The sequence below is a fragment of the Oncorhynchus clarkii genome, chromosome 13 (genome assembly GCF_045791955.1).
Source record: "Oncorhynchus clarkii lewisi isolate Uvic-CL-2024 chromosome 13, UVic_Ocla_1.0, whole genome shotgun sequence".
NCBI lineage: Eukaryota > Metazoa > Chordata > Actinopteri > Salmoniformes > Salmonidae > Oncorhynchus > Oncorhynchus clarkii.
In genome coordinates this window covers 45679942-45740889 of record NC_092159.1, presented here as the reverse complement: position 1 = coordinate 45740889, position 60948 = coordinate 45679942, and the positions used below count along the sequence as shown (strand labels likewise).

General features: G+C 41.9%; 4 protein-coding genes across 13 annotated transcripts in view; 3 read left to right on the top strand and 1 right to left on the bottom strand.

The window, feature by feature from the left end:
- Positions 1 to 301: 301 nt before the first annotated feature.
- On the top strand, positions 302 to 10361 carry LOC139423978 (tetraspanin-1-like). Its single transcript, XM_071175647.1, has 8 exons — positions 302 to 359; positions 1092 to 1174; positions 1412 to 1600; positions 1763 to 1837; positions 2778 to 2897; positions 3032 to 3187; positions 3285 to 3368; positions 10203 to 10361. Exons 1-8 carry the CDS (start codon positions 302 to 304, stop codon positions 10263 to 10265), a joined length of 828 nt encoding a protein of 275 aa, XP_071031748.1. The 3' UTR covers positions 10266 to 10361.
- A 1752-nt stretch (positions 10362 to 12113) lies between these two features.
- Positions 12114 to 25002, top strand: LOC139364869 (tetratricopeptide repeat protein 39A-like). The gene is made up of 18 exons (XM_071102046.1): positions 12114 to 12343; positions 13333 to 13437; positions 13952 to 14083; positions 14903 to 14961; positions 15047 to 15123; positions 15843 to 15907; positions 16241 to 16340; positions 16458 to 16523; positions 16778 to 16886; positions 17053 to 17120; positions 17408 to 17467; positions 17628 to 17789; positions 19497 to 19588; positions 19705 to 19825; positions 19947 to 20058; positions 20276 to 20390; positions 20854 to 20970; positions 23471 to 25002. Exons 1-18 carry the CDS (start codon positions 12309 to 12311, stop codon positions 23580 to 23582), a joined length of 1707 nt encoding a protein of 568 aa, XP_070958147.1. The 5' UTR covers positions 12114 to 12308; the 3' UTR covers positions 23583 to 25002.
- A 1367-nt stretch (positions 25003 to 26369) lies between these two features.
- On the bottom strand, positions 26370 to 28174 carry LOC139423977 (large ribosomal subunit protein mL64-like). Its single transcript, XM_071175646.1, has 2 exons — positions 27770 to 28174; positions 26370 to 27393 (listed from the first exon to the last, which is right to left on the bottom strand). The coding sequence occupies exons 1-2, from the start codon at positions 28168 to 28170 to the stop codon at positions 27099 to 27101; spliced, it is 696 nt and encodes a 231-aa protein (XP_071031747.1). The 5' UTR covers positions 28171 to 28174; the 3' UTR covers positions 26370 to 27098.
- A 23647-nt stretch (positions 28175 to 51821) lies between these two features.
- LOC139364866 (nuclear factor 1 X-type) overlaps positions 51822 to 60948 on the top strand; it is a 153579-nt gene continuing 144452 nt past the window's right edge. For 6 of the 10 annotated variants that reach the window (XM_071102036.1, XM_071102030.1, XM_071102027.1 and 3 more), the window contains exons 1-2: positions 52043 to 52256; positions 59017 to 59100. In XM_071102036.1, the coding sequence (XP_070958137.1) occupies positions 52254 to 52256; positions 59017 to 59100 (87 nt within the window). In that variant the 5' untranslated portion in view covers positions 52043 to 52253. Of the gene's footprint in view, positions 52257 to 59016; positions 59101 to 60948 lie in introns of all 10 variants that reach the window. The other 4 variants (XM_071102028.1, XM_071102031.1, XM_071102041.1 and 1 more) reach the window with 4 other exon arrangements.

Genomic DNA, 60948 nt, shown 5'->3' with positions numbered 1-60948 from the left:
GAATTGTAAGTATATGCATATGCGTGAGTATATGCATGTATAATTGTAATGTGATATTGTACCCCCTAGCTCGATTGTCTATTGTTTGTAATCTATGTATGCTTGTGTTCCCTCATGTGCTTTATGTACTGATTTGTTATTAATAAAATATATTTGGAACTCAAAAAAAAAACAAAAAAAAAAAAGGTCGCCATGACATCGCCTACAAGTATGAACGGGGATTTCTATTGGAGAAGCAGTTTTATTCTTTCTTCATACTGTACTGGTTTTGACCGCGGTGTGTTGTGACTGGACGGAGAATATGACACCTGCTGGCCAGGCAGACACAGACAGTTGGCAGCAAATAGGCCTTAATAGCAGTAGGCCAAAATCGTCTGGACCTGTTAAAAGTAAGGACAGGCGGTCCTTATTTTTTCATGTGACTACGCTAGCTAATGCTAACGTTAGCTATCTAGTTAAAATGTCGCTAGCTAGATAGATAATTTAACTATAACGTCTAAACCTATAGGGTTGACTAGCTAAGTTAGCTAACTACCAGTAGCAAGCGATCCATAGTCAGGTCACTAACGTTAGCTAGCTACAATAGCTAGTCTAGCTAGGCTAATAGTCAGCTAGCCACATTAGTTAGCTAACACTAGCCAGCTTTTAACTGATTGTTAATGTTAGTTATTAAAGGGAGAATCTGGGATTGGTACATCAATTTTTGTATTTATATATTTTTTTTATTATTGATACTATTAGCTAGCTATTTACTCTTGACGAATATAACCTCATACATGTATCATGAGCTTAACGTTAGTTAAACTGCTTTACCACATTTAAACCCAAGATTGTATTCGCATATTCCATTGTTTGTAAAAAATGTCCTTTTAAACAAACTCTGTATAGCTTCAAAAATGGGTTAACATTTGGATCTAATGGATGGTCAGTACTGGCATCCATAGCTCCATCTATGAATTTGAGAGTAGTTACATTTCTTCAGCCCCAGCTCTCAACTGTTTACCAAAAATGTGTCTCATTAGCCAGTATTATTATAAGCCTATTCTGTTCTGTATCATTTTGTCATATCTTTTCTCCTTTGATTATAAAAGGTCGAATTTGCAAAATGGCTAGACATGACAAACTGTACACATGGATGCGGTATTTGATGTTGCTGCTTTGCGTGATACTTGTTGTAAGTAGCTAAATGTTTCCTAGCTAGCAAACAAAGCCCAGTTGAACTGCAAGTCAAACACACAGAAGACAGCAACTGCTGTTGTTGTCACTGTAATATTACCTAGCCTGAGAAATCCATCTGGCAAAACATAGAAGAAAAAAACAGGTCCATAACAACTCATATGTAATTTATTAGCTGATGATAATATATTTAAAAAAAAATGAAATTAGACCACCATCCTTCTCTCTCCTCCAGATAAGTGGTTTTGTGCTGCTGGTGCTTGGCGCATGGATTAGATATGGAGCAGCTACGTTTGTGGATGTCCTGGGCCCCTACTCGTCTCAGCTCAGCTACATCTGTATTGGTATGGGCTCAGTGCTGTTTTTCATGGGTCTCATCGGCTGCTGTGGGGTTTGGAAAGAGAACCACTTCTTTATCATGCTGGTGAGAGACAACAGTTGTGGAGTCAATTACAAGGCACCAAACAATAATTGTTTTACTGTGTTATACTACTGCAGAGTTGTGAATGTCCCACTCTTTTCCCCCTGCAAGCTACAATAAGAGTCGATATTTGACCTATCTCTGCATTTTTTGTACCCTGTACAGTTTTTCTTCATCGTGACAATGCTGTTTGTTGCCGAAATCATTGGGACTGTTTTTGTCTTGACGTACCGGAATCTGGTAAGAATAAATTAACATGCTGGCATCTGTATCATCAAGTAGGCAAACCTATAATCATAATTTAGAGCACTGTAAATTATTGATTTGTATGTTGTCACGTAAAGTAGGCCAGAAGGCTAAACTTGAAAACCCTACCTCTATCAAAATAAAAAGATGGCAGAGCCACAAAAGTTCTTCTGTGCAAGCAAGTGTGTTTATTTACAAAGGGATTCCGGAACAAAAACAACAGTACTGCCAGCAAACATATACCTTTTGGGCCCGCTAAAAACAGTACTACCCTATCCACAGCTCAATCCAAAAATGCCTCTCTATGAACTGAAAGAGAGGCTCCTTTTGTAGGGCTAGCCCCTCCCCTCAGAACAATTAACACAAATTAATTAGGCAATTACCTAAACAAACCTACATTTTACGTTTAACTAAAAATACGAATGTATATACATTGCACATGTTTTTTATGAAACAATATCACAATATAACATTTACAAAATTACATCACTACTGACAGTTTCTTTCAATAAATCCATTTACATTAATGAGCCATTTGGGACAGGCACTACAAAGTCAGCCCATTCCCTTAGCTCGGGTCCTTATCCAGCATACCCGGAAGCTACAGAGATTGAGAGAGAGAGGAACAAACAAACAAACAAACAAACAAACGAGCTCATCCACAACATCGATAAGTATAATAAATATTGCTTATATTAAATATGAACACTGACATAAGTGTGAAATGTATGTACTAAGACAGAGAAGTTAACTTGTGTGTTGACGCACATTGTTAACTTATCTGATAACGGAGCAGGGAGGAGTGATGAATGTGTGCGTGCGTTAAAGTAACAAATGCTGCCTATGGCCAGTGACTGACTAGTACGTCACATATGTATGATATAGCCTAGTCAGGCTATGCCTTTCAATAAGCTGTGATGTCTAAATGTGACAGGTTAGATTAGTGGTACGTGATGCAAGCAAGAATTCCCTGATGACTGCCAATATGGGCCCAGCAGCAAAAGACCCAATCTCAACAGCATGGAACACAGTCATGGTCAGAGATGGTGAGAAGGTGAGAAGCTCTAATTGGGATAGGTCCAAATAGGCTTGGCTTTACTATTTGGTTCCTTTGACCACCAGAGCATCCCAGACAGTAGTTATCACAGCTAATATATTTGATGTCTTTATTGTTTTTTCATCTCTTAGTTCAAATGCTGGGGTTTTGAGAACTCGACCGTAGATTTCAAGGGCTCTGTGTTCAGTACAACCATGGGTTTGAACTCCCCTAAGACTTGCTGCGTGAACAAGACCCTTGCAGACTGTGACGGTATCACCATCACTCCAAGTCTGATCCAACCACAGGTTACCTAACCCAGTGCCTCACTGCACTATGTTGTTTCAGTCTGTGCTCTAAAGCTGTAAAGCCTTGAGCCAAATGCCCCCTGTGTGTTTCCCCCAGAGCTGCTTTGGTAAGGTCGTTACAGTGATCAGAGAGCAGAGTGTCATCCTGGGATCAGCAGCTGGCTGCATATGTATGATGGAGGTATACTATGGGAGAATCTCATTTGGTTTTGCTTGACTCCTCGCGTCGTCTCCTCCGTCCTCTCCTCACCTGATGAAAAGATGGCGCTGAAGAACATAGCTGACGTTTTACATTCTCCCAACCAATTGTGCTATTTTGTTAGTTTTTTAAAAGTTTTGTGTAACTTATTTTTCAACTTATTGTGTGCATAATGTTGCTTCTACTGTCTCTTATACTGAAAATAACTTCTGGATATCAGAACAGCGATTACTCATTGTGGACTGGAAGAAACTTCTTCCTTTAATGAGTCTGATGAGAAGGATATCCTGTTTTCACTGGAACTGGCCCAGATCCCCGCCTTTTGCGTGAAGAAAAGATGAAGGAAAAGGGTCCGCAGATCGGGCAGCCTTCTGAGAATCCATAGACAAGCGAGTAAACTCCTATTGCCATCCGTTCTTCTTGCTAACATGAAATCATTGGAAAATAAAACTGATGACCTACGATTAAGATCCTACCAACGGGACATTAGAAACGGTAACATCTTATGTTTCACTGAGATGTGGCTGAACGATGATAAGGAATATAGAGCTAGTGGGATTTTCCAAGCACCGGCAGAACAGACGCTATCTCTGGTAAGACGAGGGGTGGGGGTGTGTGTCTTTGTCAATAACAGCTGGTGCGCGATGTCTAATATTAAAGATGTTTCAAGGTATTGCTAGCCTGAGGTAGAGTACCTTATGATAAGCTGTAGACCACACTATCTACCAAGAGAGTTCTTATCTGTATTATTCGCAGCCGTCTATTTACCACCACAGAATGAAGCTGGCACTAAGAACGCACTCAACCAACTCTATAAGGCCATAAGCAAAGAGGAAAATGCTCACCCAGAAGCGGCGCTCCTAGTGACCGGGGACTTTAATGCAGGCAAACTTAAATCAGTTTTACCATTTTTTTACCAGCATGTCACATGTGCAACCAGAGAAAAAAAATCCTAGACCACCTTTACTCCACACACAGATATGCATACAAAGCTCTCCCCCGCCCTCCATTTGACAAATCTGACCATAATTCTATTCTCCTGATTCCTGCTTACAAGCAAAAACTAAAGCAGGAAGTACCAGTGACTCGCTCAATACGGAAGTGGTCTGATGACGCGGGTGCTACACTACAGGACTGTTTATGCTAGCACAGACTGGAATATGTTCTTAGATTCATCCAATGGCATTGAGGAGTACACCACCTCAGTCATCTGCTTCATCAATAAGTCCATCGACGATGACGTCGTCCCCACAGTGACTGTACGTACATGGTATATATATATATATATGTGGGGCAAAAAAGTATTTTGTCAGCCACCAATTGTGCAAGTTCTCCCACTTAAAATGATGAGAGGCCTGTAATTTTCATCATAGGTACATTTCAACTATGACAGACAAAATGAGAAGAAAAAAATCCAGAAAATCACATTGTAGGATTCTTAATGAATTTATTTGCAAATTATGGTGGAAAATAAGTATTTGGTCACCTACAAACAGACAAGATCTCACCCCGTGGGGTCAAAATGATCACAAGAACGGTGAGCAAAAATACCAGAACCACACGGGGGGACCTAGTGAATGACCTGCAGAGAGCTGGGACAATTTTATGGGCAATTGTATTTTAAGTAACAAAGCCTACCATCAGTAACACAATACGCCGCCAGGGACTCAAATCCTGCAGTGCCAGACGTGTCCCCCTGCTTAAACCAGTACATGTCCAGGCCCGTCTGAAGTTTGCTAGAGAGCATTTGGATGATCCAGAAGAAGATTGGGAGAATGTCATATGGTCAGATGAAACCAAAATAGAACTTTTTTGGTAAAAACTCAACTTGTTGTGTTTGGAGGACAAAGAATGCTGAGTTGCATCCAAAGAACACCATAGCTACTGTGAAGCATGGGGGTGGAAACATCATGCTTTGGGGCTGTTTTTCTGCAAAGGGACCAGGACGACTGATCCGTGTAAAGGAAAGAATGAATGGGGCCATGTATCGTGAGATTTTGAGTGAAAATCTCCTTCCATCAGCAAGGGCATTGAAGATGAAACGTGGCTGGGTCTTTCAGCATGACAATGATCCCAAACACACCGCCCGGGCAACGAAGGAGTCTCCAGATCTCAACCCCATAGAAAATCTTTGGAGGGAGTTGAAAGTCCGTGTTGCCCAGCAACAGCCCCAAAACATCACTGCTCTAGAGGAGATCTGCATGGAGGAATGGGCCAAAATACCAGCAACAGTGTGTGAAAACCTTGTGAAGACTTACAGAAAACATTTGACCTCTGTCATTGCCAACAAGGGTATATAACAAAGTATTGAGAAACTTTTGTTATTGACCAAATACTTATTTTCCACCATAATTTGCAAATAAATTAATAAAAAATCCTACAATGTGATTTGCTGGATTTCTTCTCTCATTTTGTCTGTCATAGTTGAAGTGTACCTATGATGAAAATTACAGGCCTCTCATCTTTTTAAGTGGGAGAACTTGCACAATTGGTGGCTGACTAAATACTTTTTTTTTTACATATCCCAACCAGAAGCCATGGATTACAGGCAACATCCGCAGCGAGCTAAAGGCTAGAGCTGCCGCTTTCAAGGAGCGGGAGACTAATCCGGACGCTTATAAGAAGTCCAGCTATGCCCTCAGACAAACCATCAAACAAGCAAAGCGTCAATACAGGATTAAGATTGAATCCTACTACACTGGCTCTGACGGTCGTTGGATGTGGTAGGTCTTGAAAACTATTACGGATGACAATGGGAAACCCAGCGCGAGCTGCCCAGTGACGCGAGCCTACTAGATGAGCTAAATGCGTTTTATGCTTGCTTCGAGGCATGCATGCACGAGAGCACCAGCTGTTCTGGATGAGTGTGATAACGCTCTCTGTAGCCGATGTGTACAAAACCTTGAAACAGGTCAACATTCACTAAGCCGCTGTGCCAGATGGATTACCAGGACGTGTACAGTCGTGGCCAAAAGTTTTGAGAATGACACAAATATAAATTTTCACAAAGTCTGCTGCCTCAGTTTGTATGATGGCAATTTGCATATACTCCAGAATGTTATAAAGAGTGATCAGATGAATTGCAATTAATTGCAAAGTCCCTCTTTGCTATGCAAATGACCTGAATCTCAAAAGAACATTTCCACTGCATTTCAGCTCTGCCACAAAAGGACTAGCTGACATCATGTCAGTGATTCTCTCATTAACACAGGTGTGAGTGTTGACGAGGACAAGGCTGGAGATCACTCTGTCATGCTGATTGAGTTTGAATAACAGACGAAGCTTCAAAAGGAGGGTGGTGCTTGGAATCATTGTTCTTCCTCTGTCAGCCATGGTTACCTACAAGGAAACACATGCCGTCATCATTGCTTTGCACAAAAAGGGCTTCACAGGCAAGGATATTGCTGTCAGTAAGATTGCACCTAAATCAACCATTTATCAGATCATCAAGAACTTCAAGGAGAGCGGTTCAATTGTTGTGAAGATGGCTTCAGGGCGCCCAAGAAAGGAGACGGTCCTGGCGCTTTCTGGACTAAAGTTGATTCAACTGCGGGATCGGGACACCACCAAGAGCTTGCTCAGGAATGGCAGCAGGCAGGTGTGAGTGCATTTGCACTCACAGTGAGGCAAAAACTTTTGGAGGATGGCCTGGTGTCAAGAAGGGCAGCAAAGAAGCCACTTCTCTCCAGGAAAAACTTCAAGGACAGACTGATATTCTGCAAAAGGTACAGGGATTGGACTGCTGAAAACTGGGGTAAAGTCATTTTCTCTGATGAATCCCCTTTCCGATTGTTTGGGGCATACGATAAAAAGTTTGTCCGGAGAAGACAAGGTGAGCTCTACCATCAGTCCTGTGTCATGCCAACAGTAAAGCATCCTGAGACCATTCATGTGTGGGGTTGTTTCTCAGCCAAGGGAGTGGGCTCACTCACAATTTTGCCTAAGAACACAGCCATGAATAAAGAATGGTACCAACACATCCTCCGAGAGCAACTTCTCCCAACCATTCAGGAAAAGTTTAGTGACGAACAATGCCTTTTCCAGCATGATGGAGCACCTTGCCATAAGGCAAAAGTGATAACTAAGTGGCTCGGGGAACAAAACATCGATATTTTGGGTCCATGGTCAGGAATCTCCCCAGACCTTATTCCCATTGAGAACTTGTGGTCAATCCTCAAGAGGCGGGTGGACAAACAAAAACCCACAAATTCTGACAAACTCCAAGCATTGATTATGCAAGAATGGGCTGCCATCAGTCAGGATGTGACCCAGATGTTAATTGACAGCATGCCAGGGCGAATTGCAGAGGTCTTGAAAAAGAAGGGTCAACACTGCAAATATTGACTCTTTGCATCAACTTCATGTAATTGTCAATAAAAGCCTTTGACACTTATGAAATGCTTGTAATTATACTTCAGTATTCCATAGTAACATCTGACAAAAATATCTAAAGACACTGAAGCAGCAAACTTTGTGGAAATTAATATTTGTCATTCTCAAAACTTTTGGCCACAACTGTACTCAAAGCATGCGTGGACCAACTGTCACGTGTCTTCACTGACATTTTCAACCTCTCCCTGACCGAGTCTGTAATGCCTACATGTTTCAAGCAGACCACCATAGTCCCTGTGCCCAAGGAAGCGAAGGTAACCTGCCTAAATGATTTCCGCCCCGTGGCACTCACGTCGGTAGCCATGAAGTGCTTTGAGTGGCTGGTCATGACTCACATCAACAGCATCCTCCCCGACACCCTAGACCCACTCCAATTCGCATACCGCCCCAACAGATCCACAGATGATGCAATCTCAATCGTACTCCACACTGCCCTTTCCCACCTGGACTAAAGGAACATTTATGTGAGAATGCTGTTCATTAACTACAGCTCAGCGTTCAACACCATAGTGCCCACGAAGCTCATCACTAAGCTTAGGACTCTGGGACTAAACGCCTCCCTCTGCAACTGGATCCTGGACTTCCTGACTGGTCGCCCCCAGGTGGTAAGAGTAGGCAACAACACGTCTGCCACGCCGATCCTTAACACTGGGGCCCCTCAGGAGTGTGGACTTACAGGAGTCCCCTCCTGTATTCCCTGTTCATCCACGACTGCGTGGCCAAACACAACTCCAACGCCATCATTAAGTTTGCTGAGGACACAGCAGTGGTAGGCCTGATCACCGACAACGATGAGACGGCCTATAGGGAGGAGGTCAGAGAACTGGCAGTGTGGTGCCAGGACAACAACCTCTCCCTCAATGTGAGCAAGACAAAGGAACTGATCATGGACTACAGGAAAAGGCCCCCATTAACATCGACGGGGCTGTAGTGGAGCGGGTCAAGAGTTTCATGTTCCTTGGTGTCTACATCACCAACAAACTATCATGGTCCAAACACACCAAGACAGTCGTGAAGAGGGCACGACAAAACCTTATCCCTCTCAGGAGATCACAAAGATTTGTCATGGGTCCCCAGATCCTCAAAGGGTTCTGCATCTGCACCATCGAGAGCATCCTGACCGGTTGCATCACCACCTGGTATGGCAACTGCTCGGCATCTGACTGTAAGGCTCTACAGAGGATTGTGAGAACGGCAAGCTCCCTGCCATCCAGGACCTGTATACTAGGCGGTGTCAGAGGAAAGCCCATAAAATTGTCAGACTCCAATCACCTGTTTCCTCTGCTACTGCGTGGCAAACGGTACTGGAGCGCCAAGTCTAGGACCAGAAGACTCCTCAAAAGCTTCTACCCCCAAGCCATAAGACTGCTGAACAATTAATAAAATCGCCACCGGACAATTTACATTGACCCCCCCCCCCCCCCCCCTTTTGTACACTGCTGCTACTCGCTGTTTATTATCTATGCATAGTCACTTCACCCCCACCTACATGTACAAATTACCTCAACTAACCTGTACCCCCGCACAATGACTAGGTACCGGTGCCCCCTGTATATAGCCTCGTTATTGCTATTCTTGTGTTACATTTTATTATTACTTTTTATTTTAGTCTACTTTGTAAATATTTTCTTAACTCTTCTTGGACTGCACTGTTGGTTAAGGGCATGTAAGTAAGCATTTCATGGTGAAGTTTACACTTGTTGTATTCGGCGAATGTGACAAATAAAATTTGATTTGATTTTGATTTGACCTCTTTGAAAAATGTCAAAAGGAATTGAGGATAGAAGTTGAGGAGAGGAAACGTGTGGAAAAAAAGTGCTGGTACGAAGTGACTCTTTCTCCTCTAGCTCGTCATCATACAGATGACGTTAACAGAGAAGGAATCTTAAAATACATGTGTAAAGTGGTAAAAATACATTTAGGTAAAAAGATTAGTAACGTATCATTTTAAAATCTGTGCATGCTTTTCTCTTCTGAGTATACAGCTGATTCAAAGGGGGAGTGGCAGATTTCAAAACACTTCGCAGAGGATGCACTTCAGTATCCTTTGCCAAACAAAGTAATTGACGATGGGAGCAAACTCCTCTGTTCGCTTACTAACGAATTTCAACTGTCCTTAACCACTTATCGGTTTCCGGGTCACGGAGGAAAGGAGGAAGACTTTTTCCCAATTGAGAATCTCCCTATGAGTTACACTGCTCCCTCAAGGTCTTCTGGAGAACTTTAACCTCTCTCAGACCCAAGGACTATTGCTGAAAATGAATGCACTTTTTAAAGCATAATAATGCTTTTTCTACAGTAGCTCACCATTAGGCCATAGAGTATTCTTAGTTTGAGAGCTATCTATTCTATAGCAATTGGTTGCTGAATAGATAATGTTGCTTGGCTTCAAGTCATTGTTTTCCTGTCTTCTCCTCTTTGCAGTTATTCTCCATGATCCTTGCCATGGTTTTGTTTGTGAAGTTGGGGCTCATGAGGCATCCATAGTGAAGCCAAAGGGTCCATCCACACCTGGAGGACACCAACAACCCCCACAGGCAACAATAAAGTTCTGCTAAACGATAAAAGTTGGTGTGTTTTCCTTAGATGAAATCATATCTGTTATTTTAGTTATATTAAAAGTTGAATATATAATTTTTTAAAGCTATGTATTTTGTTTTCACTGGGAAGAGGAAACCTAGTCAGTTGTACAGCGGAATTTTAATTTTAGTGCTCACAAATATGACAACAGTGCCCTCATGTGAAATTATTAATTAGTGAAGTGTAGAGCGAAGACCCATTTAATTAAGGTGACTTGATATGCAATAGCAGCTTCTATTTAAACAAAATAGCTGATTGATGTAGATATTTTTTGCTTTTATAAAAAACATTATTATTATTATTTTTTACATCTATACATCTGCCACTATTGTTCGTAATGTGTAGAATATGTCTTATTCAAAAAGTGACACTTGAAGGCAACATCTAAAATCCCTGTGTTTACAGGACCTTGTCCACATCACAGTGGATTTTGTGTATGACTTTGGCTTCCTCATGCTTGATCAATCTTTAATGGAAGGAGACCAACAACATGTACTGTACTAAACATCATGTACTAAACAGGCAAACATCAGAGTTAGACATTACAGTTAGTGTTCACCATAAAGTTGAATAATAGTGTAACCTTGCCGGTTGAGCTTTAGATTAATTCCTAACTAACTTAAAAGGGCGTTCAGTCCACATATTGTACAAAAATTCTTCAGTGATCGAATGGAAAGAAATGGGGGTGTTTATAACAGCTGGTTATAGAGTACCACCGTGTGAGTTATAAAACCCATAAAACGGGGAAATGGTTACAATTGTTTTTCCACATTTTAATTTTTTCCATGGGGAATTTTAGAAACACTTCAAATAAGGGCTGTGTTTCGTGAAGGCCTACCCTGGCGTGACATTTTGATAACTGTAAATCTCTCTAGGACAAGGTAACTTTTATCAATAACCTCGCATGTATTTACCTCCCAAAAAATGAAACGCTAATAAGCTGCTAATGTGGCTGTCATAAAGAACTACAAATGCCATGATCTGGATGAGAAGGTAAGAAATGAGTGGTGGAATAACGACTGGAACCATTTCCCTGTTTGACCGCTAGGTTTTATGGTATATTGACACCTCCACTGTGGGGCTCTATATAACTTCAGTGAGACTGGAATTAATTTGAACTGGTGTTAACTTTTAGGGTTTTCCATCTCCAGTGAGTTATACAGTTTACAGAACATTGTTAATATGTAACGGGTCACATATAAGAGGCTTGGCGTGTGACCTTTTCTGAGTCAAACAACACACAATATAATCCCGAATTAATGACTTAATATAAAATGCAGGCTGTTAGAGAACTGCAGTTTCTTATCCTATTATTTTGCCAATATATGCATAAAATGGGCCATGGCCATATTATAGACTAATGACTAATAAACGAATAAATAGCCATGTTGACGTCGAGTCATTATGTATGTTCTTTGATTAAAGGTTATGGCAGGTTTGCAAAGTGTTCGTGGCATTGAGACGGTTTTGTCTGGAAGGGATACAGCTTTTGTCAAAACATTTTCGTAGCCGTTTTAGGATAATTTACGCAGCAGGTTAGGATAATTGATGTTGCAGGTTATGATAATTAGGTTAACGTTACAAAAATGTTTAGGGTTAGCTAAAATGCGACAACAACAAAATATATACTTTTTACGTCAATTTGACAAAAGCAATATCCCTTCTAGACATGACCCATTGAGTTTGCGGATGTTGAAGGAGGAGTCGATCCAGTCCTCGTTTCTTTTCCCACACAGCTTTCGAGCACTTGACGCTTCTCTGCAACTCTTCTCAAATTACAATCCCAACAAGATTCCACAGCTCAATGCAACTTCTGTTCTTAAAGCAGAATCAATCAACCCTCCACTCAGCTTGTTATTAAGACAATTTTCTAGTTAATGTTTTTCCTCAAACCCTTCTGAGTAGGCTACTTTTCGACAGGTGTTTTGGGCAGAGTGCCCGGAAGAAAAAATGTCCAATGGGAAAGATGCACCTGCTGCGGCGAAGTAAGTTTCAACGTCGGGACAGCTTGGCCTACTGCACTGAACTTTACTTGGTTGTTCGGTTTATATGTTAGTTATTCAACATCAATTTAATTCATGTAAATACGCAGGTTTGTTTTATATATTGTCAGTACAAGTACTTATTGATCAAGTGACTTTGTTACATTACTTTATTCCGAAGTTATTTAAGATATTTAAAAAGTTATTTTCCTCTTTACATTGTTGTTGTGTTGACATTGAGATGGACAGGGTCAAGATGGTAGTTTAACAATATTTTGTGAGGGTTTATTTGATAAATCTATTTTGGAGGGAGTACATCTGATTCATGACTATTCAAATAATTCAACAAAAGACCAACCAATGCATTAATAGCTGAAGATATCTTATTTATTTTAGAATAACTCTCTCCTCCTTTCTAACTTATTCCTGTCAAGGGAAGTGTAGTTTCAGTTTAGTTCTTGTTTATTTCATGTTTCCACATATTACTCCTCACATATGTTGACGAGCTCTTTGTGGAGGGGGAAATCCACAGTAATGTTGTTATCTTGAAGTCGTACAAGAAGGCATGTTTCCTTAGATCATCTTGCAGCTTATTTCTAAGAGTTCTGACTCTAAATAAATGCATACATTTGAGAATTTTGACAGGACTAGCTTGGCCAAAAGGATATTTTTACATTTTCTTTTTACTGTACATCAGAGAGCTTCAGATCCATCCGTGCCAGGTTTTAATGTTATGTGTACAAGAACAAGGAAATGCATTTCTTGCAAGCTCTAAACCCAACAATGCAGTAATGAAGGTAAGAGACACTGAGCAGTGTGTGCAGACTGCTGTGAACAGATGGGTGTATGTGTATTGACACAGTTGCAGGCAACTTACCTTACCTATGGGCCTCAGAGTCCTTCCATTGCCTATTTTCTTTCTCTCTCAGGAAGAGAGAATACTAAAGCTGATACTTACTGTCATGTAACCATTGTAGTGTGTGTGTGCACAGCTCCTCACAGATGACCCTGCAGGTGTGCCTTGAGGAGTGTATGGAGGCCCTGGACCTCTTCCTCAACAACCACTTCAGTGAGAGCCTGGACAAACTGCGGCCACGGTAACAGTGCCACTCTCTCTGGACTAAAGTGGGCTTCAAACTCTCCATTGGCCAATTAGCATGTACAGGGTGTATTGGGGTATATTTGTGCAGCCTTTAGCCTTTTGTCGTTGAGTGGTGTGTAACTTAGTGCAGCATCATCACCGTTGAGGTGTGATGTACAGTGGTATTGTGGTGTAGTACAGTGAAGTGTCACACTTCCTGCTACCCAAAGCATTAGGCCTCGTCACTTCTCCAGGATATGGAGTGTTTACTGAAGCTGACGCCCAGGGCTCAACAGGCAGAACAGAGGCCCTGGAAAATAAACACCATACTGCTAGAGTGAAATAAGAAAATAATTAGGTGTCTGTTGGCTACTCTGTCTTTTCTCACTATCAATAGGTGAAGCCATATATTTGAAGAAAGGCACATTTTCTTTTCGAAAGGAAATTAAAATGTTCGCTGGACAATAAATACTTGCTGTTTTCTGATTGTCAGTGAGGTGTGTATGATGATGTTGTGTGTTGCGTTGAAGGGTGAAAGAGAGCATGTACCATGCTCTGATCTACGCCACTGTGCTGGAGATGCAGGCTATGATGACCTTCCAGCAGGATGACATCGTCAATGCAGGCAACACCATGAAGAGTGCCCAGGAGGTCTGCCAGAGGTGAGGATGCTACTATACATGGACACTCATCTGTTTCATGTCCTCTTTAACACATTAGTTCATATTATAGACATAAGCAACATCCAGAAAAGTGAAATAGAGGGAAATCCTGGAATACTCTGACAGTTGGTCTGGCCTCTAACAGTGAGGCCTAATATGCCCAGAGCTATTAGTCTCCTGTCCATCAGCCATAACCTGCAGGCAAATGAGAGCATTTACATGGCAACCAGGTCTCTTTGCGCCCCGGCTGGAATTTGCCTGTGTTTGCATGGCCAGAGCAGCTCTATTGATGGCCTACAGCAGTGGTATTCAACTCTTACCCTACGAGATCAGGAGCCAGCTGGTTTTCTGTTCTACCTGAGAATGAATTGCCAGGTATAAATCAGTCCCTGATTTAGATGGGAACAATAAAAACAAGCACTGGAATTGGCTTCGAAGTCCAGAGGTGAGTTTGAGGTGCCTACAGCACAGGTGTCAAACTCATTCCACTAGGCTGAGTGGCTGTTGATTTTTGTGCCTCCCTTGTACTTAATTGATGAATTAAGGTCACTAAATAGTAAGGAACTCCCCACACCTGGTTGTCTAGGGCTTAATTGAAAGCAAAAACCTACAGACACTAGACCCTTCATGGAATGAATAGCACCCCTGGCCTACAGCAAGCAAGGACACTTGAGATTGCTGGAGGTGGTCGAAAGGCTGTCATGTGTTATTATAATGTTCCACATTAATGCCCTTGTCATTAACATGAGAAACATGCATTGCTCAATGAGATGTAATTGTTTTAGTCTTACGCTCATAGTTGGTCTCATTTCTTCTTAGGTTTCGACGAAAGTCCCCTAGTAATATCAGTAAATCACCTGGAGAGCGTCTAACTGAAGGTAAGAGCGCTTTTATAATTGGGCATCTCAGCCTATTATTATGGCAGATTTCAAATAGCCACTGACCGTGTGTGTGGGTTTGCAGAGCAGCTCCAAGCTCTCCATGCTGATGCGTGTTATGCTGAATGCTTGCTCCAAAGGGCTGCTCTCACCTTCCTACAGGTAAGACTGGTCCTCCTGTCCTCAACTATAAATCTTAGTTAAATAATAAATCCTGGTTAGTGACACTGCTGATGTTTAGCATTAATGCACAGGTAAATCTTAAAATAAAGGAAACACTTGAGTAAATGAGGGATACAATGCATATTGAAAGCCGTTGCTTCCACACAGGTGTGGTTTTCTAAGTAAGTTAAGCAATTAACATCCCATCATGCTTAGGATAATGTATAAAATAGGTCCTAGTTGCCCATTAGAAGAGATCAGTTACTTTGAAAGAGGGGTCTCAAGGGAGCATAAGGGCTTTAAAGTGTGTATTGTATGTCTGTCTCTCGATCATCAGATCTCAACCCCATGTAACACTTATTGGAGATTCTGGAGTGATGCTTGAGACAGCTTTTTCCACCACCATCAACAAAACACCAAATTATGTGATTTCTCGTTGGAAGAATGGTGTTGCATCCCTCCAATAGAGTTCCAGACACTTGTAGAATCTATGCCAAGGAGCATTGAATCTGTTCTGGTGGCCCTATTGTGTTTCCTTGATTTTGACAGTTACCTGTATGTATGATAACTGTATCCAACTGATTAGATATCGGTCGATGAAACACATTGTGGTTGTTTGCCTTCCTGCTTCTTGGTGTTTTGCGTCTGTGTGCATAGTTTTTAAAGAGCGATCCAACAGGTTTCCCCTGTCCTCTCATTTATTTTCCCTCTTCCTCAAGGATGAGAACATGGTGAGTTTTATCAAAGGAGGAATCAAAGTACGCAACAGTTATCTGATTTACAAGTAAGTTTGCAGGAGAAAGGGCAGAAATGGTTCTCGAGAAAGGGCAGAAATGGTTCTCACATTAAACAGGCTCACACAGTGTGATTGTGAATCAGCAGGTGGAATCAATAATTCTGTTTACCAAATTATGAACTGCTATTACAATAAAACTGTGCTGCTATTACAATAAAACTGTGCTCAGATGTTATAACAGTAATGGCAATTTTCTCTGGTAAGTGTCTGTCTTTATCAGTCATTTAGATGTGTTTTTATTGTGTAATAATCAGGCATTATTACAGTCTATAATATAATCATGTTAGACTATGAATGACATAATTGCCTTTTATGACACAGGGAGCTGCACACCTTCCTACAGTCTAACAGCTCTCTCCAAGGACCCAACCACATTCACTTAGAGGGAGGAGTGTCTTTTGGGATCGGAGCATTCAACTTGGTATGTCCCACAAGCATCCCGTATTCCATTAATGGTCAATTTGTTAGATAATTGTGTGTTTTAGCACGTGTCAGTCAGACCTTACGCTGTATCACAGGATTCTGTACTGTTTTCCAGACTCTTTCCATGTTTCCACCTCGGTTACTCAAAGTTTTAGAGTTTGCTGGCTTCTCTGGAGACAAGGTATAGTTGCTCATTCTAACTCATGTCTAGAAAGTGATTGGTTTACAGCAGGGCTGCCAAACCCTGTTTCTGGAGAGCTAGCCTGCTGTAGTTAATTAACATGATTCACCTTAACAAGCAGGTCATTATTATAATCCGGTTTGCCAGATGCTCTACATGACAGTAGCTCTAAAGGAACAGCGTTGGGCAGCCCTGCTTTACAGGTTGTCTCTGTCTCCCCTCACTCAGTATATATTGTATGTTATTGTGTGCAGGAGTATGGTCTGTCCCAGCTGAATGATGGTGCCACTACAAACAACCTGCGCTCCATGCTGTGTGCCCTGCTGTTGCTCTGTTACTACACCTTCCTCACCTTCATACTCGGTACTCTACTCTTCACAACCAGGAAGTGAATGGAGATCACAACTGACTTGACACAATTACATACACACATGTGTGAAAGAGCGAGAGATAAAGAACGAGAGAGTAGACTGTGTTTGAGTTTCTGGTTTTGTCCATACATCGTATTCAGTTCTTTATCACTCTACAGGGACCGGTGAGGGGGACGTGGCTGATGCTGAGAAGCTGCTGAAGCCTTTCCGGCTCCGCTACCCACAGGTGAGTGACACTCCTCCCCAGGCTCTCACCCAGCCCAAAGCAAACTCAACTCTGTATGGAACCACAATGCGTACTGATACCAGCAGACTCCTGGGCAAACACAATCTAAAGTAATAGTTTTGTAATGTGGGTAAGTAATGCACTGACCAAGAGAGAGGTCATTTAGTCAGAGGAGATGCTTGAGCTACCATTGTGTAAGTATGTCATTTTACAAGTGCTAGCCACCGCCAAAGTATTATATATGGTGTTATCAGAGAATGTTTACATTTCTCTCCACTTCCCTTCAGGGGGCCATATTTCTCTTCTTTGCAGGCAGGGCTGAGGCAATCAAGGGGAACATCGATGAGGTGAGCCTCAAACTACATATCTATGTTATACTATTTGTGTTATCTGTCTGTTTTTTCAGTCATATTTAGCAGTGGTGTTTGTATTGATAGGCCTAGAATGAGATCAGTGTGGGCCTGTGGTTTGCTGGTGGGGTGTACTGTAATGATGATATGTCACCAGGCGGTGGTGCTGTTTGAGGATGGCTGCAAAGCTCAGCAGCAGTGGAAGCAGTTTCACCACATGTGCTACTGGGAGCTAATGTGGTGCTTCACCTACAAGTGCGTGTGGCGGATGGCCTACTTTTACGCTGACCTACTGAGCAATGAGAGCCGCTGGTCCAAGGCAAGAGAGTGTGCTGTAGTGTTGAGTACAGCCTAGGACCCAATTTAAGATGACACAAAACCACTTGAGCAGACACTCTTAATTGAATTCAGTCAATTTGACCTACCCGCTAAGTGTATGGCTTTTAAAGCCAATGCAATATTTTTATCCCCACAACAGACTTAACATTATTAAACTCTACAGTCGTGGCCATAAGTTGAGAATTACAAATATTATTTTCCAAAGTTTGCTGCTTCAGTGTCTTTAGATATTTTTGTCAGATGTTACTATGGAATACTGAAGTATAATTACAAGCATTTCATAAGTGTCAAAGGCTTTTATTGAGAATTAGATGAAGTGGATGCAAAGAGTCAATATTTAGCCCATTCTTGCATAATCAATGCTTGGAGTTTGTCAGAATTTGTGGGTTTTTGTTTGTCCACCCGCCTCTTGAGGATTGACCACAAGTTCTCAATGGGATTAAGGTCTGGGGAGATTCCTGTCCATGGACCCAAAATATCGATGTTTTGTTCCCCGAGCCACTTAGTTTTCACTTTTGCCTTATGTCAAGGTGCTCCATCATGCTGGAAAAGGCATTGTTCGTCACCAAACTGTTCCTGGATGGTTGCTCTCGGAGGATGTGTTGGTACCATTCTTTATTCATGGCTGTGTTCTTAGGAAAAATTGTGAGTGAGCCCACTCCCTTGGCTGAGAAGCAACCCCACACATGAATGGTCTCGGGATGCTTTACTGTTGGCATGACACAGGACTGATGATAGCGCTCACCTTGTCTTCTCCGGACAATTTTTTTTACCATATGCCCCAAACAATCGGAAAGGGGATTCATCAGAGAAAATTACTTTACCCCAGTTCTCAGCAGTCCAATCCCTGTACCTTTTGCAGAATATCAGTCTGTCCCTGATGTTTTTCCTGTTTTTTTTCCCCCTGTTTTTCCTGGAGAGAAGTGGCTTCTTTGCTGCCCTTCTTGACACCAGGCCATCCTCAAAGTCTTTGCTTTACTGTGCATGCAGATGCACTCACACCTGCCTGTTGCCATTCCTGAGCAAGCTCTGTACTGGTGGTGCCCCAATCCTGCAGCTGAATCAACTTTAGGAGACGGTCCTGGCACTTGCTGGACTTTCTTGGGCGCCCTGAAGCCATTTCACAACAATTGAACCGCTCTCCTTGAAGTTCTTGATGATTCGATAAATGGTTGATTTAGGTGCAATCTTATTGGCAGCAATATCCTTGCCTGTGAAGCCCTTTTTGTGCAAAGCAATGATGACGGCACGTGTTTCCTTGCCGGTAACCATGATTGACAGAGGAAGAACAATGATTCCAAGCACCACCCTCCTTTTGAAGCTTCCAGTCTGTTATTCGAGCTCAAGCAGCCTGAGATCTCCAGCCTTGTCCTCGTCAACACTCACACCTGTGTTAATGAGAGAATCATTGATATGTCAGCTGGTCCTTTTGTGGCAGGGCTGAAATGCAGTGGAAATGTTTTTTGGGGATTCAGTTAATTTGCATGGCTGAAAGAGGAACTTTGCAATTAATTGCAATTCATCTGATCACTCTTCATAACATTCTGGAGTATATGCAAATTGCCATCGTACAAACTGAGGCAGCAGACTTTGAAAATTTAATATTGGTGTCATTCTCAACTTTTTGCCACGACTGTACTTACTGTATGACTGAGTCCTGACTGAATAAGGCTTGTCTTTCCTTCAGGCTATGTATGTGTACATGAAGGCTGCTTACCTGAGCATGCTTGCTCCGGGGGAGGCTAGGCCTTTTGGGGAAGATGAGGTGGAGCTTTTCAGGTAAACGCATGCTCATCACAACAAAAACATACCTTGAAATTCCCCAGTCCCATTTCATTGTGATCACCCCTCTTTCCTGGCCCCTTCTCTTTTTCTGTCTTTGCCTACTCTCTTAGACGAGTGTCCACCTTCAAGCAAAAGATAGCAGGGAAGTCTCCACCCACAGAGAAGTTTGCCATTCGCAAGGCTAGACGTTACAAAGCTAGCTGCCCAGTGAGGCTCCCAGTACCTGTGCTGGTGAGACCCCACAAACACACATACGCAAAGCTGCATAAAGACATGCACAAATCTGTTGCTAAAATGGGTCACTTGTATTTGTGGTTCTGACAGTATTATCTCTTGCTACACTGTGCTGTAGGAGATGATGTACATGTGGAACGGCTTCTCCATGATCAGCAAGCGGCCAGAGCTGACTGAGGGCATGCTGCAAACACTTGTGGAGGCAGAGCGCACCCTGCTGGAATCTCCCGGTATTGCAACATGTCTGGGGCTAACCAGTTTCAGGCAGTCAGACTGAACTGGGCCAAACCAGCCTGCTTGCCTAAGCTGGTCATGAAGCAATAACCACTCTTATAATATCACCAAAAGAGAATGGATAAAGACTGATTCTACACACATTCTGCTTGAGCCTGTGTTGATGAGTAATTTTGAATGCATGGTTTTATCATCTGTGTTTTGTTTTGGAAGTGAATGAGTATTCAATGGATGACCGCTGTGTGATCCACCTACTGAAGGGGCTGTGTCTGAAGAACCAGCGACACATTCAGGCTGCAGAGGAATGCTTCAACAAGGTGTACAACAGGTGACGTTGGGAATCTTTTAGTCCGGGTATCTTTCATTTATACACACCTGGAATCTGGTGTTGTATAACATAATGGTAAATACATGCCGACGCATGTTTGCTGAGAGGTTATAAAATGAGTTTGTTTTTTTCGGATCTCTATTAGCCGTTGCCAAAACAGCAGCTTTTCTTCCTTAGGTCCAGAGTGTCACTTTTTTTAACAAGCTCATCCATGCCAAAAGGAAATATTTTCATGTTATTTAATCAAACAATATGTTCTTTGTTTGATTAAACCACACCAATGTTTTATCCATAGCAAGTTGAACAATGCAGTGTTATGAAGGAGGGTAGGACTTCATAGCAGTGAAATGCACTCTGAATAATGTCTAGAGATGTGTTTTTAGAACAGTCAGTGATATATGAACATGTTCAGTGTAAACAACTAAGAGGTTGATGATATGGCCATCTGTTCTCTAACCTCCAGTGAGAAGAAGATCAAGTTTGACCATTACCTGGTGCCCAACGCTCTGCTGGAGCTCAGTGTGGTCTACATAGACACGGGCCGCAAGGAGGAGGCCATCAAACTACTGGTGAAAGCCAAGTGAGTCATCTCTTACTGGTTGTTCCAATACAGCCTGCAAGCTGTAGTAGGATGTAGCAGGCTTACATTCCAGCTCGACATGAAAACACCTTATTAAACTAATGAAGATTGTTGATTGGTCAGTTGAAAATAATGGCACCGGAGTTGGTGCTGGCTGCTGCTTTTATGGGCTACTAACCAATTATTTGTAACTTATTTTGTACATAATGTTTTGACCTAAAAAGAGCTTCTGGATATCAGAACAGAGATTACTCACCTCGAACTGGACAAAAATGTTTTTTCTTTAACGAGTATTGCAGATACAGGGGACACCTCTACCATCTGTCCTATTTGCCAATGTGCAATCATTGGAGAATAAACTGGAGGAGCTCCGTTCAAGACTATCCTACCAAAAGGGGGGGGGGGAACGATCTTATGTTTCACTGAGTCGTGGCTGAACGACGACATGGATAATATACAGTTGGCTGGTTTTTCCATGCACTGGAAAGACGGAACAGCTGCCTCCGGTAAGACAAGGTGTGCCAGTCTGTCTATTTGTCAATAACAGCTGGTGCACAAAATCAAATAAAGGAAGTCTCTACGTTTTGCCTGCCTGAGGTAGAGTATCTCATGATAGGCTGTAGACCACACTATTTACCAAGAGTTTATATTTTTCGTAGCTGTCTATTTACCACCACAAACCGATGCTGGCACTAAGACCTCACTCAATGAGCTGTATAAAGTCATAAGCAAACAAGAAAATGCTCATCCAGAGGCAGTGCTTCTAGTGGCCTGGGACTTTAATGGAGGGAAACTTAAATCTTTTTTTACCTCATTTCTACCAGCATGTTACATGTGCCACAAGTGGAGGGGGGGACGTGTACAAAGCTCTCCCCCGCCCTCCATTTGGCAAATCTAACCATAATTATATCCTCCTGATTCCTGCTTACAAGCAAAAACTAAAGCAGGAAGTACCAGTGACTCACTCAATACGGAAGTAGTCAGATGACACCGATGCTAAGCTACAGCACAGACTGGAATATGTTTTGGGTTTCTTCCGATGGCATTGAGTACACCACATCAGTCATTGGCTTCATCAATAAGTGCATCGAAGCCGTCCCCGTAGTGACCGCAACCAGAAGCCATGGATTACAGGCAACATCTGCACTGAGCTAAAGGGTAGAGCTCCCGCTTTCAAGGAGCGGGACTCTAACCCGGACGCTTATAAGAAATACCACTATGCCCTCTGAACCATCACAGGCAAAGCGTAAATACAGGACTAAGATTGAATCCCGTAGCACTCACGTCTGTAGCCATGAAGAGCTTTGAAAGGCTGATTATGGCTCACATCAACACCATCATCCCAGAAACCCTAGACTGACTCCAATTTGCATACCGCCCCAACAGATCCACAGATGACGCAATCTCTATTGCACTCAATAGAGTGCAATAGAGATTGGACAAAAGGAACACCTACTTGACAATGCTGTTCATTGACTACAGCTCAGTGTTCCACACCATAGTGCCCTCAAAGCTCATCACTAAGCTAAGGACCCTGGGACTAAACACCTCCCTCTGCAACTGGATCCTGGACGTCATGACGGGCCTCCCTCAGGTCGTAAGGGTTGGTATGGCAACAGCTCTGCTTCCGAACCGCAAGGCACTAGACTAGAGGGTAGTGCATACGGCCCATTACATCACTGGGGCCAAGCTTCCTGCCATCCAGGACCTCTATAGTAGGCGGTGTCAGAAGGCCCTAAAAATAGGCAAATAATCCAGCCACCCTAGTCAACCTGTTCTCTCTGCTACTGCACGGCAAGTGGTACCGGAGCGCCAAGTCTAGGTGAAAAAGGCTTCTGAACAGCTTCTACCCCCAAGCCATAAGACTGCTGAACATCTAATAAAATGGATACCCAGACTATTTGCATTGACTATTTGCTACCCACTGTTTTTCGATGCATAGTCACTTTAGCCCTACCTACATGTACATATTACCTCAACTAACCTGTACCCCTCACATTGACTTGGTACCGGTACCCCCTGTATATAGCATTATTTTATTGTTGCTCTTATTTTTTTTACTTTAGTTTATTTTGTAAATATTTTCTTAACCAACAATGAAGTTAACTCTTATTTTTGTTAAGTGCTTGTGACAAAAACAATTGTATTTGAATTGGTTGTATTGAGGCTAGACTGGAACCAAATCCTGCACACTATTTTGCTCTACAGGACCAGGATTGGTGACTGCTGCAAGATAGTGAGCTCAAAGTATTGGGAGTGACTTTTTGTTTTGGCTCTGTACTCCAGCACTTTGGATTTTAAATTATACAATGACGATGAGGTTAAAGTGCAGACCGTCAGCTGACAGTCTGTACTTTAACCCGTATCCTTTAAATCCAAAGTGCTGGAGTACTGAGCTAAAACATGTCACTGTCCCAATACCTTTGGAGCTTTGGGTGTACACATACAATGTTACTAAGTCTTACTCATGATTCCTATCCACTTTGTTCTGTTCCCTCAGAACTAACTACAAGGAGTACTCCATGGAGTCACGCACCCAGTTCAGGATCCATGCTGCTCTCTCCAAACTCAAGGCTGACACTAGTGACCAAGATGAAATCACACCACTGTAGTATAACAGGTGTCATTGTGCTGAGCAAGCACTGGACTTGCTTCCCCTGCCATGTGTAGATGTTCCGGGAAGACTTGCTCTCTCATACATCCTCAGCCACTTTGATCACTGTCTCCAAATGTTACTTGCTTTGTGGTGAAAGTCTCCGTCCTTCATGGATGGTGATCTTTCCCTGATTTAAACACTTGAGTTTTGAATGGGAGTTGGTAGAAGTTGCCTCTACCTGCTGGTTCAAGATCAGAGGCATTTTATCCACCTACTGCGTGAACACCCTGATCCTACATCTGTAGTTAGGTTCAGCTTCTATCTTCAGTGTTTGAATGTGTGGTACTTATATCACTGTACTGGTTACCCAGAACAGTAGATGGGGAGGCAGTTGCTCAAAACAATTTGAATATGGTATATCCACATTTGTTGTGGGGAAAAACATGTTGAAATGAACTTATTAACAATGTAAGTTGTGAGGTAGAGTTTTGCTTTTAACTTCTCCAAAAGTGATTGAGTATTACTGTAAGCATTTTGATAAAAGCACCCATTTAGTGATAACTGAGTAAGACAGACATACTACTACATAACGTATGACATTGCTTTGATCCAAGTTATTTTAACAAATGTATTAACATTTCTGTATTAGTAGATGTAGAAGAACCTTAATCAATAGGTCATGCTACAATTGAAGTCAGAAGTTTACATACACCTTAGTCAAATATATTTAAACTCAGTTTTTCACAATTCCTGACATTTAATCCTAGTAAAAATTCCCTGTTCTAGGTCAGTTAGAATCACCACTTCATTTTACGAATGTGAAATGTCAGAATAATAGTAGAGAATGATTTCAGCTTTTATTTCTTTCATCACATTCCCAGAGGGTCAGAAGTTTACATACACTCAATTAGTATTTGGTAGCATTGCCTTTAAAAAATTTTAACTTGGGTCAAATGTTTTGGACAGCCTTCCACAAGTTTCCCACAATAAGTTGAGTGAATTTTGGCCCATTCCTCCTGACAGAGTTGGTGTAACTGAGTCAGGTTTGTTGGTCTCCTTGCTTGCACATGCTTTTTCAGTTCTGCCCACAAATTTTCTATAGGATTGAGGTCAGGGCTTTGTGATGGCCACTCCAATACCTTGACTTTGTTGTCCTTAAGCCATTTTGCCACAACATTGGAAGTATGATTGGGGTCATTGTCCATTTGGAAGACCCATTTGCGACCAAGCTTTCACTTCCTGACTGATGTCTTGCTGTTGCATCAATATATCCACATAATTTTTCTTCCTCATGATGCCATCCATTTTGTGAAGTGCACCCTTCCCAGCAAAGCACCCCCATAACATGATGCTGCCAGCCCCGTGCTTCACAGTTGGGATGGTGTTTTTCTGCTTGCAAGCCTCCCCCTTTTTCCTCCAAACATAACGACTGTCATTATGGCATTGAAATAATCTTGTCTTTAAACAATTGTTGGAAAAATTACTTATGCACAAAGTAGATGTCCTAACCAACTTGCCAAAACAATAGTTTGTTACAAGAAATGTGGGGAGTGGTTGAAACACTTAGGTTGGAGTCATTAAAACTAGTTTATGTATACTTCTGACTTCAACTGTATGTTGTCCCTGCTGCAATGTACAGAGGAAAGTAGTCAGTTGAAATACGTTTAACCTCACTAACCTCTGATATTCATTACTTCAAATAAAGTTTAGACTGTCACTCAAGACCTTGTACAAAGAAAGGCGTGGTTAAAAGATTTGAAAAACATGATTAAATATGTCCATTTGCTACAAGCCCTTTTATTATATTTTACTGGAGCATATCTCAGTCGAGTGTAACCCGTCCTTGTCCATATTTCCCTATAAATAACAAACTGATTAAGAGGTGACATTATGTGACTTTACAGAAAGATTTATGACTGGTACCTAAGCGGAGTGTACAAAATATTATGAACACCTGCTCTTTGCCTGACAGACTGACTGCGCTATGATCCCTTATTGATGAATGGGAGGAGACGGGTTAAAGGATTTTTACACCTTGACAATTGAGACAGATTTTGTATGTGTACCATTCAGAGGGTGAATGGACAATTCAAGTGCCTTTGAACAGGGTATGGTATTGGGTGCCAGGTGCACTGGTTTGTGTCAAGAACTGCAACGCTGCTGGATTTTTCACATTTTAACAGTTTCCTGTGTGTATCAAGAATGGTCCACCACCCAAAAGACATCCAGCCAAATTGACACAAGTGTGGGAAGCATTGGAGTTAACATGGGCCATGATCCCTGTGGAACATGCTCAACACCTTGTAGAGTCAATGCCCTGACAAATTGAGGCTGTTCTGAGGGCTAAAGGAGGAGGTGTAACTCATATTAGGAAGGTGTTCTTAATGTTTTGTATAATGTGTATAAACTTACCTGCTACTTCCTTGATGAACTTAATCAGTGGATCATGACATCACACCCAGTGTCAATCATGGGGCGGCAGGTAGCCAAGTGGTTAGAGCGTTGGGCCAGTAACTCAATGGTTGCTGGATTGAATCCCCAGCTGACGAGTTAAAAATCTGTTCTTCTGCCCCTGAACAATGCACTGTTCCGCGGTAGGCCGTCATTATAAATGAGAATTTGTTCTTCACTGACTTGCCTAGTTAAATAAAGGTTACATACAGTCTGCACAACAGTGTGCACTACAGTGCCTTGCGAAAGTATTCGGCCCTCTTGAACTTTGCGACCTTTTGCCACATTTCAGGCTTCAAACAAAGATATAAAACTATTTTTTTGTGAAGAATCAACAAGTGGGACACAATCATGAAGTGGAACGACATTTATTGGATATTTCAAACTTTTTTAACAAATCAAAAACTGAAAAATTGGGCGTGCAAAATTGACTCTACAAGGTTATACAGCCATCAAACTGTATCCTCTTTGTGAACTCTGAGTGGCACCATGCAGTTTCATTGCTACAACCTGCAAGGAACCCTGGCCTCTGCTCGGAACCCCACAGAGTATAGCTTTTTGCAGCAGTTAACAAGAAAGGCACAACGCCACCCCTACACCTGTCATTCTACCTCCAGGGATCAGCCATGTAGCATACTTCTACAACTGGTACACAGAACGATGTGGCCCGCCACCCCTGCATCTATAAGCGATCCACAGAGGACTGCTGGTCAAATGTGACATACAGCTTCCCTTAATCTGTGAGGACAGACTGTTAGTCAAGATTGTGATTCTTTGTTTTTCCTGCTGCGTCTCTGGATAAGAAAAGTTTGCCAAATGGCTAAATGTGGGATTTTGCCTGTTTTTAATATTGTGTAATTGTTTTCCAATAATAAACATGTTAATATCACAAAATCATTCTTCCTATACTAGCTACTAGTCTATAACTAGTCAGTAAAGTATGATCAGTCAGTAAAGTATGATGAGACATTAGACCTAGTTCTAGTGCGTTTTATTCATTATAGCAGCCAAACTCAAAACACAGTTGACAACAATACATTTACAAAGTTGACTAAATAGTCATATTTACAAAGTCAGTGCCTTATGATGAGGAATCAGCCAAGGAAGCAGGAGGGGCGTGGCTCTGTTCTTCTTTTAGTCTACGTTTCATCAGCTTCCTTTTCTTCTTCTCCTCCTTTTCGATTTCACTGACCATCTCCAGGAATTTGGGGCTTCGGGGGTCCATAGCATAGCCAAAGCGTTCTCTGGCCTCGGCTAGCAGCCTTTCACGACGGGCCTTCTCATCTTTCAACTTCTGTTTCGCCTCCCGTTTTTCCTTCCTCCAGTCAGCCACCATCTTAGGCATCTTGGCCATATTGGCTGCAACCAGTTTCTCTCTGTAAAAGAAGATTGGAGGGGGTGTTCGCCAAGTATCATGTCATCATAAAAGCTACTATAAAAAGGTATGGTTAGAGAGATTTATCCACCTGTCAAGGAAATGCTGTACTTCCACAACACTATCAAATAACAATATGAATTGGAACCAAAGCCTATCAGACTGTTGAGCATATTTATGTTATACATACATGAGGCCTCTCATTGAGAGATGTCATGCCCATGTAACTAGTTGCCTTGAGTCATATAGGCAAATGTCATGCAGTAACTACCATTCTCAATTTCTCTCAATGTTATCTAGTATAGCACGTTGCGTAGAAACAAACATGTCATTTGACAGGTCCTAAAAAGATAGCTAGTATTAGCATGGATGTTTACTTCGCGAGACGTTTCGCATTGGCTTCCTTCGTTTTCGCCTCGACGTTCTTCAGCATCACCTGGAGCGGAGGGTTCCATTCCCTCTCCTCTGCTATTATCTCCTCGAGCTGGGCATGGCTGGGCCACAGCTTTGCAGGGTCGATTCCCGACGAAGAGCCATACCGCCCGAATAGCTTGCGGTCATACTTCGCTGTCTTCTGCCATTCCGGAGTTTTCTCGCTTTCCCTATCTGGTATGTACGGATCTTTCAAATTTAATTTCAGTGGTTTAGGGTTATAATTTGCTATCTGATGTAGAAGCCCGCAGTGTGAGCTGGCAGGATTATACGATTTTAAGGGTGAAACATTTCGAATAGCCCAGCTAAATATTGCTGTCCTCCTACACAACATGGAGGTTGCCATTTTTTGTGGCAAAGTTCGGAGGACCCTCGTTGCGTCACATTTGATTGCTCATAGCTGACTACAACATCGCCTGTCCTTTATTGTTGCCATCGTCATAAGCAAGAGGATCAGAGCTTATCAAGGCCCAGTCAGTGTTATAATTATAACAAATATTATTGTGTTGCCAAATTTTTATCCATAGCATATAATGAAGTTTAGGTCAAAATTGCCTACATTTTGAAAAGTTGTACCATATGCTACAGAATGTTGACTGTATCCAATCAGTCTTATCAGTGGAAGTCGTTCTGGAAAAGGTAACACTAGTTTAAGAGCTCATGTGCATATGAAATAGAGCGATGCTCAATAACTGATTTATTTGTTTTCTTATGAAGTTCAATTCTGCCACAGACCTAAATTATGATGATCATCTCAACATCGCTCATGAGTCCACCATCATACACTCTTGCAAGCCACTTTTAGCTTGAAAACTATTTTTCAATGGGTTTGAGTTTCAAATGTATAAATTAATCTGGGGAAAATGTCCTTTCAAGATCCAAGTGGGGCCTGGAACCAGCAGTGGGCTGGTGGGCAACAGAGCCAAAACCAGAACCAGGAGAGAAGTATAAACTCTAACACCTTTTTTGAACATTAGGAATGCTGTATGGGGAATTATCCAGAAAACACACTTTGAAAGAATGGTTCTTTGTTTCAACTTCTCCCCGCTTTCCTCTTTTAGCAGCTCCCTCCCACAACTCTTTTAGTTTAGATTTATTTTCAAGAAGAGGAGATAGAACAAAGGGGGGGATCTTGAGTGCAGCACTTACTGAGACAGATGTCACCGCTTTTGTGTTGCGGGATCTGCTCAAAACATCATCATTAAAGATGTAGGGTTCCCATGGCAGGAGGAGGAGAGGGGTGAAGGTGGGGGTGGGTATGATAGAGGCTTAATTTGCTTAGGAACAATCCAGTGCCAAGCTCAGGGCTTTAGGGATCAAATCAATGTCAGTCACTGGCAAATAGGCTTGTTAGCAGTTAGAATATAAGGGATGGCATGGCAAGCACATTGCCTTGGTCTATTTCTGACTGAGAGATATAAAGATTGAACAAAATGAAGTAGGACATCATAAGATAAACCAATCTAGTTATCACAAAATATATCAAAATGATCTGAGGATCTGTAAATAGATAACAAAATATGAACTGACTAACATGAACCCAAACTCATTTTCTATGCTGGGACCTTCACTTCTAGAGTTACTGTGTGGACAAGATGAGTTGAGTTGGAAAGGAGAGATAATAACTGAACCACATTAGTCGACAAGCACCTCCTGCCTGCTGGTGGAAAGACATCGAGGTAAGTGATGGTGTGGATGAGGATAATGTACATGGTATCTACTGGGGGGTGTTGGCAGAGGATGGGAAAAACAGGAGGCCCTGGCACCAAACATGACTTCCCATGGAGATTAGAGATGGAGATGCATAAGGTTTGATTCAGTGTTTGCCAACCCCAGTGAGTGCAGCTATAGAGGACATTCATATTGCCTTTTGATTAAATATTAAAATTTCTCCACTCTTTTATAAACACATGTAAAATGAATGTTTAAATTGCATGAGTGTCACTGTACCCTGCCTCATTCCTGTGACCCCTTCTACATTGCGCTCATTTAATCTTATAATTATGTCTTGTGAGTTCTCACATGGTGTACATTAAGTTTGGTCACTTCAGCAGGATGCCAGGATAAACATTTACCTCCACCTACTAGTACACACACACACACACACACACACACACACACACACACACACACACACACACACACACACACAAAGTCCAATGGCAGTCAGTGCCGTTTAAGAGGAGGGAGGACACTTTTTTTCTTGAGCATGGACTTATTTCTATTACAGCATATTGGATGACTGTCATATTCTATTCACCCAGTTCAATGTAACAGTGATAGGTTTAGGCTACTACATGATACTCAAATTTTCCCTTTAACCATCACGTGGTTGCTACAACCTAGCCTATGAATGAAAGTTTACAATGTAAGTGAGCACAGGTCAACATTTTTTTTAGGTGACAGACAGTGACACTTGCACAGACTGAGACACGTTCAATGCCGCCTTACACACTCTTGCCTGTGTCTAGCTGATATAGGATGTAATCATTAGTTCCAACAGTAGGACATCAAAATGTGTCACGCCCTGGCCATAGAGAGGTTTTTATTCTCTATTTTGGTTAGGCCAGGGTGTGACTAGGGTGGGCAGTCTAGTTTCTTTATTTCTATGTTTTCTGTTGCTTTGTGTTTGGCCGGGTGTGGTTCTCAATCTGATTCAAGAGACTGACCCAAAACACAGCTGGCGGAGGAGAGGTAGGGGACTTATAGTCTGACTTAGGAGACACGCACACCACCCACCGCTTCCAAGTATATTACTCGCTGATGTTCAGTCTCTGGATAATAAAGTTGACGAGCTCAGGGCGAGGATTTCCTTCCAGAGAGACATCAGGTATTGTAACACTCGCATTTAACCATGGCGAGGTGACTGGGAATATGGCTGAATACTGACATATTCAATCTCTCCCTCTCCCAAAAGTCATTTAGTTCAGTTACCATCGCCCCGTAGCACTCACTTCTGTCATCATGAAGTGCTTTGAGAGACTAGTCAAGTATCATATCACCTCTACATTACCTGACATCCTAGACCCACTTCAATTTATTTTTCCCCTCCTTACATAAGTCTATGGAAGGAGGTGGAAACCATCAGCCTCCTAGGTTTTATATTGATGTCAATGTACCTAGAGGAGGACAGAAGCTAGCTGTCCTCCGGCTACATCATGGTGCTACCCAACAGAGTGCTGTTGAGGCTACTGCAGACCTTCATTGCAAAATATTGTGTTTTAATCAATTATTTGGTGATGTGATTATATTTAGTATGTTTTATCAAAAAAGGATACATTTTTAAATGTTTTACAATTGTATTTTTATGAAATTCACTGAGGAGGGTCCTCCCCTTCCCACTGAGGAGCCTTCACTGACACACACACACCATGTTTGGCTTTGATATAACATTTGCATAGTCAGCATTAATATTTGTTGACAAAGAAGAAATAACAATCATATGGGCCCAAATATAGACCTCTCTTGTTGGAAATAAACAATGAAAAGTACTTCATCCAGAATTTGGCACCAATAATCAGATTTGTCAGCATCTCCTCTTTAAAACGAGCTATGAAGACGAATTCCAAATCAAAAGTGCAGTGAATCTAAAAAGATACAATTTACCAGCAGTGATGTCCTACTGTTTATACTGTAAAATAAAAAGCAACAACAAAACTGATTGGATGAGAAGGCTGTGCTGCAACGTTTTGGGAGGAACTATGACACATTTGTTATATCAATTCAGATCTTGCTTTGAGTTTCCATTTGTCAATTTACCTTGATAAATCACTTGAGTGATCACTGTAAAGTTCAAAGGACAATGGGATATCACATCCAAATGAAAGAGAGGGATATTTAACTGGTTTAGACTGTATTGTAAGTCAATGGTGTAACCAGCGTCTTCATGGTAGAGAGTTTACTGACTGCAGAGTACGGAATAATCCATGTGCAGATTCTATCACTGGAGCATAATTTGTGGCTGTGATCACTCTTACAGCTCCCACCCACTAATGTTAAACTTGGACACAGCCCAATTCAGAACTGTCGGCGTAAGCGGTTTTATGGAGGGAGGGGGGCTGGCGAAAATGCGATGGCGGTGAGTGTAGAGCGTTCAGCGGGGAGTGGCGGCGTATTTTACGGTAATGAATGTACCACATGGAGATCCGGTTAGTGATGTGTTTGGAGCACTACGAGACTCGTTGGCTCAGTGCCCTGCTCCTCTGTGTCTGCGGAAAAAGAGAGAGATGCTTGTGGCTTCTAAAAAGATGAATCCACCTGGGCTGGGGGGATGGGGTAATCCAGAGAGAGTCTTTATTTCTGCTCACTTTGCAGCAAAGAGTTCAGTTTTAATGTCACTGAATTTCCTGTGTGCCGTCACATAATCACTGTTGCATTTTAACCAAATTAACTCACACGAATGGATCCTCTTCGCATATGTAAACAAATACAGAGATACATACATGGGTACATAAATACAGACTGATGATAGATTTAATTTCAAACAACAAAATATTTGGCTTCCTATTACATTGTTGACCTAACGCAACAGTAGCAGAAACATACATATCGCTCAAATGGTAAAGGGATTGTGGCCTGTGATCAAAATATTTCCCCCCCCAAAAATGGCATCTGCATTTAACCAATTTGTGATTTTTTTTAATCATTATCCAATGTGACTGGACGTAGGCCTACCATAAACAACCATAACCTACCCGTAACCTACCCCATACCGCTTGTCTTTGGTAGAGCTCAAAGTCTCCCACAATGTTGGGTGTCCTCAACCCACCCCTGGCCCATACTCTTAATGAGATGATGAATGGTAGCGTAAGGAGTGATGGAGGCCCTATCCACCGGTGGTGGATCATTTAAGGAGAGATGTATCAAACGTGGGGATGCACTCCGCTAGGGGCGTGTCTCCATAACAGGGTGCTGGGGTCCCATGAAGATGAATGGGGGTAATTACTGTCTCTTCTCCATTCACAGCCCTTCTTCCCCTTCTCTGTTTCCTGTGGTTCAGGAGCTGGTCATTTGTCTCTTTACACATGGCACACCGTGCATTTTAATGGCACCCCTTTATGTTTCAACCCATCACTTCACTGTGTGGTCATGATGGCACCCCTTTATGTTTCAACCCATCACTTCACTGTGTGGTCATGATGGCACCCCTTTGTTTCAACCCATCACTTCACTGTGTGGTCATGATGGCACCCCTTTATGTTTCAACCCATCACTTCACTGTGGTCATGATGGCACCCCTTTATGTTTCAACCCTTCACTTCACTGTGGTCATGATGAAAAAGCCATGCCTGTTTTCAGAATTTCATTTAATTCTGTTTTAGAGTAAATGTTGACAACAAATGTGTTCACTACTGCCTGTGCATCAGCTCAAGTTACAGTATACTTTTGGTAACTAAGAACTCTTGATTTTCCATATCCCTTTATACCGGTATGGGAAAAACACATTTTATATTTCCACTTCAGTAAGACATTTTTGGCAGCTTATGGCATTTTATCACTACAAAATAAAATATATATGCCTACATCTAGAGCCCAGCAAACCCGGAGATCTGAAGCTTGATGTGGCAGATAGATTTGACCTCATATGCTGTTGTATGTTCCATCTCCAGGGAAGTGGAAATGCTGAAGGACTTCCAGCCACCAGCTTGTGCCTGTGTTACCTGACCCAACCAGAGATTCAGACACACCTACTGTCTGTAGCAGCGTGCCAATCCTTGGTACCCTGTGATCCCCCGGCGCTGAGTAATGTCACACACACTCACACACACTGTTTTGGGTTATGGGAATGGGGTGCAGAGAGGGAGTTTAAGAGGAGTGCAGGTGGCACAAGGCTGGTTCAGACATCTCCCCATCGCTCCCTTAGCCGCACAGGTACCATCTGTCATCAGCGTGAACATCTGCAAACCCAAGGTGCCCTTGTCAACCAATGTTACAGCAGCATGTTTGGTGTTTCCATTAGCGGAACCACAGTGCAGCACCAGAACCAAACATTAAATTTGAGTGCAGTGATTCAGCTGGATTGGACTTGTGCACACTGGGTAAATTACCCTCAAGGCAAATCCATCTGGCTCGCATGACATCCCATCCACTGACTGTCAATTTGGCCTTAGTCTTCTCTTTATTTATGAGCCGTGACTCCTCCAGATTATACCGTAAAACAGATGGCCTCATCCCCTCCTTGTTTTCACTCTCCTCCTGTAAGATTTTGGGGTAACACTGAGTCTCAGTGTGCATGTTGTATATTTGGGAAATGTGAATGCATGATGTTGCAGTGTTTATGACTGTCAGAAATATCAGGCTTTACCTGAGTTATTTTACCATCTACTTCAATGGTAAATATGACTTGGTTGATAGTATCTCCCTAAATAAATATTATAATCATGTGTATTTTACATTCAGATATATTTTCACTAATTGAACCACATGTGGTGCACAGTGCTGCTATAGTATTCAACACAGACCATGTCTATGCAGTAGTTCTGCTGACTGAGGCCTCCTCTAGCCTACTCCATATGGTGCTGAAGCACTGATCTGGATTACAGCAACAAGATCAAAACAATATGTCCATTGTCCACCATGCACGGATATAATCTCAAGGATTACTCTGGAATGAAACCAACGACCGCCTCTAAAGATCATACAGAGAATGATATGAGGATTTTACAGAAGGCTTGGCAGAGAAGATCTTTTTGAGATTTCCTGATCTTTGAGGTTTCAAGTTTTTTTTCTTATTATTATTATCTGTGCTTGCACATGAAGCTGCTAGACTCAGAACATTGGGCAATGCTTACCTCCCACAGCTGCCTCTAAACCAATAGACATGCACTTGCTCACAAATGTGGAGCTCCCAAACCATCTGCTGAGAGAGTGAGGACGACTCTGTCCAGTTAATTGTGAATTAGAGGCAGCAGCTGAGGATGCAAACTGTGTCCTGGCCACACAGAGTAGCGCTGCTGCTCAGTACACTAACAAATATGCTAACTAATTCACATGCACATCAAGATTATGGTTGTCACGCTCTTACACACTCTACAAAGAAGAGAATGAAAGTAGTGGGCAATAATTCATAATTGTCGTTGGGGAACAACACACCATCTCTATATTGAAAGATTATACATTCTTCAGGGCCACTGGCATGTCATGTCAGTTAAAAGGCCTATAACTGTGTTGCAAGTAGGCGTAAGTATATTTATTTTCAGCTGTTGTGATTATCAGAAAAAAAAACGACTCTATTGCCAAATGACCTCTCCATCAACAGCAGGCCAACTTATGGTTGGGATATGGTTAGTCTGCACTCAGAGGTGTCATGCCCATTGGAGGCACAGGGGCACATGCCCCCTCAGATTTGTTGTTGTTGTTTCTCTGTAATACTACTAGCCACTTAGCAATTTTATGAAGTTGGCTTTAGCTAGCCCAGATAGGTTCCCAACCTCATAACTAGCTATCAGGAAAATATTTCAGGGTATCAATGAAGTTAGAGTAGCTTGTCTAACTATCTTAGCTGGCATACCTGCTGGCAAGGTTGGTAGACTTTAGGAAACCAAGCAATTGCTAAATGTACTGAATAAGACTAACATTCCTTTCAGTAATTTACCCAGATTTTAGCAGAGATGCAGAGAAACATATTTACTTTTTTTTTTTAATAGCCACCAGTCAGGAAGATACAGACAACACAAGAGGTATGCTTAGATGTGCAGAAAAATAAACATATTTTTGACATAGAATTAAGCAAAAATTATTGTAGCTCTAGATTGCAGGAAAAAGCTGTTTCAGGTGTTTGAAAAATGAAAAATGATTTTACTTCCATCGCACAGCCATCCTCACGTACTTTGTGCCAGTTGTGTGTATTATTCTTTAATATTTAGTCTTTCTGTGTTTCGTAATTTTCCTTCAATTCGCAATAGGCTGAATAAATCTCATCGGAGAAAGCATCCGAGCAAGCGAAACAGCGCCCCTCTGTATGTGTAGGTCATCTATCTCATGCTATCTGGTCAAAAAGATGATGACATTGTTGCCACCTGTAGCATTGAATGCAATCGAAGCCAGCGAGCATTTGGCCTCCCTTGATTAAAAAAAAGTATACAATTACAGCCAATCAGTGTTGAGGTAAACTGAGTGAGCCCAACTGGGAATGGTCCTGGCGCACCAAAAAAAAGTGTCATGGGAAGCCAGTTTGGATTTGGCTTCACACCAATCCCATCACATCGAGAGCAATATGTCATTGACAGAAACAACTTAAATTGTTGCATCTCATTGTACAGTGGTTAGCTAGATAGCTAAAATTGTCCCTTTCCTAAATCAGCCATGGATGAAGATAGGGATTTAGACTTGTGGTTTTACTTAATTCTCTGTACTGACCAATGATTATAATGGCAATGCTGATCCAACCATATATTCATACATTGTGCCCTTGGCCTGAAAGGATGGAAGTTCAATATGTAGGTAGATGTAGTAGGCTAATATTAACTAGCTAACGTTGCCCATGAAAGGAAGTTAGGCTAGCGAGCATTTTAGCCAGGTAGCCCAGGACAACAAAAAATACAAGCGTGTATGTATGTATGTATGTATGTATGTATGTATGTATGTATGTATGTATGTATGAGAGGAGGAGGGCATTGACGTTTCTCTACAAGTAGGGTGAGTCAACATGTTTTTTCTACTTGCACGAACACACACACACACAGAGAAGTAAGCCACATCATATTTAGCTTACATTGATTGGACTAAATAGTTTTGTGTATCTTTTAGTTGTCACTGTATTAGACAAAGCAGAGGTGATTTGATGAAGTTGAAATGGTGCTGGAATAGTGGAGGCAGCTCCTGTTTTCTTTGTGACTTGCGGTAACACTCATTGGTTCTAAATCAATTGTTGTTCAGTAGTCCAAAAAATATCAGGAAACATTAACTTGCTTGACCATGCTGTAGGTCATAGAACTGTTTGTTACATGCAATATGCTTTGTGGACTTCACCTGTGTGTTGTGATAGTTGTGCTTATTTGCAGTATAACCTGTTAGTTCATGTACCAGTGGTAAGGCATATGAACTAACATGTTATACTGAAAACAGCACAATTATCACAACACACAGGTTGTAAAATGTATTTTTTTTCTTGCTTGGCTTCCCTAGTGATTTTACCCACACACCGCTACAGCTTTGTGCCCCCTCAGATTGTTGGGGTACATGACGCCCCTGACTGTACTTGGCGCAAATCACAGGTTAGAGTAATAATACTCCAATTTACAGGCACCACACGGTAAATTAGGCTTGGCCCTCAACGTTGGGTAAGCTCACAAAATACACTATGGTTTCATTTTAACTATGCTATTTTCTTAACTCGACTATAGCACACAAAACATTTTTTCACAGAAATACAGTATATTATATTCAACAAGGGAATCTCACCATATTGGAATGCTTTATATTCTCTACTTGAGAGGCAAAAACAACGGATTTAGGAATAGCCAACTGTAGGCTGTGTTTAAATGGTTGCACTAACTGCTTACAGCACATTTCAAGTCAGTGGGAGCAAGTTTAGAGAATAGTATGGAACATAAATTTGGAGTCCCAAAGGTTTCCTGTGTTTGGCGTTGGCGACAGCAGGCCTCATGTCCTTTCACAGGGGATTTATTGACGGGCCTCCACTAAACCAGTGAGTGAGAACCTTAAGCCAAGAGTTCAACTAAGGATAACATGAACCGACTTTAAGAAAAATTTAGGGAGCTATGAGATGTAGACTGCAGTCATTGTCTTGTTTGGTAGAAGTCCTCTAAAGCTATTATGTATAATTAATTACAACTTAGAGATGGGAGTTCAATATTTCATCTCAAATTGTGACACTTAATAGTTCCAGGCCTTACTCCTTACTCCTCACACTGAAACCTGTAGTGGCCTACAGTGATAACTTTAGTATGATAGGACCCCAATGTTTACTGATTTGTACATCAGTTGAAGGGAAAGTGTGTGTGTGTGTGTGTGTGTGTGTGGTGTGTGTGATGTAAATTAATTTATTTTTATTTGCTTTCTCTTCACTTTTCAGCCAGGTACTTAAAAAGTGTCCGCAAAGGCAGAGAGAGAATGAGCCTTGCTTGATGATGGGTAGGAAGAGAACAGGAGAGAGCGAGAGCTGGACAAAGTGGGATTGGGTGGTATATGAGGATAGAGGAGAGAGAGAGGTGGGGGTAAAATTCAAACCAGATGGTAATGCTGGCACCTGTCTTGTGCTGAAATCTGTTTGGAGCTGTTTTCCACATGTAAAGAAGCCAATCCTGTTTATTGTGGTGAAAAAAAAGACTAGGGTTTAACCCTTTGTGACCAAGCCCTCCCCTGGTCCTCTATCATAATGGGATGCCCCCTCAGTACAGGAGGAGATATAAACCTCTTATTCCCTCCACTCTCTCACACCCAGGCCTTGTAGTCAAACAGAGGGTGCATTCATGGTATGAACAGGAGAGAGCCTAATTTGAAGCTTTAATCTGTAGGCCACATGCTGCACAACGCCAAGCACCAAACGGCCCTGTCAGACCCAGTGTTAAATGTATTTATTTGGCCAGGCTGACTAAGAGTCTCTTCCAGGTGGTTACATTTATTAGTTTTGACATTACATTTGCCTTCCATCTTTCCCAGGACATCAGTGGTCAATGTAGCTTCTCCTTAAAGGTCCAATGCAGCCGTTTCTATCTCGATATTGAATCATTTCTGGGTAACGATTAAGTACCTTACTGTGAAAAAATAGCTTCTTTGCAAAGACCAATTTCTCAAGCAACAATTTTGCGAGGACTGTCTGAGAGTGGTCTGAGTGGGGAGGGGTAAACTAGCTGTTATTGGCAAAGAGGTTTTGAACTCTCGTTCTTATCGATGACAACAAGGCACGCCAAAACGTACACCAAGGGAATTGTGATCATTTCACAGTTTATTTCAACCTCATAGTGTGGAAACATTTATACATTAAAAAAATACAGTAATTTCACGTTTTTGACTGCACTGGGCCTTTTAAGAAGCTATGGAAACATTAAGTTGACCTGTAGTTCCACACATGTTAGGTTATTAGGTTTTTGTACATAGGGTTAACTGACTAAGCAAAGGGCTAGGTATAGTGTCTCATTGTATGGCAGAATGAAGGACAAACTGGTCTTTTTGTTTTTCTGGAACAAATTAATCCAATGTTCTTGCAAATGATAATCTGTGAACACTATACGCAACCTTTTTTTTGACAGATATTCAAATAAATAATTTGACAGATATTCAAATAATCATATACATACATTTCAGTATGTATTGCATTGTTCTGCAGGCATCTTCTTGAATACCACACCTATAATCACAGCCAATGAGAGGTGCACAATGCAATGTTCCAAAGCCACCAGCAGAGAGCGCCATAGTACTCAATTAGTCCCTGAAGGTTGGTTGTTCCTCCTGCATGCCACCGGTCTTTCTGTTACACCACAACCACATCCAGCCCCACCTCAACTCACACACGATCTATTTGGACCAAAGAACAGACACCTGTCAAAGGTTATTGTCGCCAGGGTGTTTCAACCGTTGCCAAACTTTTATCATCTGAAATGGCTTTCCTTCCCCTCCACTCACATATATGTTTTAAGGGGAACCACAAATTGTTTCCAGGTTTTCACACATAGTAACTTAGTGTTTGGAGCTATTTGGAACAGAAACAATTACAAACAAACCTGTATTACACCACTTCTTTGTTAATGGATTTGAGTAGGAATGAAAGAAAAATAAAACATTCTGTTTCCCCTTCAGGTTATTTTAGGTTGTGTTTATATGTCTTCATTTCCCCCATGTTTTAAGCAGAAATGTTTCTGAGTATGTACATGATGAAACTGTTTAGGCAATGCATGCTCAATGAGTACACAATGCACAGAAACAGTTTACATGGTTTGAAGTTGCTTCACCTCAAGAAACTGTATTGCAGTTGACTATGTGAAGTCTTGTAGGAATGTGATGATGGAGTACTGGACAGGGCTAAAGGCTTGGTGTGGGTGTAGTTGTATCACAACCTGGCATTGCCCGTATTCATGATCTGGGTTTCATATGAGTCTGGGTGTTCAGAGGACGCTGGCATGCAACCTGATGTGGCACACACACATAAACAAACACACACACAAACCCCAACAATGGTCTGCTTTATAATGTGCCCACCGAAGCCATGGTAACCCCCTCGTCCTGGGCAAGACGGGTGGAGTGGTGTGCCAAAAAAATGCCATGGTTACTTTTTTTTTCTTAAACCACTTTGCCCAGAAACCTTTGAAATGTAATGTAAGTGAAACTAGTGGGTCGGTACATTATGCCGGGAGTGTGAGGGAGAGCAGGAGAGAGAGTAAACTTGACATTTTAGTCTGTGTGTCCTGTCTCTGAGGCATACATTTTGCCTTGAGTGGAAAATTGCTAACATGTGATTACTGATCAGAAACTGTAGAGGGCCAGGCAGGGAAGGCCAGAGAGGGCTTCATCCACTAGTAGGTACAGTACGGATGATACGGCTGTACCACTCTACAGATTACTTTAGTGGTATGGTTTTGGCCAATAAAACTATTTTTGGTGATCAAATCCACCTACAGTATACACCATCAGTATCTGAAAGCTCTTGAGCTGCATGTAAATGTATCTGGAACACTTATATAACATTCTAACTTTTGGAGCAGGAATGGTTTTGATAAAGTCAAGAGATGAGGGATGTATGTTCTGTATGTGTGTTGATGGGGTATTGTTAGGAGTTTCTACCGCCATTTCCATATTACCCGGGGTCATCTAGGCATTGCACCCACTCCCTCTGCTTGTAGGCCCCGCTGAGGCCTGGCGAGATTGAAGACAGCGCTGGGGGAAGGGAGGAGGCGTGTGGGGTCACACAAAAGGGTCCCGTCTAGCACTTTTTGATTCAATTGGGACGACATGCCAAGCCCAGCTTCTCTGTAACAGCGAGCACACCATAACAGGCCCTATAATTACCACTCATCCCACACCTCGGGCCCCCATCCAGGCTTTGTCTCTCTTTCTCTCTCCGTACACAGCCTCTTTCCTCTATCTTCTGCTCGCTTGCGTACTCGTTCACACGCATGTAACATTCACAGATGACAGCAGCACTTACGCAAAATCACCTGGGAATACATGGCGTTGTGGTGGCTCTCTCCTTCACAGTCTGTCAATGACTACAAATGAGACCCTGGATAAACACATATCTGTATCAAGATCCAGCTAGGACTACACTGGACAGACAGTCAGTGAGGCAGACAGACAGACAGACTATATGGTATCTCTATAAGATGGAAATAATGACTTACACTGGCAAACAGTGTTATGGATAATAGTACTGGTGTCTTTGGAATAAGCACAAAGTCAATGAAAGTGCATTTTTATCTTAGACATTTATTTTTTGTTTTCCATAATAGGCTTGACTAAATGGAATTCACGGTAATGTTTTCCTCATGGGCAGTGACTAAATGTTTATACCACTGAGGAAAATGACTTTTCTTTTGTTTTCATTATGCTCATCAACAACAGACTTCCATCCAGTTGGAATATGCATTATGGAGGGGAACCAAGAAGACGTCATGTCGCAAGGTGAATGAACCACAAGGCAAAGGTGATTTGAGGAGGACCGGACACACGGGACACAGCTATTGAAGTCAATGGTCATTTTATTAAATTCACTATCAGTAGCAACCATTTTTATTCACAGAGACTGAAGATAAATGTACAAGGCCCGTAACATGGAGGCACTTCAATGACGGGGCTCTGACATGTGACTTTGGCTCACAGCACCTTGTAGCATGTATCCACCATGGACTTCCAGGACAATAGGCAGCCCAACATACAATACAAATTGTAAATTATTTAAGTACACATTGGTACGTTGAACCCCCCCCCCCCCCCCACACACACATACACACACAGCTTTGAATTGGTTCAGAAATGGTGCTTCTCTAAGTCTACATATGGCAGGGTACTAGGACTGGCAAAGCCCGTGCACAGCTGCTTGGAGAGGGCTTCTTGGTGTTTTTGTGTCCGTGTCCTCTCCCTCACACACACAGACACAGGCACACTCACACTGGGTGCATCCTGGTAACACACAGCTCCTGATTGGTGCTCCATCCGTGTTTTCCCTTATTGACTTATTTATATATTTATTAGGCATCACGGGAAGAGGATTTTGGCTGGCGGAGTGAGCGCAGGAATGGCGTCGGACAGACAGTGTGACCCAGGGCTCAGGTGGCAGCTGTGCTACGACTTCTCTGTCAGGTCATGGTGGATGGTAGGGATACTCCCTGTCTATCTCTATTGCTTTCTCCATCACTCTCTCTTTCTCCATCACTCTCGCTTTCTCCATCACTTTCGCTTTCTCCATCACTTTCGCTTTCTCCATCACTCTTGCTTTCTCCATCACTTTCGCTTTCTCCATCACTCTCTCTTTCTCCATCACTCTTGCTTTCTCCATCACTTTCGCTTTCTCCATCACTCTCGCTTTATTCTCTCTCCATTGACCATCTCTTCATTAAATTGAAAAAATGTGTTTCATTAAAATGACATTTGGGTGGAGGTTGTTGCTCAGGTATAGGGCATAGAAAATGTTTTGTTCCTGTGGGTATCTACTTTTAAAATGGCAAGTTGATTGTCAGGAATCAATTGATTGAATGTTTGATGAAGTGATTTCTGGTGAGAGGATGTATTGTTGTGCGAGGGTCTGGTTGACTTGGGTGAAAGTATTCCTCTAGAGAAGTTGGAGTCGCCTGCATCAATTGATATTGGAATGATGGTGTAGTCATCAAAATCCTGATGACAATTGTGATCATTTTGTGTTTTCAATAATGCTTTTTCTTTGGGCTACTTTAAATGGTAAAAAGCTCAGTGTGTGTGTGTGTGTGTGTGTGTGTGTGTGTGTGTGTGTGTGTGTGTGTGTGTGTGTGTGTGTGTGTGTGTGTGTGTGTGTGTGTGTGTGTGTGTGTGTGTGTGTGTGTGTACAAAATGAGGCTGCTGCCCTGAACTCTACTTTCATTGCTAGTTTTTGTAAGTGAAAGTTGGTAGATACGTAACGCCACTCACACAATTATTTAACATAATTCAGTGCCAGATTCAATATTTCAATTGCCGTGGAATAAAGACTCTGACTGTTATTAAATACAATCTTATCTCTGTTGCTATCCTATTACTCTCAGAATACTGGGACTTCAAATGTTTTGAAAATGCTTGTTACTTTTGGCTTGCATACATTTATCATATCATCTACTGAATAATAAATGATCTCATATTTGAGATTAAAGATAATTCCAATGGATGTAGTTTCAAACTGTACTTCCGCTTGTACTTAATATTCAGTGTTTTTCCCAGTCTTTAAATACAAATGGACAGAGGACTGTTTCTAATAAGGGTTGATAGGAGGTATAATTATCAAAAAGCATAAAGTAATGATTTTAGGTCTTATTTTTGCATCCACATAGCCTACATGTTTCACCCATATAGATCATATATCCTGCTTTATACACATACAAAACAACTAGAACAATTTTTGCGCCCCCAGGTTCAGAACCAGGTGCCAGCCACCAATAGTTTGACCCCTTTATATTAAATAGTACATATTGATAACATTGATCATTCTGTACCACTCTTGTTTGCATTGCATTGATTGTCCTTTGTGTGTTGGTACACAGCGCAGAGATGTCCTGAGGCCTGACACAGTTAGAAAACCCCAGGCTTCCCTGCAGTGCCAGCCTGCTGCGCTCACTGCTATGTAGGGCACCACAGGGCCTGCTGCCTTGCTGAGAGGGGGAGAGGGAGGAGGAGAGAAGGATAGGGAGGCCGGCCAGAACTGGGGCCCCACGTAGGGGGGTGGCAGGGGATGAGGCGACTGCAGGGTGCTGGGGCAGAGGGGTTGGCAAGGTTGGGTTATTATGGCTGGCAAAGGAACGTTCTCTCACCCTGTGGAGAATCAGCAGGCCCTGCTAACCGGAACGTACATGTCAGCAGATCTAGTATTGTTCTAGCACTCTTACTGTCATTGCTAGGGCCTGATTCTGTGTCTTCATTGGTTGTGTTTTATGACTGCTCATACATATGTATGTAAGTCTGTAATAGACTGTTCCTTACTGTATCATTCCATTGAAACCTCACACTCAAATGTGCTTAAACACATTTCAATGTATCTTTATCCTATGTCCCTCCTGTCCAGGAGACCACTCCTACCAAAACTGAACGTCTATCTGTCTGTCTGCAGACCCTCCTGCCATTATCCCTACCTTTCTGTCTCACTTTCTCTGCTGTTCCTCAGCCTGTCTGTCTGACTGTCTCACTTTCTCCCCTGTTCCTCAACCTGTCTGTTTGGCTGTCTCACTTTCTCCCCTGTTCCTCAACCTGTCTGTCTGTCTGTCTCACTTTCTCCCCTGTTCCTCAACCTGTCTGTCTGTCTGTCTCACTTTCTCCCCTGTTCCTCAACCTGTCTGTCTGCCTCGCTTTCTCCCCTGCTCCTCAACCTGTCTGTCTGTCTCACTTTCTCCCCTGTTCCTCAACCTGTCTGTCTGACTGTCTCACTTTCTCCCCTGTTCCTCAACCTGTCTGTCTGACTGTCTCACTTTCTCCCCTGTTCCTCAACCTGTCTGTCTGACTGTCTCACTTTCTCCCCTGTTCCTCAACCTGTCTGTCTGTCTCACTTTCTCCCCTGCTCCTCAAGCTGTCTGTCCTCTTCCTCTCCAGACAACTCCCCCACCGGTGCCCTTATCCCTCTGTCTGTCTCTTCCACTTTCTTTTCACCCAGATGACCCTGCCTCTGCCCCTTTCCTTCTGTCTGTCTGTCTGGCTCTCTACCCAGATGCCCCGGCCACTGCCTGGCGTTCTCTGTGTCTCCCTCTCCCACTGCACAGATGCCTGGCTTGGCCTGCAACAGCTGTCTCGCCATGTGCTGCTACCAAGTGTTGCCGCCGACAGTGGGGGGTGGGGGGTGAGTCATGAATATTCATATTCTCTTGGATCCACTCTACCAAACAGAGTCTGCCACTGCTAAGGAGGCTCTACCCATCGATGGGTGGGAAAAGAGGGAGGAAGATGGGGGAAACTGCAGTGAGAAAAGAAGGAGGAATTGAGATGGAGAGGGTACCGGACCAGACCAGTCTGTATGGCCCGGTTCCATAAAACAATGCTTTCCTCTCAGAGGTGTGAAAGAGTGAACACAGGAAGCAGAGGGATGGAGCGTGGGATGGGGGCAAGAAGAGAGGGGGGAATGGGAATCACAATATGGAGAAGGATGCAGACAATTACATTGGTAGAAGCCACAATCTATTTGCAGTATTATAGCTGATCCATCTGCTAATGCATTAAAAAAAAATCACAATATGGAGAAAGAAAAAAGTTAGAGATTTTATGAATAATATGAAATATTACTTTTTTTTGTTCAATTGTGGTCAAATATGAATTGTGCTTCCAAGTCATCCTTACTGTACAGTTCTAGGATAGAATTGTAGCTACATCATTGTTTTCATGTAGTAGCTAAATCCCACCCTGATCTAAAAAGACTAGAATATTGGCAGCTGCTGTTCTCAAGTGAATGGATGTACAAAATGACAATGATTTCCTCATCTTTTATTAATAATATGAATCCATATTTGAAATCATGTTTAATACAAACGTAGATACCAAGAGATACGTTTAGATAAGTATAAGGAAACATTGACACAACGACATCCGCTAGGAAAAGCAAATGGATGCTTGTGCAAGCAGAGGGTGGACTGGAATGGAGAGTTAAATCAATAAATCAATTGCAAACCAAGGGATGGACAGAATAGCAGATGAAGTGGATGAATAGAGAGAGGGAACAAAAATAAGCTTTGGAGAATATAGCGAGAAATGGAGGGCTGGAGAGAGGTATGGAGAGATAGCAGATGAAGATAGACAGTAAGGGTGGAGGGCAGCCGATCTGAGAGGGCCAGTCTCTAGTGGGTCTCACTCTCTCTTTCATGGAGAGCCAGGAAAACAGATTATATCAGTGCTGGTCTCTCTGGGGGAGGACAACCCTACTCTCCCAGAACCCCCTTCCTTTAAACCCCCTTGCAGATACCCCTCTCCATGGTACTGGCTGGAGCCAGACCTGAGTAAATCACAGAGATGAAGAAGTGTATTTCCAATGGGGCTCTGAGATGTGGAGCCACACATGTACTCAAAGGACAAAACAAATAGATAATTTTATGTCTTTCCACACAGGAACAAAATATTGGTGGTTTGGTTTTGATTGCAGTTCATCAGCCTGAGAAAACACTGCATTGTTTCCCGCTTTGTGTGGAGAGATATTCTAGCGGATCTAGACGTATACACACTGAACACTTGACCTTGTTTAAGAAAAAGCCTTTGTGTGGAGAGATATTCTAGCGGATCTAGACGTATAAACACAGAACACTTGACCTTGTTTAAGAAAAAGCCTTTGTGTGGAGAGATATTATAGCGGATCTAGACGTATAAACACAGAACACTTGACCTTGTTTAAGAAAAAGCCTTTGTGTTCCCATTCAGTGGCTTTGAAGAACTGGAGCTTTAACTGAAAGAGTGGGAGCTGGCACAGAGAGAAGTGTGTATCATTGTTTACTTTGTTTTTGTCATGATTAACAGCATCTCACCAAGCACTTCACTCATGCACACATGTGCAAACAATACACACACATCCAAAACTCATACAAACATTTACCTTTCTTATAAACACATGAGCACACACACACAGGCAGAGTTAATAAGGACCTCTAAACCCTCCTTGCTGGTGGATGATAAGCGGTGTGCTGGTAGCCCTGCCCTCCTGAGACATGCCTTTCTCTAGCGGTGCCGTGTAGGAGCCTGATAAGGCTGGGGAGTGTGGGATAACCAGGGACCAGGGACAGCTCCACTCCAACAACCTGCAGCAGCCACCCTGGCTCCAGGGCCAGCCAATCACAGCCCTCTGTCACATGCTATTTATCTCACCGCTGGGTGCCTGGAGGTGGACTCTATACCTGGACTGGTTAGCTGTCTGCCTTTGTTACATACAGGGCTGTGGTAATAGGCCTAATGCATCGTGTGTGTGTGTGTGTGTGTGTGTGTGTGTGTGTGTGTGTGTGTGTGTGTGTGTGTGTGTGTTCCCGTATACAGATGTTTTAACTCCCTCTATCTCCTCTGTGATTCCAGAGGCTTGATAGTCCCACTCCAACAGAAACTCATTAGGGGTGCAGAGTTAATTAAGCAGTAATGCTTTAAAACTGACATACTTTCAAAGCACCTTTTTTAATTTCAAAGTCCTTTTCTAGATGAAATGTACAATCTGCGGGGACAGAAATGTACACCTTTAAGATGAAAGATCCTTTGAAAAAGCAATTTTGTTCAGGAGATTGATGGTAGGCCTACCTAGATGTTCAAGATGCAACTTAATCGCTCTCTTTGAAGCTATAACCAATTTATGTTCTGACATTTAGATCATGAAGGAACTATACCCACATGAGGATATACGGTCTGCAAACAGCAGGCTCTTCAAACAGTATTGAGCACAGGTTATAGGTCCGGTTGCCTACGCTTGCTTTGCCGTGAGCTATGACAGACAGACTGGGGATAAGGTATGCATGTGAGAGAACTGTTGCATTGCTGTTTTAAAGAACTGTGTGGGAATAGGTGAAGCGCGTGTGCGTAAACAGACCTTTTTGGCCCTTCCGTATGGGAAGTTACGGGCCTACAGTACCTTTGGGGGAGAAACAGGCGGTGAATTAGGCTGCCGGTCTGCGGCTCTTTCAGCCAGTGCCCGTTCGCAATGCCAATGTCAGCATTCCTAGACACGCCGTTGTCTAGTGGAACTTTTGTTTCCCAGTTTTTTGTAAAGCTCAAGCCGAGAATACTGGGCAAACTGAAGAGAAACGGAAGGGAATCCAAGTAAAGTCCCTGGATAGTGCAGGAGAGCGCGAGAAGGAATTGAATAATGGAATTGGGAAATAAGGGCTTACACTTTACAACGCTGCCTGAAAATCCATTTAAATTTGAATGAGAACCAGATAGCCTATAGTTGTAGCTCATGCTACCTCAAGAGCAACACTGTTTCGTTTTACTTTAGGCCGGGAATGGATTGTGAATAACAGTTTGAAGCATTTGGGCTCCATCAGAAGCACGATTTTATTTCTCGGCCGTGGCTGTGCAACGAGAACAGTGGCTCTTTAGTTTTTGGCCTATGCTCACTATATGCCTACAGTACTACGACACATCACGCACGCTGTGACCTTTGTTTGGGCCTAAATCTTTTGTAATTATTGTTAGAAATTATAAACTACTGTAGAACATGCTTAAAAACTCTTAAATCACAACTCTTCATTTCTAAACACAGACATTTGGGTTCGCGGGGCAGGTGAAAGTGCGGAGAGCAGGTTTTATCACTCCAACGGTTGAGTAATAAAACGAAGCAGATGCATCAGGCCCAGACCCTACTTCGGGTTTTTCCGGATTGGTTAAAAACGTGTTTGAGTTGATGTAGGTCTATTTATTTCTCCAGAAATAGAAGGCTACCTATTTATTTATTTTATCGAATGGCCCTCTTTGACTTAATCATTCTATTAACTGAACTTCTGGATGAGTTTGTGTTATGCACTCATTAGTGTGCCGGCAGGTGCATGAGTCTATCTGCTCTGCACTTCATATAGCGAACACAGTCGATTTGTTGTTTGTAATATATACATCTTATTTGTATTATTCTATATCAGTTTGCAAAAATGCTGTTTTTACATTTTGAATAATTTCACATGCAGGGAAGTGAAGATTGACATGAATCTATATGAGAAATCAGACCACAATGGTTTGTTTTCAACAGAAATAAATCATTTTGTGCTATTACATTGTTGCCTATATCTAATCGTTTAGATAAGTAGGCTTATCGCGAATTCAGATTGCAGAGGCATTGAGAGCCTACATGTGACAGGAAACTACAACTATAGATGAGGAAGATGTGGGAAATCAAGATATGATACAATGCTTAGCTTTACTAAGTTGCTTAGCCTATAGGCTATATCATGAACGAATAAAGTGCTGAAATAAAATATATACAATTGTCCAAGCGAATACCAAGGTTAGGATGATGATCATAGGCTTGACGTCTTGTTTGATGTTCGCATATTGACGGGGCGGCAGGGTAGCCACTTGGTTAGAGCGTTGGACTAGTAACCGAAAGGTTCATATCCCCGAGCTGACAAGGTACAAATCGTTCTTCCCCTGTAACACACTAGGCCCTCATTGAAAATAAGAATTTGTTCTTAACTGACTTGCCTAGTTAAATAAAGGTAAAAATTACAAAAGGCTGAGAATGGCCATTGTCACAAACAGGCCTAGTTTTTCTTTACACATTTGATTGTATATATTGGTCTAGTTGTATCATATCTTCTGCCTTATACAACTTTTCATATTCTTTAGGCCTAGAACAAAATAATTATTAGTCTTAAAGTTAACTGCCTAAACTGATACTTGGCACAAGTTTTGAAACAAACTTTAGCACCCATCAATTTAAAGAAAAGTTTTTCTTTTTATAAAAAAAAGTTACTAAAAGTAATAATTTTAAAGCAGATAATGGGGAAAAAATATTTCGGCCTAATATCAATACAGCTTAGTTAAATGTGACAGACATGTTTTAACACGTATTCGGTTGCAAACCACACTAATATGTAGATGTAGACCTATGACATAAAACATTCAAATAATAAAACACATTTGTATTTTTGTGTTTTTTCCTCAATGCCTAAATGACATTAAATAGACTAGGGCAACATACATTCCAGAATTAATAAAACTAAATCTAACCTAATCTCACCTGAATTCTGGAGGATTTTAGATTATAATTTGAATTGGATGCAGCCTATTATTGGACATGCAAACTGTCTGTTTAAGTATCTAAAATGTCATGCAAATCAACCACTTTTTAAATCTATGAATACACTTTTAAAATATCCAAACGGTGTCATTGGGAATACGCTGCGCTGCATTTATTAATGTAATCCATTTCCTTCTAAAGCAGAATTGTATTGTGGTAAAAGTATCATTTTGATTTTGCCATATCCAGTCTCGTTAGAATGAAATCTTATTAGTTTTTTTCTTTAAAAGTTACTGTATTCGAAGAATTACAGGCTTCTGACATTATATGGCAGAGCATCATTGAGCCTGTGAAATTACAATGCAGGAATTTCGACTGAGAAGGCAATAAATAGGTACTTCCAAGGATGATTAGTAAAAATACAAGTGATTAACGGTGATAATAACAATAAATTCATTCATGTATATATTTATATTAATCAGTGTCTAATACTAGCCTAAAAATAATATTACAGCAATTGCAATAATATTGGTATTAGTTGTTTCTTTCTGTTATTGCTGTATCTCTATCATCATCATAATCTTCATCATCGTCATCATCAACATCTGCTCTTCTCCAGCTATTAGATTCTCCTGAAGTTCTAAACCTGCAGAAGCCATAATACGCTCTGACACTAAATAACAGCTTGTGTTTCTCATGGGTCTTTCTAAATATAAGGTCATAAACTTATATTGCGGAAGAGGAGATGAACAACCAGTTAGCGTATTGGAATCCCTTGGGCACGCTCATACTTTGTGGCATCACAACACTTGCATATTCTTACCTTAAAGGTCAACGCAGAAATGTGTTGGAATAAAGGAATATTCTATTAAAGTCAAGTCCTATTAAATGTCAAATGAATTTCATTGCCCAGTATTGTTTGATATGAATAACACCAGAGTGATTTGAACAGAGTGCAAAAAAATGATCAGCCTCATCAATCCGTGCACCTGTCCCGTTCCTGCTCTAGGCTAAGGCTACATTAAGAAATAATAGTTTGCTTACAATAGTTGGCTAGATGTGGATGAATTCTGTAGAAAATGTAGTGGAAATAATTCTGCAGCCTACAAAACTGGTGGTAAATCCCCGTTTAATCTCGTCCTCACTGCAAGTCTGAGAAAGTTATTCCAAACCTGCTCTGTTCTTACTAAAACGCACAAACAGGACCGTGACGTTCACACATGGGGTATATTATTATGTTGAAAAAAAATGTCATTTTATATTAATCTAGACTACAAAATATTTTCCTATAGTTTACTGTGGCCTCATAACTGCTAGGCCTTTACTGTCAAATTGTCATCGTCGTAAAATATCTGTCATGACTAGCCTAAATAAACATGTACAAATCTAAGAAACATATTCCTGCTTGCAGTGTGCACTGATTACATCTTTGTTTTGGATAATTATTAAATGTTATCTAGGCCTAATACCGATAAGAGAGGTTAGTAATTTATAGCTTATATCATTGACCAATGTTAAAATGATTTGGATTTTATCATTCCACCTCCCCCTCTGCTCTCCCTCCCTCCCTGCGTTCCCGCTCTGCCTCTACACTGTAGCCGGTGAGTGGTAATCCCCTGCCGTCCACGGTTTACTCTGAGTCCGTATTTAATTCATCTAACCCCCAGCTGCCGTCCTGGTTACTCACTGAGCACGACAGACTGTGAACCACTCCGTTTATTAATAATTCACCAGCCCTCCGCTTCTCCGGCCGCGATCCACTGCTGCGCCTCCGCGCGCTCTGGGCCGCCACAGCACTTTTTTCTGGGTTTATTACACTTTAACAGCTGTTAACTCCAACTATTTCATTCACTCGTCATATGTACCGGGATTAGCGTATACATATGCGCGTTCTCGTGAAGTCGCCTGGCATAGTGATATGATCAAGTATCACCTCTCTCCGAAATATGCAACATTTATGGTGCCAGATCTGGTACTAGTTGTGGTCTCCTTTTTATCTCGAGTAAATATGGGCATTGAAGAACAAGTGAAGAAGAACCAAAGGGAATTCAATTTTTGTATTGTTTTTTTATTAGGAGGACCAGAGGATGAGGATAACACAGAGTTCCTTTGAGGCACACAGAAGCAACAGCTGATTTGTGAGCGCGTAAGTAAAGTCTACTTACTGTCGGTCCCTTGCAAAGAGAGACCTCTGCTCTGTTACTTGGGAGCTGACGATACGCTAGCATCGTGCACGGATTTGCCTCACTGGGTATTCGGTGAACAGAGCGGACGGAAGGGATGGCGCACTGACAGGCGACCAGAGCAAGTCCTCACAGCTCCGACAACCGCCGCCCGTGTTTTCATGGAAGTCCCACGCGTGAATAGCGGACATAAACACCCCGAATGAAGCCGGGAAGTGGTTGACTTGGATAAGCCGTCTCCCTTCCCTTTCCCTGTTGGAGGAGAACAGTAAAACTACAATTTTAAAAAAATGTTCACCGGGCCACAGGCCGTCCCGTATTAGGCTTATTTTGCTTCCGGTATCAGAAGAAACGAGTAGTTTTCTCTCTCCCACACTTTTTTTGGAAGCTGAACTTTTTTAGAGTTGAAAATGGGTATTTGAGACTGTTGGCACATTCCCCTGCTCCACAATGGTACGTGCTGTGTAAATCAATAATTTGCTCTTTTATGTATCTGAAAGCTTATAAACATCTTAATGTTTTGTTTAAACAGGAAAAACATCACGCTAGTGCATAAAAAACGATTAATGATTACCCCCAAAGTTATCTTGAGTGGTTTAAGGAGTAATACCGTACATTAAAGTTAACTTTGCACTACCCAAACTCATATTGATACTGTATGGGATTTTATGTTAAATCATATATAGAAGTGGGTTATATTTGAACAAGGATAACGCGGATCATTTATCTTCCTTTATCCTCCACTCAACCACATTCCCGGGGCAGTTGAGCTGCTTCCAGTCATTGCAGCTCGTGGTCATGCTGTCGCCCCCTTATTGAAAAGCAGAGCACGGCTCTCCACCAATAAAGCATCTACTTTGATGTATCTATATTACACACAAAGTCAAGGCAGCGTTGCACAATCCAAATGCGTCAAGAAATTGAATAAGCAGTAACATAAAAGCCGAATTCACCTAATGTGAATAGTCAACGAGCGCATTTACTTTTTGGTTTATAAGCGCATTTTGGCTACAGTTTATAGGGGACGTTACCCTAAGAGTTGGAATTTATTGCTGAAATCAATGTTAGTTGTGGAAGATAATTGGCGAGACTGCTTTCCACTCGTGCTCTGTTGTTAAATATTATCTACCGGTATAACGTCTTACCGACGGCTGCGTATTTACGCATAGCTGTAAAGGCTATTCACTGAATTCAGGGCAGTAAGGAGAGCACAAGGCCATTCTAATAACAACTAGGCCCACCAAGTCCACAGCACTGGCCCTTGTGATGGATGGCATGTTATGATATTGTAATGGAGAGTTTAGTTCAGTAGAGGTTCATTTCCTCTATGCCTTGAAACATTTAACATGAGTTTATTGAGAACAGATCATATTGCTGCGCTATAAGTAGGCCTAGACCAAAACAAAGTTTGATACAATCTTTACATGGTAAAGCAGTGGAGTGAATCATGTCTCTAAGACTGTCAAGTCAAACTATCTGACTCCGGATTAAATGTAAGCACAAAGGACATCTATTCTGGTCCTTTATTTGTTTTGTGTGTTTTCCCAAAGTAGTCCAGTTGTGTGATATTGGGTAGAAGTGGACTGCTATTAGGTTCTACATTAGTCATGGAAAGTGTTACTTAATGAAGGTCCTTGACCTTCAGCTTGATCTCTTGGCATAGGATCAGTTGAGTTGGCCATTTTGTGTACATTGCCTATTGAGGAACCACTGACATGTCGATTCCTACAATTCTATTTGCACATGAATATGGAAAAGTATTTGTCTGAATAATTATGTGTTTACTTGCAAACTGGAATGGCACTAGTCCAAGTAGCTCAACAGTAACTTAATATAAAAACAATATTCAGGACAGGCCTCACATGGGGTTATGTTTATTTGTTTTTCAGCTACTTAGCAAGTCACCTCTTTTAAATGAAAAGCTAGACAGAATGTCTGCCCAACATATTCTAGACATGTAAACACACATAATCAGTATTTAAGAATGCTAAGGCAATCCTTCAAACTCACCCTGTTCATTGAGTCCTTCACTTATCAAATATATTGTAGTTTAGGAGTGCATAAATATATGCATATATTAAAGAATAACATATGCTTTATATGCTTCACAAAGGAATGTATGCTCTCTTTTCTAAGTATTTTATAATGCCGTTCTCTCTATTGACTTCAGGCCCTAAAAGTTGTCTTTTTTAGAGTGCTCCATGGTCTGGCCCAGGGTCAGGATGTGTGTGATTTGTATAAGAAGGAGTACTGTATCATAATCTCAAGGAGCTGTGTAAATTGTTAGGTAATTGTATATCCCACTCTGTAGATGTTGATGTGTATGTACAGAGGGAGCAGCTCACCCCGAGATGATCAAACAGGCGGTTTCCAGGCCATATGTTTTCAACAGCTCTTGTCTGCCGCTGCCAGTGATGTCATCTCTCACTGTGTATATGGGTCCTCCTTTGCCCTTTTGTGATCTGTGGTGTAGAGGCTACCGTATCCTTATTGGCGTTGCAATCCAGATGAATGCTAGGGTTTGTCTTTGTTAAATAAACACTTGGGAGGTGGTGATGGCATGCATATATGTCATATTAACCCCTGGTTGTGATCCTATAAAGGGTGCAGAGAATGTCTCTCAGTTCTGATCCGAGGTCAGTTTCTCATTTCATTTTATAGGTTTGGTGTCATGTAAGGTCATCTTAGATTAGCAGTTAGGGTAGACTCAAATCAAATCACATTTTATTGGTCACATACTGTACACGTGTTTAGCAGATGTTATTGCAGGTGTATGTGCTAGTGAAGCCATAACCTATGAGGACTATGTACATAGACTATGAACATGGATCAGGTTTTGGTAGCTGTCCATATGCTGCAGAAGTTGTGTTGCATTTTGAGCCATCCTGATTCTTCAGAATGAGGCCCCCTGTTTTAGAATGCCAACCTCAGCCCTTAAAGGCATCTTGCAGGGCCCACTGCAGAGAGAAGAAGATGTCCACATCACACCCATTTTTACATTTTTGTCATTTAGTAGATATTCTTATCCAGAGCAATTTACAGGAGCAATTAGGGTTAAGTGCCTTGCTCAAGGGCACATCAACAGACTATTCACCTATTTTTCACCTAGTCATTTTAGGGATTCAAACCAGCGACCTTTCGGTTACTGGCCCAACACTCTTAACTGCTAGTCAACCTGCTAGGCTACCTGCCACCCCTCACTAACCTGTTGTCCCGCATTATTGGGCACACATTAAATGTGCATTATATTATAGTGTATTTTTAGCGTCAGACCAAATTGAGATGACGCTGAGCAGGTCATGTAAATGGTATTCAAAATAATGCCTCAAATGTTTGATATAGTCCAGACTCAACAATAGTGCTATGACCAATTCAGACTGCACACCAATGCTTAATGAGTCATTTCATTCCATTTAGTTTGGAACTGTTTTACAGTCTCTTCTGCCCTCCATGTTTAATTTGAAATCATTTCTTGTCTTTTTGCCTCTCTCCAGTTGAGGGTCTCCAATGAAGAATTAGAGTCAACACCATTATTCATTCAATTGAGCTCACAGGCTATTTATCAGTTGAGTTGTATTTGCATATTTAATTTTTCAAAATGTCTTCTGTATTTAGAACCAGGTTGAGCAAACATAATAAACTTGCATCAAATACATTATCCACACCTCAGACTTAAAATGGAATGCAAGAGAAAGGATCAAAGGCAAACCCCAAACAGCCCTACAACAATAAGCAATCTCCAATCCTACACACACCCTTCTAATTATTACCCCCCCCCCCCCTTACCCCTCACCTCCTGAGATGCAGGTGTACAATATCCAATTTTTCCAGCATTGTTCCCTGAGGTGGCTCTGGCGTGGACTCACACAACGCACAGAGAGAGATGTTTTAACTTATCCTTTGCCATGAAAATATGCCAAGTGGGGCAACCCCCATACATACAGTCCATAATTATTTGCTCCATTGGTCGAGGTGAGCAAAAATGACTGTATAATACAAATACTGAGCAATATTGTATGCTCAAAAAAGGAAAATAAGTTATTATATACTAATACAATTGCTCAGAGAAAGATATTTTTTTAAACAAAGTCATTAAAAACAATTCTGAAAAAGATAGGGATCAAAATGATTGGATCCCCTGTTTTCAATACTCTAGAACCTTTCCCATGTTTTCAATACTCTAGAACCCTTCCCATGTTTTCAATACTCTAGGTTCTAGAACCCTTCCCCTGTTTTCAATACTCTAGGTTCTAGAACCCTTCCCCTGTTTTCAATATTCTAGAACCCTTCCCCTGTTTTCAATACTCTAGATTCTAGAACCCTTCCCCTGTTTTCAATACTCTAGCACCCTTCCCCTGTGAGGATAGCCACACTGAGCCTTTTTCTAAAAAGTTTTATGAGACGGAGAACATGTTGGGAGGGATCTTAGACCATTCCTCCATACAGAATCTTTCCAGATCCTTGATATTTTTCATCTGCTCCAATGGACTGCCCTCTTCAATTCAAACCACAGGTTTTCAGTGGGGTTCAAGTCCATTAGAGTTAGTATAAAATCATTTAATTTCCGGGTGGCGCAGTGGTCTAAGGTACTGCATCGCAGTGTTAGCTGTGGCTCCAGAGACTCTGGGTTCGAGCCCAGGCTCTGGGGCGACGCACAATTGGCCCAGCGTTGTCCGGGTTAGGGAGGGTTTGGCCGGTATGAATATCTTTGTCTCATCGCGCACTAGCGACTCCTGTGGCGGGCCAGGCGCAGTGCACCCTGACCAGGTCGCCAGGTGCACGGTGTTTCCTCCGACACATTGGTGCGGCTGGCTTCCGGGTTGGATGCAAGCTGTGTTAAGAAGCAGTGCGGCTTGGTTGGGTTGTGTTTCAGAGGACACATGGCTTTCGACCTTTGTCTCTCCCGAGCCCGTACGGGAGTTGTAGCGATGAGACAAGATAGGAACTACTAACAATTGGATACCATGAAAAGGGGGGTCAAATTTAAAAAATAATAATTTAATTTCCCCAAAATTTTACCATGCAATATAGATCAGGGTGCCTATCATTATGGACTTGACTGTATTTCATTTTGATGACAAGGATTGTGTGTCTGCGGCATGGAACAGAAAGTATTTCTGCCTTTGTTTTAGTTGCTGGTCAAACCCACACAGTTACATTGAGCATTCACTGTTCACCAAAACATGGGAATGTTAAGAAATCAAATCTCAATCAATTGCTTTTGATGAACATTTGAATTCGGTATAACAGCCCATCTAGGCCACTCAATCACAGACATCAAATCACTTTTTGTAGCGTTTTAGGTGTTAATTAAGTGAGGCCTTGATACTATTTTTGCTCATATGTTGCATATATATAGAAAAAGGGTGGCATATATAATTGACAACATGCTCCATAAAAACACAGAGAAAAGGGAAAAGGGGGCCAGTGCTTCAGGGAGCTACATCAAACAATCAGTGCCGCCTCAAACAAATGATGCCCCTTTTCAAGTGTGAAGGCAATCCATGCAGCAGAGAGGGAGAGGTTTTACTCTGCTATCCCTTCATCCTTCCATCCCTTCATTCCTCCCTCCTTTCAGCAAACCACTGGTCAATCCAACTGCTTTTAGTACTGTAACACCCTCAGGCCTGAGAATAAGCCTCTTTCTCTGATGAAGAGACCGGTATCATTATCACAGCAATAGCCAATATGTGGCAAGCAGAACTACTACTGTAAATGCCTTTGTTAGGACGATATGCCTATGTCCATTGGGAGAGTAAATGACATACTACAGATGAACCTTGGTCTTTTACAACCTTTGAGGAGCTGAGAAACAGCATTTCTTGTAATGGAACAACTCTTTTATGGTTTCACTCTGTTCTCCTCCATATATATTAATGATGGCCGGTATGAACATGGTTGTTGAAGCCGAACGTCATGAATCGTCTAATTTGAGTTTTCGGTTCTTTTGGATGACTTGCACTCACATTTCTTATTCGGATATCTAACTTGAAGAGTAAACATACAAAAGTAAGCAATAGATTTGCATTAAATGATTAGTTTATACAGCGTACACAAACACACCAACACACACACAGGCACAGATGCCCCTTCAGTGTTAAAAGGGAAAGGGAAAAGACAAGAGTGCTAACCTCTCATTGGGTGGGATACGAATAGCCTGTGTTTCTAGCCACATCTTGGTTAGCCAAAGTCTGGGACTTATTATAGTGTTGTTTGTTTATGCATGTGTCTGTGTGTGTAAGTATTCCTTCAAGTATTGTTCCTGTGTTTTCGCTCTCTCTCTGTGTGTGTGTGTGTGTGTGTGTGTGTGTGTGTGTGTGTGGGTGTGTGTGTGTGTGTGTGTGTGTGTGTGTTAATGTCTGTTTTTAGTGTATATAGTGTATGTTTACCAGGTACAAGTTAAGAGTAGCATGCATTCAGAGTTGGCTTCGAACAGTGTTTGTTCCTGTTTTGTGAAACTTGAGAAATCAGGATTTAAGGTTCTGGAAAATAGGATTTTTCCCCAGCTCTCCATACCAAGGTTTCCTCCCAGCTATGTTGTCTGGGCTGGCCTGCCTCAATTGACGGCAGAATTGGAATGGATGCTCATTCAGCGCTCAAGGCCCAGCTGGTGTGTTCCACAGCATACAAATGAACTGTGCTGAAAGGAAACAACACTTAGAAAAATACCTTTGCTGCATCGATCAGTGAATGTATGCCCCGTGTGAATGTTTTGTGCTGAATCAGTCACCGCTGTGGGAGAAGTCACCAGGTGACAACCAGGGACAGGAAATGCCATTGTGTCAGTGTGTATTGTGTGGTGTGATCCAAAAGCAGCTGAAACGGTCTGGTCTCCATTCTGGTTCTAGCACCGGAGTTCATGCCTGCATCATATATGAGTTGGCTAGTGCACATTATGAATCATGCTTTGTGTGTGAGTAGAAGAGGGGTAGGGATTTTCCATTAGAGGTTCTGTACAGGATGCTGATGTTGCTTGACTGAACTGTAATTGGCACATACTTTTTTACCAATATTAATAACAATAGTTAGAATTATAAGAACAATAATAATAATAATAATAATAATTAATACATCATAAATACATAATAGCAATAATATTATAATTATGTTATTATTCAATTTAAAATGATGTTGTGTGTTGTATAGGTTAAGGAGTTGTTTAAAGGATGGTAAATGCATTGATACTATGAATGATTGTTGTGTTACGTTTCAGGCCACCGAAACCTTTTTGGTGAATGAAGACCCCTCCAGAGGTCCTGGGATGCCTGAATGCTTTGTAGTATCAGATTCCTACAGGGTATGCATTATTATTGTTATTATTATGATTATTTAATGTGTTATTTGAGTCATTAGTCATTATTCTGACTGATGGTCTGCTTTCATGCTCTTGGTAATTGCACCACAATCATAATGTCACTCACAGCTCCCTCTCCTCAGCTGCAAACCATTACAATCATTATTTCCACACACACTTTGAGAAAAGGGCCTTGCAACTCCGCCGAAGCGCCCTTCCCTCGTGGGAAAGAAAAATATAACGATAATGTGCAGCATGCAGAGGTTGTATAAAATGAAAAGCGAGCGCATTGGATTTACAGCGATCGGCCTGAAATGAAATGGTAATAAAAAGAGAATTGCGGGATGGGGGAGTGGGAGTCTGTGGATGACTGAAAATGTGATTGTTAATGAGGTGGGAGACAGTTGTCTACTCTTTGTTTCCAGCTAAAGCCTTTCGCCAAGTTATAGAGAATCTGGGTTGCTACAGTGTATTGTGTGTCCCGGGGTACAGAAATGAGCCATAATGGGAGGTAATTGAGTATCATGGTTGGTGGAGAAGTTGGAGAGGGGAGAAGCATTAATATGACCATATTAGATATCAGGGCCAGTGAGTTCAAGGCCATCCAGAGAAGGGTATCTGTACTCACCTCCTCATAGGGAGGTTAGGCCCCACACATCACCACTCCAGCTACCTCAGAATCCTCTGTCTATCCATTTTGTCTTCATATATGAGGGAGTAGTTGGTTGCGAATCCTAATCTTAGAGCACAAACTTTGAACCCTGTGACTTCTGTGCTTAACTTGCATTTGAGTTGTTCCATAGATTCTGTGTGTTCGTGGTATACAAAACAACCCTAGCAGATGCTGCTACAGTACTTCATTAGAACCGCAAATCCATGATTGACTTTACCACAATGAGTGTTGTAGCACAGCAAATATGTATATTCCAGCGTGTGAAAAGGAGAGACTCAACAACCATAGCATATGGCTCTACCATGTGTTACTTAATGAGCGATTTACTCCCATAGACCACTAAATGTGGGGCTCATTTAAGGAGCGATGCTGGATGAGTGTTTGCGTGTGTTGCAGTCAACTCAACTCTATAAAGGAGGAAAACAGTTTTTGATCCCCTTCGAACCCACTCTCTGTAACCTTTCACTTTTGTGGTCCTGTGTGCTTTTTATGACTTCAGAGAGAGAAAGATAGAGAGAGAGAACTTCCATGAATACACTGAGTTAGACAGAGACTACAACTTGGGAACAGGATTCATTCCACCTGCTGTTACACAACTGCCCAAATGATGTGTATGTTTGTCACTCTGAAAGTTAGTGCTTATCAGAATTTATTTTGGTATATAATTTTCAAAATATCAAGGTAACGTTTGTCATTTCAGTCATTTCATATTCACGGATGGAATTAACCGGTATGGAATGCTGTGAGCATGACCTTGTGTGGTGAGAAGGGGAGGTTACAGTTATGTGGTCTGCACAACCCCCTGACCACACACTTTCCCCTCCCTCCATCCCTCCCTCTCTGTCTCTCTCTATCTCTGACCTCCCTCTGTCTCTGGCTCCCCTGGTTGTGTGCAGTATAATTGGCCACACAGAGCTCAGATCTCTTTGTTTCTCCTGCAGAGGCTTGTGGTGTAAATGCACAAGCAGTAGGCCTCATAAATCTGAGGGACTCCAGTTGTCAGATCAAAATTTCAGCTCCACAGTGACTTTACCCCCACCAAACCCTATACCACACTTAGGACCTGGTCCAAAACTTGTTTTATTCCTTTGTAAAAAAGTGTGTGTGTGTGTGTATAATGTAAACATATGTTTCCCATGCCAATAAAGCCCATTGAATTGAGAGAGAGAGATTTTGTC

Bases quoted from the DNA above. Each gene is read 5' to 3' on its own strand.
- LOC139423978 (XM_071175647.1), top strand. From the start codon at position 302: ATGACACCTGCTGGCCAGGCAGACACAGACAGTTGGCAGCAAATAGGC. The intron at 360-1,091 runs GTAGGCCAAAAT...TGATTATAAAAG, and splicing joins GCAAATAGGCCTTAATAGCA to GTCGAATTTGCAAAATGGCT. The intron at 3,369-10,202 runs GTATACTATGGG...TCCTCTTTGCAG, and splicing joins GCTGCATATGTATGATGGAG to TTATTCTCCATGATCCTTGC.
- LOC139364869 (XM_071102046.1), top strand. From the start codon at position 12,309: ATGTCCAATGGGAAAGATGCACCTGCTGCGGCGAA. The intron at 19,589-19,704 runs GTAAACGCATGC...CTACTCTCTTAG, and splicing joins GATGAGGTGGAGCTTTTCAG to ACGAGTGTCCACCTTCAAGC. The intron at 20,059-20,275 runs GTATTGCAACAT...TTGTTTTGGAAG, and splicing joins CACCCTGCTGGAATCTCCCG to TGAATGAGTATTCAATGGAT.
- LOC139423977 (XM_071175646.1), bottom strand. From the start codon at position 28,170: ATGGCAACCTCCATGTTGTGTAGGAGGACAGCAATATTTAGCTGGGCT. The intron at 27,394-27,769 runs GTAAACATCCAT...CTTCTTTTACAG, and splicing joins AATGCGAAACGTCTCGCGAA to AGAGAAACTGGTTGCAGCCA.